Below are 71,846 nucleotides of genomic sequence, written 5' to 3'. Positions count from 1 at the left end.
TAACCCTAGTTGTCCTGACGCTAACCCTAGTTGTCGTGACGCTAACCCTAGTTGTCCTGATGCTAACCCGAGTTGTGACGCTAACCCTAGTTGTCCTGACGCTAACCCTAGTTGTCCTGACGCTAACCCTAGTTGTCGTGACGCTAACCCTAGTTGTCCTGACGCTAACCCTAGTTGTCCTGACGCTAACCCTAGTTGTCCTGACGCTAAACCTAGTTGTCCTGACGCTAACCCTAGTTGTCCTGACTCTAACCCTAGTTGTCCTGACGCTAACCCTACTTGTCCTGACGCTAACCCTACTTGTCCTGACGCTAGCCCTAGTTGTCCTGACGCTAACCCTAGTTGTCCTGAAGCTAACCCTAGTTGTCCTGACGCTAACCCTAGTTGTCCTGACGCTAACCCTAGTTGTCCTGATGCTAACCCTAGTTGTCCTGACGCTAACCCTTGTTGTCCTGACGCTAACCCTAGTTGTCCTGACGCTAACCCTAGTTGTCCTGACGCTAACCCTACTTGTCCTGACGCTAACCCTAGTTGTCCTGACGCTAACCCAGGTTGTCCTGACGCTAACCCTAGTTGTCCTGACGCTAACCCTACTTGTCCTGACGCTAACCCTAGTTGTCCTGACGCTAACCCTAGTTGTCCTGATGCTAACCCTACTTGTCCTGACGCTAACCCGAGTTGTCCTGACGCTAACCCTAGTTGTCCTGACATTAACCCGAGTTGTCCTGACGCTAACCCGAGTTGTCCTGACGCTAACCCGAGTTGTCCTGACGCTAACCCGAGTTGTCCTGACGCTAACCCTACTTGTCCTGAAGCTAACCCTAGTTGTCCTGAAGCTAACCCTACTTGTCCTGACGCTAACCCTAGTTGTCCTGACGCTAACCCTACTTGTCCTGATGCTAACCCTAGTTGTCCTGACGCTAACCCTATTTGTCCTGACGCTAACCCTACTTGTCCTGACGCTAACCCTACTTGTCCTGACGCTAAACCTACTTGTCCTGACGCTAACCCTACTTGTCCTGACGCTAACCCTACTTGTCCTGACGCTAACCCTACTTGTCCTGACGCTAACCCTAGTTGTCCTGACGCTAAACCTAGTTGTCCTGACGCTAACCCTACTTGTCCTGACGCTAACCCTAGTTGTCCTGACGCTAACCCTAGTTGTCCTGACGCTAACCCTAGTTGTCCTGACGCTAACCCTACTTGTCATGACGCTAACCCTACTTGTCCTGACGCTAACCCTAGTTTTCCTGACGCTAACCCTAGTTGTCCTGACGCTAACCCTAGTTGTCCTGATGCTCACCCTAGTTGTCCTGACGCTAACCCTAGTTGTCCTGACGCTAACCCTAGTTGTTCTGACGCTAACCCTAGTTGTCCTGATGCTAACCCTAGTTGTCCTGACGCTAACTCTAGTTGTCCTGACGCTAACCCTAGTTGTCCTGACGCTAACCCTACTTGTCGTGACGCTAACCCTACTTGTCCTGACGCTAACCCTAGTTGTCCTGACGCTAACCCTAGTTGTCCTGACGATAACCCTAGTTGTCCTGACGCTAACCCTACTTGTCCTGAAGCTAACCCTAGTTGTCCTGACGCTAACCCTAGTTGTCCTGACGCTAACCCTAGTTGTCCTGACGCTAACCCTACTTGTCCTGACGCTAACCCTAGTTGTCCTGACGCTAACCCGAGTTGTCCTGAAGCTAACCCGAGTTATCCTGATGCTAAACCGAGTTGTCCTGACGCTAACCCAAGTTGTCCTGACGCTAACCCGAGTTGTCCTGACGCTAACCCGAGTTGTCCTGACGCCAATTCGAGTTTTCCTGAGGCTAACCCGAGTTGTCCTGACGCTAACCCGAGTTGTCCTGACGCTAACCCGAGTTGTCCTGACGCAAACCCGAGTTGTCCTGACGCTAACCCTAATTGTCCTGACGCTAACCCTAGTTGTCCTGACGCTAACCCTAGTTGTCCTGACGCTAACCCTAGTTGTCCTGATGCTAACCCTACTTGTCCTGACGCTAACCCTAGTTGTCCTGACGCTAACCTTAGTTGTCCTGACGCTAACCCTACTTGTCCTGACGCTAACCCTAGTTGTCCTGACGCTAACCCTAGTTGTCCTGACGCTAACCCTACTTTTCCTGACGCTAACCCTAGTTGTCCTGACGCTATCCCTACTTGTCCTGACGCTAACCCTAGATGTCCTGACGCTAACCCTAGTTGTCCTGACGCTAACCCTACTTGTCCTGAAGCTAACCCTAGTTGTCCTGACGCTAACCCTAGTTGTCCTGACGCTAACCCTACTTGTCCTGACGCTAACCCTAGTTGTCCTGACGCTAACCCTAGTTGTCCTGACGCTAACCCTACTTGTCCTGACGCTAACCCTACTTGTCCTGATGCTAAACCTACTTGTCCTGACGCTAACCCTACTTGTCCTGACGCTAACCCTAGTTGTCCTGACGCTAAACCTAGTTGTCCTGACGCTAACCCTATTTGTCCTGACGCTAACCCTAGTTGTCCTGACGCTAACCCTAGTTGTCCTGACGCTAACCCTAGTTGTCCTGACGCTAACCCTACTTGTCCTGACGCTAACCCTACTTGTCCTGACTCTAACCCTAGTTTTCCTGACGCTAACCCTAGTTGTCCTAACGCTAACCGTAGTTGTCCTGATGCTAACCCTAGTTGTCCTGACGCTAACCCTAGTTGTCCTGACGCTAACCCTAGTTGTTCTGATGCTAACCCTAGTTGTCCTGACGCTAACCCTAGTTGTCCTGACGCTAACCCTAGTTGTCCTGACGCTAACCCTACTTGTCGTGACGCTAACCCTACTTGTCCTGACGCTAACCCTAGTTGTCCTGACGCTAACCCTAGTTGTCCTGACGCTAACCCTAGTTGTCCTGACGCTAACCCTACTTGTCCTGAAGCTAACCCTAGTTGTCCTGACGCTAACACTAGTTGTCCTGACGCGAACCCTACTTGTCCTGACGCTAACCCTACTTGTCCTGACGCTAACCCTAGTTGTCCTGACGCTAACCCTACATGTCCTGACGCTAACCCTAGTTGTCCTGATGCTAACCCTAGTTGTCATGACGCTAACCCTAGTTGTCCTGATGCTAAACCTAGTTGTCCTGACGCTAACCCTAGTTGTCCTGACGCTAACCCTAGTTGTCGTGACGCTAACCCTAGTTGTCCTGATGCTAACCCGAGTTGTGACGCTAACCCTAGTTGTCCTGACGCTAACCCTAGTTGTCCTGACGCTAACCCTAGTTGTCGTGACGCTAACCCTAGTTGTCCTGACGCTAACCCTAGTTGTCCTGACGCTAACCCTAGTTGTCCTGACTCTAACCCTAGTTGTCCTGACGCTAACCCTAGTTGTCCTGACGCTAACCCTAGTTGTCCTGGCGCTAACCCTAGTTGTACTGGCGCTAACCCTAGTTGTCCTGACGCTAACCTTAGTTGTCCTGACGCTAACCCTAGGTGTCCTGACGCTAACCCTAGTTGTCGGGACGCTAACCCTAGTTGTCGTGACGCTAACCCTAGTTGTCCTGACGCTAACCCTAGTTGTCCTGACGCTAACCCTAGTTGTACTGACGCTAACCCTAGTTGTCCTGACGCTAACCCTAGTTGTCCTGACGCTAACCCTAGTTGTCCTGACGCTAACCCTAGTTGTCGTGACGCTAACCCTAGTTGTCCTGACGCTAACCCTAGTTGTCGTGACGCTAACCCTAGTTGTCCTGACGCTAACCCTAGTTGTCGTGACGCTAACCCTAGTTGTCCTGACACTAACCCCAGTTGTCCTGACGCTAACCCTAGTTGTCGTGACGCTAACCCTAGTTGTCCTGACACTAACCCTAGTTGTCCTGACGCTAACCCTAGTTGTCCTGACGCTAACCCTAGTTGTCCTGACGCTAACCCTAGTTGTCGTGACGCTAACCCTAGTTGTCCTGACGCTAACCCTAGTTGTCGTGACGCTAACCCTAGTTGTCCTGACGCTAACCCTAGTTGTCGTGACGCTAACCCTAGTTGTCCTGACACTAACCCCAGTTGTCCTGACGCTAACCCTAGTTGTCCTGACGCTAACCCTAGTTGTCCTGGCGCTAACCCTAGTTGTAATGGCGCTAACCCTAGTTGTCCTGGCGCTAACCCTAGTTGTCCTGGCGCTAACCCTAGTTGTCCTGACGCTAACCCTAGTTTTCGTGACGCTAACCCTAGGTATCCTGACGCTAACCCTAGTTGTCGTGACGCTAACCCTAGTTGTCCTGACGCTAACCCTAGTTGTCCTGACGCTAACCCTAGTTGTCGTGACGCTAACCCTAGTTGTCCTGACGCTAACCCTACTTGTCCTGACGCTAACCCTAGTTGTCGTGACGCTAACCCTAGTTGTCCTGACGCTAACCCTAGTTGTCCTGACGCTAACCCTAGTTGTCATGACGCTAACCCTAGTTGTCCTGACGCTAACCCTACTTGTCCTGACGCTAACCCTACTTGTCCTGACGCTAACCCTAGTTTTCCTGACGCTAACCCTAGTTGTCCTGACGCTAACCCTAGTTGTCCTGATGCTAACCCTAGTTGTCCTGACGCTAACCCTAGTTGTCCTGACGCTAACCCTAGTTGTTCTGACGCTAACCCTAGTTGTCCTGACGCTAACCCTAGTTGTCCTGACGCTAACCCTAGTTGTCCTGACGCTAACCCTACTTGTCGTGACGCTAACCCTACTTGTCCTGACGCTAACCCTAGTTGTCCTGACGCTAACCCTAGTTGTCCTGACGCTAACCCTAGTTGTCGGGACGCTAACCCTAGTTGTCGTGACGCTAACCCTAGTTGTCCTGACGCTAACCCTAGTTGTCCTGACGCTAACCCTAGTTGTACTGACGCTAACCCTAGTTGTCGTGACGCTAACCCTAGTTGTCCTGACGCTAACCCTAGTTGTCCTGACGCTAACCCTAGTTGTCCTGACGCTAACCCTAGTTGTCCTGACGCTAACCCTAGTTGTTCTGACGCTAACCCTAGTTGTCCTGACGCTAACCCTAGTTGTCCTGACGCTAACCCTAGTTGTCCTGACGCTAACCCTAGTTGTCCTGACGCTAACCCTAGTTGTCGGGACGCTAACCCTAGTTGTCGTGACGCTAACCCAAGTTGTCCTGACGCTAACCCTAGTTGTCCTGACGCTAACCCTAGTTGTACTGACGCTAACCCTAGTTGTCGTGACGCTAACCCTAGTTGTCCTGACGCTAACCCTAGTTGTCCTGACGCTAACCCTAGTTGTCCTGACGCTAACCCTAGTTGTCCTGACGCTAACCCTAGTTGTTCTGACGCTAACCCTAGTTGTCCTGACGCTAACCCTAGTTGTCCTGACGCTAACCCTAGTTGTCCTGACGCTAACCCTAGTTGTCCTGACGCTAACCCTACTTGTCGTGACGCTAACCCTACTTGTCCTGACGCTAACCCTAGTTGTCCTGACGCTAACCCTAGTTGTCCTGACGCTAACCCTAGTTGTCGGGACGCTAACCCTAGTTGTCGTGACGCTAACCCTAGTTGTCCTGACGCTAACCCTAGTTGTCCTGACGCTAACCCTAGTTGTACTGACGCTAACCCTAGTTGTCGTGACGCTAACCCTAGTTGTCCTGACGCTAACCCTAGTTGTCCTGACGCTAACCCTAGTTGTCCTGACGCTAACCCTAGTTGTCGTGACGCTAACCCTAGTTGTCCTGACGCTTACCCTAGTTATCGTGACGCTAACCCTAGTTGTCCTGGCGCTAACCCTAGTTGTCGTGACGCTAACCCTAGTTGTCCTGACGCTAACCCTAGTTGTCCTGGCGCTAACCCTAGTTGTCCTGGCGCTAACCCTAGTTGTCCTGGCGCTAACCCTAGTTGTCCTGACGCTAACCCTAGTTGTCCTGACGCTAACCCTTGTTGTCCTGACGCTAACCCTAGTTGTCCTGACGCTAACCCTAGTTGTCCTGACGCAAACCCTAGTTGTCCTGACGCTAACCCTAGTTGTCCTGACGATAACCTTAGTTGTCCTGACGCTAACCCTAGTTGTCCTGACGCTTACCCTAGTTGTCCTGATGCTAACCCTAGTTGTCCTGACGCTAACCCTAGTTGTCCTGACGCTATCCCTAGTTGTCCTGACGCTAACCCTAGTTGTCCTGGCGCTAACCCTAGTTGTCCTGGCGCTAACCCTAGTTGTCCTGGCGCTAACCCTAGTTGTCCTGGCGCTAACCCTAGTTGTAATGGCGCTAACCCTAGTTGTCCTGGCGCTAACCCTAGTTGTCCTGGCGCTAACCCTAGTTGTCCTGACGCTAACCCTAGTTGTCCTGACGCTAACCCTAGTTGTCCTGACGCTAACCCTAGTTGTCCTGACGCTAACCCTAGTTGTCCTGACGCTTACCCTAGTTGTCCTGAAGCTAACCCTACTTGTCCTGACGCTAAACCTAGTTGTCCTGACGCTAACCCTAGTTGTCCTGATGCTAACCCTAGTTGTCCTGACGCTAACCCTAGTTGTGCTGACGCTAACCCTATCTGTCCTGAAGCTAACCCTAGTTGTCCTGACAGTAACCCTAGTTGTCCTGACGCTAACCCTAGCTGTCCTGACGCTAACCCTAGCTGTCCTGACGTTAACCCGAGTTGTCCGGACGTTAACCCGAGTTGTCCGGACGCTAACCCAAGTTGTCCTGACGCTAACCCGAGTTTTCCTGATGCTAACCCTACATGTCCTGACGCTAACCCTAGTTGTCCTGACGCTAACCCTAGTTGTCCTGAAGCTAACCCTACTTGTCCTGACGCTAACCCTAGTTGTCCTGACGTTAACCCTAGTTGTCCTGACGCTAACCCTACTTGTCCTGACGCTAACCCTACTTGTCCTGACGCTAACTTTAGTTGTCCTGATGATAACCCTAGTTGTCCTGACGCTAACCCTAGTTGTCCTGACGCTAACCCTAGTTGTCCTGACGCTAACCCTAGTTGTCCTGACGCTAACCCGAGTTGTCCTGACGCTAACCCGAGTTGTCCTGACGCTAACCCTAGTTGTCCTTACGCTAACCCGAGTTGTCCTGACGCTAACCCTAGTTGTCCTGACGCTAACCCTAGTTGTCCTGACGATAACCCTAGTTGTCCTGACGCTAACCCTAGTTGTCCTGACGCTATCCCTAGTTGTCCTGACGCTAACCCTAGTTGTCCTGACGCTAACCCTACTTGTCCTGACGCTAACCCTACTTGTCCTGACGCTAACACTACTTGTCCTGACGCTAACCCTAGTTGTCCTGACGCTAACCCTACTTGTCCTGACGCTAACCCTAGTTGTCCTGACGCTAACCCTAGTTGTCCTGACGATAACCCTAGTTGTCCTGACGCTAACCCTAGTTGTCCTGACGCTATCCCTAGTTGTCCTGACGCTAACCCTAGTTGTCCTGACGCTAACCCTACTTGTCCTGACGCTAACCCTACTTGTCCTGACGCTAACACTACTTGTCCTGACGCTAACCCTAGTTGTCCTGACGCTAACCCTACTTGTCCTGACGCTAACCCTAGTTGTCCTGACGCTAACCCTAGTTGTCCTGACGCTAACCCTAGTTGTCCTGATGCTAACCCTACTTGTCCTGACGCTAACTCTAGTTGTCCTGACGCTAACCCTAGTTGTCCTGACGCTAACCCTACTTGTCCTGACGCTAACCCTAGTTGTCCTGACGCTAACCCTAGTTGTCCTGACGCTAACCCTACTTGTCCTGACGCTAACCCTAGTTGTCCTGACGCTAACCCTACTTGTCGTGACGCCAACCCTAGTTGTCCTGACGCTAACCCTAGTTGTCCTGACGCTAACCCTACTTGTCCTGACGCTAACCCTAGTTGTCCTGACCCTAACCCTTTTTGTCCTGAGGCTAATCCTAGTTGTCCTGATGCTAACCCTAGTTGTCCTGACGCTAACCCTAGTTGTCCTGACGCTAACCCTAGTTGTCCTGACGCTAACCCTACTTGTCCTGATGCTAACCCTACTTATCCTGATGCTAACCCTACTTGTCCTGACGCTAACCCTACTTGTCCTGACGCTAACCCTAGTTGTCCTGACGCTAACCCTAGTTGTCCTGACGCTAATCCTAGTTGTCCTGACGCTAACCCTAGTTGTCCTGACGCTAACCCTAGTTGTCCTGACGCTAACCCTAGTTGTCCTGACGCTAACCCTACTTGTCCTGACGCTAACCCTAGTTGTCCTGACGCTAACCCTAGTTGTCCTGATGCTAACCCTAGTTGTCCTGATGCTAACCCTAGTTGTCCTGACTCTAACCCTACTTGTCCTGACGCTAACCCTAGTTGTCCTGACGCTAACCCTAGATGTCCTGACGCTAACCCTACTTGTCCTGAAGCTAACCCGAGTTATCCTGATGCTAAACCGAGTTGTCCTGACGCTAACCCAAGTTGTCCTGACGCTAACCCGAGTTGTCCTGACGCTAACCCGAGTTGTCCTGACGCCAACTCGAGTTTTCCTGAGGCTAACCCGAGTTGTCCTGACGCTAACCCGAGTTGTCCTGACGCTAACCCGAGTTGTCCTGACGCAAACCCGAGTTGTCCTGACGCTAACCCTAATTGTCCTGACGCTAACCCTAGTTGTCCTGACGCTAACCCTAGTTGTCCTGACGCTAACCCTAGTTGTCCTGATGCTAACCCTACTTGTCCTGACGCTAACCCTAGTTGTCCTGACGCTAACCTTAGTTGTCCTGACGCTAACCCTACTTGTCCTGACGCTAACCCTAGTTGTCCTGACGCTAACCCTAGTTGTCCTGACGCTAACCCTACTTTTCCTGACGCTAACCCTAGTTGTCCTGACGCTATCCCTACTTGTCCTGACGCTAACCCTAGATGTCCTGACGCTAACCCTAGTTGTCCTGACGCTAACCCTACTTGTCCTGAAGCTAACCCTAGTTGTCCTGACGCTAACCCTAGTTGTCCTGACGCTAACCCTACTTGTCCTGACGCTAACCCTAGTTGTCCTGACGCTAACCCTAGTTGTCCTGACGCTAACCCTACTTGTCCTGACGCTAACCCTACTTGTCCTGATGCTAAACCTACTTGTCCTGACGCTAACCCTACTTGTCCTGACGCTAACCCTAGTTGTCCTGACGCTAAACCTAGTTGTCCTGACGCTAACCCTATTTGTCCTGACGCTAACCCTAGTTGTCCTGACGCTAACCCTAGTTGTCCTGACGCTAACCCTAGTTGTCCTGACGCTAACCCTACTTGTCCTGACGCTAACCCTACTTGTCCTGACTCTAACCCTAGTTTTCCTGACGCTAACCCTAGTTGTCCTAACGCTAACCGTAGTTGTCCTGATGCTAACCCTAGTTGTCCTGACGCTAACCCTAGTTGTCCTGACGCTAACCCTAGTTGTTCTGATGCTAACCCTAGTTGTCCTGACGCTAACCCTAGTTGTCCTGACGCTAACCCTAGTTGTCCTGACGCTAACCCTACTTGTCGTGACGCTAACCCTACTTGTCCTGACGCTAACCCTAGTTGTCCTGACGCTAACCCTAGTTGTCCTGACGCTAACCCTAGTTGTCCTGACGCTAACCCTACTTGTCCTGAAGCTAACCCTAGTTGTCCTGACGCTAACACTAGTTGTCCTGACGCGAACCCTACTTGTCCTGACGCTAACCCTACTTGTCCTGACGCTAACCCTAGTTGTCCTGACGCTAACCCTACATGTCCTGACGCTAACCCTAGTTGTCCTGATGCTAACCCTAGTTGTCATGACGCTAACCCTAGTTGTCCTGATGCTAAACCTAGTTGTCCTGACGCTAACCCTAGTTGTCCTGACGCTAACCCTAGTTGTCGTGACGCTAACCCTAGTTGTCCTGATGCTAACCCGAGTTGTGACGCTAACCCTAGTTGTCCTGACGCTAACCCTAGTTGTCCTGACGCTAACCCTAGTTGTCGTGACGCTAACCCTAGTTGTCCTGACGCTAACCCTAGTTGTCCTGACGCTAACCCTAGTTGTCCTGACTCTAACCCTAGTTGTCCTGACGCTAACCCTAGTTGTCCTGACGCTAACCCTAGTTGTCCTGGCGCTAACCCTAGTTGTACTGGCGCTAACCCTAGTTGTCCTGACGCTAACCTTAGTTGTCCTGACGCTAACCCTAGGTGTCCTGACGCTAACCCTAGTTGTCGGGACGCTAACCCTAGTTGTCGTGACGCTAACCCTAGTTGTCCTGACGCTAACCCTAGTTGTCCTGACGCTAACCCTAGTTGTCCTGACGCTAACCCTACTTGTCCTGACGCTAACCCTAGTTGTCCTGACGCTAACCCTAGTTGTCCTGATGCTAACCCTAGTTGTCCTGATGCTAACCCTAGTTGTCCTGACTCTAACCCTACTTGTCCTGACGCTAACCCTAGTTGTCCTGACGCTAACCCTAGATGTCCTGACGCTAACCCTACTTGTCCTGAAGCTAACCCGAGTTATCCTGATGCTAAACCGAGTTGTCCTGACGCTAACCCAAGTTGTCCTGACGCTAACCCGAGTTGTCCTGACGCTAACCCGAGTTGTCCTGACGCCAACTCGAGTTTTCCTGAGGCTAACCCGAGTTGTCCTGACGCTAACCCGAGTTGTCCTGACGCTAACCCGAGTTGTCCTGACGCAAACCCGAGTTGTCCTGACGCTAACCCTAATTGTCCTGACGCTAACCCTAGTTGTCCTGACGCTAACCCTAGTTGTCCTGACGCTAACCCTAGTTGTCCTGATGCTAACCCTACTTGTCCTGACGCTAACCCTAGTTGTCCTGACGCTAACCTTAGTTGTCCTGACGCTAACCCTACTTGTCCTGACGCTAACCCTAGTTGTCCTGACGCTAACCCTAGTTGTCCTGACGCTAACCCTACTTTTCCTGACGCTAACCCTAGTTGTCCTGACGCTATCCCTACTTGTCCTGACGCTAACCCTAGATGTCCTGACGCTAACCCTAGTTGTCCTGACGCTAACCCTACTTGTCCTGAAGCTAACCCTAGTTGTCCTGACGCTAACCCTAGTTGTCCTGACGCTAACCCTACTTGTCCTGACGCTAACCCTAGTTGTCCTGACGCTAACCCTAGTTGTCCTGACGCTAACCCTACTTGTCCTGACGCTAACCCTACTTGTCCTGATGCTAAACCTACTTGTCCTGACGCTAACCCTACTTGTCCTGACGCTAACCCTAGTTGTCCTGACGCTAAACCTAGTTGTCCTGACGCTAACCCTATTTGTCCTGACGCTAACCCTAGTTGTCCTGACGCTAACCCTAGTTGTCCTGACGCTAACCCTAGTTGTCCTGACGCTAACCCTACTTGTCCTGACGCTAACCCTACTTGTCCTGACTCTAACCCTAGTTTTCCTGACGCTAACCCTAGTTGTCCTAACGCTAACCGTAGTTGTCCTGATGCTAACCCTAGTTGTCCTGACGCTAACCCTAGTTGTCCTGACGCTAACCCTAGTTGTTCTGATGCTAACCCTAGTTGTCCTGACGCTAACCCTAGTTGTCCTGACGCTAACCCTAGTTGTCCTGACGCTAACCCTACTTGTCGTGACGCTAACCCTACTTGTCCTGACGCTAACCCTAGTTGTCCTGACGCTAACCCTAGTTGTCCTGACGCTAACCCTAGTTGTCCTGACGCTAACCCTACTTGTCCTGAAGCTAACCCTAGTTGTCCTGACGCTAACACTAGTTGTCCTGACGCGAACCCTACTTGTCCTGACGCTAACCCTACTTGTCCTGACGCTAACCCTAGTTGTCCTGACGCTAACCCTACATGTCCTGACGCTAACCCTAGTTGTCCTGATGCTAACCCTAGTTGTCATGACGCTAACCCTAGTTGTCCTGATGCTAAACCTAGTTGTCCTGACGCTAACCCTAGTTGTCCTGACGCTAACCCTAGTTGTCGTGACGCTAACCCTAGTTGTCCTGATGCTAACCCGAGTTGTGACGCTAACCCTAGTTGTCCTGACGCTAACCCTAGTTGTCCTGACGCTAACCCTAGTTGTCGTGACGCTAACCCTAGTTGTCCTGACGCTAACCCTAGTTGTCCTGACGCTAACCCTAGTTGTCCTGACTCTAACCCTAGTTGTCCTGACGCTAACCCTAGTTGTCCTGACGCTAACCCTAGTTGTCCTGGCGCTAACCCTAGTTGTACTGGCGCTAACCCTAGTTGTCCTGACGCTAACCTTAGTTGTCCTGACGCTAACCCTAGGTGTCCTGACGCTAACCCTAGTTGTCGGGACGCTAACCCTAGTTGTCGTGACGCTAACCCTAGTTGTCCTGACGCTAACCCTAGTTGTCCTGACGCTAACCCTAGTTGTACTGACGCTAACCCTAGTTGTCGTGACGCTAACCCTAGTTGTCCTGACTCTAACCCTAGTTGTCCTGACGCTAACCCTAGTTGTCCTGACGCTAACCCTAGTTGTCGTGACGCTAACCCTAGTTGTCCTGACGCTAACCCTAGTTGTCGTGACGCTAACCCTAGTTGTCCTGACGCTAACCCTAGTTGTCGTGACGCTAACCCTAGTTGTCCTGACACTAACCCCAGTTGTCCTGACGCTAACCCTAGTTGTCCTGACGCTAACCCTAGTTGTCCTGGCGCTAACCCTAGTTGTAATGGCGCTAACCCTAGTTGTCCTGGCGCTAACCCTAGTTGTCCTGGCGCTAACCCTAGTTGTCCTGACGCTAACCCTAGTTTTCGTGACGCTAACCCTAGGTATCCTGACGCTAACCCTAGTTGTCGTGACGCTAACCCTAGTTGTCCTGACGCTAACCCTAGTTGTCCTGACGCTAACCCTAGTTGTCGTGACTCTAACCCTAGTTGTCCTGACGCTAACCCTACTTGTCCTGACGCTAACCCTAGTTGTCGTGACGCTAACCCTAGTTGTCCTGACGCTAACCCTAGTTGTCCTGACGCTAACCCTAGTTGTCATGACGCTAACCCTAGTTGTCCTGACGCTAACCCTACTTGTCCTGACGCTAACCCTACTTGTCCTGACGCTAACCCTAGTTTTCCTGACGCTAACCCTAGTTGTCCTGACGCTAACCCTAGTTGTCCTGATGCTAACCCTAGTTGTCCTGACGCTAACCCTAGTTGTCCTGACGCTAACCCTAGTTGTTCTGACGCTAACCCTAGTTGTCCTGACGCTAACCCTAGTTGTCCTGACGCTAACCCTAGTTGTCCTGACGCTAACCCTAGTTGTCCTGACGCTAACCCTACTTGTCGTGACGCTAACCCTACTTGTCCTGACGCTAACCCTAGTTGTCCTGACGCTAACCCTAGTTGTCCTGACGCTAACCCTAGTTGTCGGGACGCTAACCCTAGTTGTCGTGACGCTAACCCTAGTTGTCCTGACGCTAACCCTAGTTGTCCTGACGCTAACCCTAGTTGTACTGACGCTAACCCTAGTTGTCGTGACGCTAACCCTAGTTGTCCTGACGCTAACCCTAGTTGTCCTGACGCTAACCCTAGTTGTCCTGACGCTAACCCTAGTTGTCCTGACGCTAACCCTAGTTGTTCTGACGCTAACCCTAGTTGTCCTGACGCTAACCCTAGTTGTCCTGACGCTAACCCTAGTTGTCCTGACGCTAACCCTAGTTGTCCTGACGCTAACCCTAGTTGTCGGGACGCTAACCCTAGTTGTCGTGACGCTAACCCAAGTTGTCCTGACGCTAACCCTAGTTGTCCTGACGCTAACCCTAGTTGTACTGACGCTAACCCTAGTTGTCGTGACGCTAACCCTAGTTGTCCTGACGCTAACCCTAGTTGTCCTGACGCTAACCCTAGTTGTCCTGACGCTAACCCTAGTTGTCCTGACGCTAACCCTAGTTGTTCTGACGCTAACCCTAGTTGTCCTGACGCTAACCCTAGTTGTCCTGACGCTAACCCTAGTTGTCCTGACGCTAACCCTAGTTGTCCTGACGCTAACCCTACTTGTCGTGACGCTAACCCTACTTGTCCTGACGCTAACCCTAGTTGTCCTGACGCTAACCCTAGTTGTCCTGACGCTAACCCTAGTTGTCGGGACGCTAACCCTAGTTGTCGTGACGCTAACCCTAGTTGTCCTGACGCTAACCCTAGTTGTCCTGACGCTAACCCTAGTTGTACTGACGCTAACCCTAGTTGTCGTGACGCTAACCCTAGTTGTCCTGACGCTAACCCTAGTTGTCCTGACGCTAACCCTAGTTGTCCTGACGCTAACCCTAGTTGTCGTGACGCTAACCCTAGTTGTCCTGACGCTTACCCTAGTTATCGTGACGCTAACCCTAGTTGTCCTGGCGCTAACCCTAGTTGTCGTGACGCTAACCCTAGTTGTCCTGACGCTAACCCTAGTTGTCCTGGCGCTAACCCTAGTTGTCCTGGCGCTAACCCTAGTTGTCCTGGCGCTAACCCTAGTTGTCCTGACGCTAACCCTAGTTGTCCTGACGCTAACCCTTGTTGTCCTGACGCTAACCCTAGTTGTCCTGACGCTAACCCTAGTTGTCCTGACGCAAACCCTAGTTGTCCTGACGCTAACCCTAGTTGTCCTGACGATAACCTTAGTTGTCCTGACGCTAACCCTAGTTGTCCTGACGCTTACCCTAGTTGTCCTGATGCTAACCCTAGTTGTCCTGACGCTAACCCTAGTTGTCCTGACGCTATCCCTAGTTGTCCTGACGCTAACCCTAGTTGTCCTGGCACTAACCCTAGTTGTCCTGGCGCTAACCCTAGTTGTCCTGGCGCTAACCCTAGTTGTCCTGGCGCTAACCCTAGTTGTAATGGCGCTAACCCTAGTTGTCCTGGCGCTAACCCTAGTTGTCCTGGCGCTAACCCTAGTTGTCCTGACGCTAACCCTAGTTGTCCTGACGCTAACCCTAGTTGTCCTGACGCTAACCCTAGTTGTCCTGACGCTTACCCTAGTTGTCCTGAAGCTAACCCTACTTGTCCTGACGCTAAACCTAGTTGTCCTGACGCTAACCCTAGTTGTCCTGATGCTAACCCTAGTTGTCCTGACGCTAACCCTAGTTGTGCTGACGCTAACCCTATCTGTCCTGAAGCTAACCCTAGTTGTCCTGACAGTAACCCTAGTTGTCCTGACGCTAACCCTAGCTGTCCTGACGCTAACCCTAGCTGTCCTGACGTTAACCCGAGTTGTCCGGACGTTAACCCGAGTTGTCCGGACGCTAACCCAAGTTGTCCTGACGCTAACCCGAGTTTTCCTGATGCTAACCCTACATGTCCTGACGCTAACCCTAGTTGTCCTGACGCTAACCCTAGTTGTCCTGAAGCTAACCCTACTTGTCCTGACGCTAACCCTAGTTGTCCTGACGTTAACCCTAGTTGTCCTGACGCTAACCCTACTTGTCCTGACGCTAACCCTACTTGTCCTGACGCTAACTTTAGTTGTCCTGATGATAACCCTAGTTGTCCTGACGCTAACCCTAGTTGTCCTGACGCTAACCCTAGTTGTCCTGACGCTAACCCTAGTTGTCCTGACGCTAACCCGAGTTGTCCTGACGCTAACCCGAGTTGTCCTGACGCTAACCCTAGTTGTCCTTACGCTAACCCGAGTTGTCCTGACGCTAACCCTAGTTGTCCTGACGCTAACCCTAGTTGTCCTGACGATAACCCTAGTTGTCCTGACGCTAACCCTAGTTGTCCTGACGCTATCCCTAGTTGTCCTGACGCTAACCCTAGTTGTCCTGACGCTAACCCTACTTGTCCTGACGCTAACCCTACTTGTCCTGACGCTAACACTACTTGTCCTGACGCTAACCCTAGTTGTCCTGACGCTAACCCTACTTGTCCTGACGCTAACCCTAGTTGTCCTGACGCTAACCCTAGTTGTCCTGACGATAACCCTAGTTGTCCTGACGCTAACCCTAGTTGTCCTGACGCTATCCCTAGTTGTCCTGACGCTAACCCTAGTTGTCCTGACGCTAACCCTACTTGTCCTGACGCTAACCCTACTTGTCCTGACGCTAACACTACTTGTCCTGACGCTAACCCTAGTTGTCCTGACGCTAACCCTACTTGTCCTGACGCTAACCCTAGTTGTCCTGACGCTAACCCTAGTTGTCCTGACGCTAACCCTAGTTGTCCTGATGCTAACCCTACTTGTCCTGACGCTAACTCTAGTTGTCCTGACGCTAACCCTAGTTGTCCTGACGCTAACCCTACTTGTCCTGACGCTAACCCTAGTTGTCCTGACGCTAACCCTAGTTGTCCTGACGCTAACCCTACTTGTCCTGACGCTAACCCTAGTTGTCCTGACGCTAACCCTACTTGTCGTGACGCCAACCCTAGTTGTCCTGACGCTAACCCTAGTTGTCCTGACGCTAACCCTACTTGTCCTGACGCTAACCCTAGTTGTCCTGACCCTAACCCTTTTTGTCCTGAGGCTAATCCTAGTTGTCCTGATGCTAACCCTAGTTGTCCTGACGCTAACCCTAGTTGTCCTGACGCTAACCCTAGTTGTCCTGACGCTAACCCTACTTGTCCTGATGCTAACCCTACTTATCCTGATGCTAACCCTACTTGTCCTGACGCTAACCCTACTTGTCCTGACGCTAACCCTAGTTGTCCTGACGCTAACCCTAGTTGTCCTGACGCTAATCCTAGTTGTCCTGACGCTAACCCTAGTTGTCCTGACGCTAACCCTAGTTGTCCTGACGCTAACCCTAGTTGTCCTGACGCTAACCCTACTTGTCCTGACGCTAACCCTAGTTGTCCTGACGCTAACCCTAGTTGTCCTGATGCTAACCCTAGTTGTCCTGATGCTAACCCTAGTTGTCCTGACTCTAACCCTACTTGTCCTGACGCTAACCCTAGTTGTCCTGACGCTAACCCTAGATGTCCTGACGCTAACCCTACTTGTCCTGACGCTAACCCTAGTTGTCCTGACGCTAACCCGAGTTGTCCTGACGCTAACCCTAGTTGTCCTGATGCTAACCCTAGTTGTCCTGACTCTAACCCTACTTGTCCTGACGCTAACCCTAGTTGTCCTGACGTTAACCCTAGTTGTCCTGACGCTAACCCTAGTTGTCCTGACGCTAACCCTACTTGTCCTGACGCTAACTTTAGTTGTCCTGATGATAACCCTAGTTGTCCTGACGCTAACCCTAGTTGTCCTGACGCTAACCCTAGTTGTCCTGACGCTAACCCCAGTTGTCCTGACGCTAACCCGAGTTGTCCTGACGCTAACCCTAGTTGTCCTTACGCTAACCCGAGTTGTCCTGACGCTAACCCTAGTTGTCCTGACGCTAACCCTAGTTGTCCTGACGATAACCCTAGTTGTCCTGACGCTAACCCTAGTTGTCCTGACGCTATCCCTAGTTGTCCTGACGCTAACCCTAGTTGTCCTGACGCTAACCCTACTTGTCCTGACGCTAACCCTACTTGTCCTGACGCTAACACTACTTGTCCTGACGCTAACCCTAGTTGTCCTGACGCTAACCCTACTTGTCCTGACGCTAACCCTAGTTGTCCTGACGCTAACCCTAGTTGTCCTGACGATAACCCTAGTTGTCCTGACGCTAACCCTAGTTGTCCTGACGCTATCCCTAGTTGTCCTGACGCTAACCCTAGTTGTCCTGACGCTAACCCTACTTTTCCTGACGCTAACCCTACTTGTCCTGACGCTAACACTACTTGTCCTGACGCTAACCCTAGTTGTCCTGACGCTAACTCTACTTGTCCTGACGCTAACCCTAGTTGTCCTGACGCTAACCCTAGTTGTCCTGACGCTAACCCTAGTTGTCCTGATGCTAACCCTACTTGTCCTGACGCTAACTCTAGTTGTCCTGACGCTAACCCTAGTTGTCCTGACGCTAACCCTACTTGTCCTGACGCTAACCCTAGTTGTCCTGACGCTAACCCTAGTTGTCCTGACGCTAACCCTACTTGTCCTGACGCTAACCCTAGTTGTCCTGACGCTAACCCTACTTGTCGTGACGCCAACCCTAGTTGTCCTGACGCTAACCCTAGTTGTCCTGACGCTAACCCTACTTGTCCTGACGCTAACCCTAGTTGTCCTGACCCTAACCCTTTTTGTCCTGAGGCTAATCCTAGTTGTCCTGATGCTAACCCTAGTTGTCCTGACGCTAACCCTAGTTGTCCTGACGCTAACCCTAGTTGTCCTGACGCTAACCCTACTTGTCCTGATGCTAACCCTACTTATCCTGATGCTAACCCTACTTGTCCTGACGCTAACCCTACTTGTCCTGACGCTAACCCTACTTGTCCTGACGCTAACCCTAGTTGTCCTGACGCTAACCCTAGTTGTCCTGACGCTAATCCTAGTTGTCCTGACGCTAACCCTAGTTGTCCTGACGCTAACCCTAGTTGTCCTGACGCTAACCCTAGTTGTCCTGACGCTAACCCTACTTGTCCTGACGCTAACCCTAGTTGTCCTGACGCTAACCCTAGTTGTCCTGATGCTAACCCTAGTTGTCCTGATGCTAACCCTAGTTGTCCTGACTCTAACCCTACTTGTCCTGACGCTAACCCTAGTTGTCCTGACGCTAACCCTAGATGTCCTGACGCTAACCCTACTTGTCCTGACGCTAACCCTAGTTGTCCTGACGCTAACCCGAGTTGTCCTGACGCTAACCCTAGTTGTCCTGATGCTAACCCTAGTTGTCCTGACTCTAACCCTACTTGTCCTGACGCTAACCCTAGTTGTCCTGACGCTAACCCTAGATGTCCTGACGCTAACCCTACTTGTCCTGACGCTAACCCTAGTTGTCCTGATGCTAACCCGAGTTGTCCTGACGCTAACCCGAGTTGTCCTGACGCTAACCCTAGTTGTCCTGACGCTAACCCTAGTTGTCCTGACGCTAACCCGATTTGTCCTGACGCTAACCCGAGTTGTCCTGACGCTAACCCTAGTTGTCCTGACGCTAACCCGAGTTGTCCTGACGTTAACCCGAGTTGTCCTGACGCTAACCCGAGTTGTCCTGACGCTAACCCGAGTTGTCCTGATGCTAACCCTAGTTGTCCTGACGCTAACCCTAGTTGTCCTGACGCTAACCCTAGTTGTCCTGACGCTAACCCGAGTTGTCCTGACGCTAACCCTAGTTGTCATGACGCTAACCCTAGTTGTCCTGACGCTAACCCTAGTTGTCGTGACGCTAACCCTAGTTGTCGTGACGCTAACCCTAGTTGTCCTGACACTAACCCTAGTTGTCCTGACGCTAACCCTAGTTGTCCTGACGCTAACCCTAGTTGTCCTGACGCTAAACCTAGTTGTCCTGACCCTAACCCAATTTGTCCTGAGGCTAATCCTAGTTGTCCTGACGCTAACCCTAGTTGTCCTGACGCTAACCCTAGTTGTCCTGACGCTAACCCTAGTTGTCCTGACGCTAACCCTACTTGTCCTGACGCTATTCCTACTTGTCCTGACGCTAACCCTACTTATCCTGACGCTAACCCTAGTTGTCCTGACGCTAACCCTAGTTGTTCTGACGCTAACCCTAGTTGTCCTGACGCTAACCCTAGTTGTCCTGACGTTAACCCTAGTTGTCGTGACGCTAACCCTAGTTGTCCTGACGCTAACCCTAGTTGTTCTGACGCTAACCCTAGTTGTCCTGACGCTAACCCTAGTTGTCCTGACGCTAACCCAAGTTGTCCTGACGCTAACCTTAGTTGTCCTGACGCTAACCTTAGTTGTCCTGACGCTAACCCTAGTTGTCGTGACGCTAACCCTAGGTGTCCTGACTCTAACCCTAGTTGTCCTGACGCTAACCCTAGTTGTCGTGACGCTAACCCTAGTTGTCGTGACGCTGAGCCTAGTTGTCCTGACGCTAACCCTAGTTGTCCTGACGCTTACCCTAGTTGTCGTGACGCTGACCCTAGTTGTCCTGATGCTAACCCGAGTTGTCCTGACGCTAACCCAAGTTGTCCTGACGCTAACCCGAGTTGTCCTGACGCTAACCCGAGTTGTCCTGACGCTAACCCGAGTTGTCCTGACGCTAACCCTAGTTGTCCTTACGCTAACCCGAGTTGTCCTGACGCTAACCCTATTTGTCCTGACGCTAACACTAGTTGTCCTGACGCTAACCCTAGTTGTCCTGACGATAACCCTAGTTGTCCTGACGCTAACCCTAGTTGTCCTGACGCTAATCCTAGTTGTCCTGACGCTAACCCTACTTGTTCTGACGCTAACCCTAGTTGTCCTGACGCTAACCCTAGTTGTCCTGACGCTAACCCTACTTGTCCTGACGCTAACCCTAGTTGTCCTGACTCTAACCCTACTTGTCCTGACGCTAACCCTAGTTGTCCTGACGCTAACCCTAGATGTCCTGACGCTAACCCTACTTGTCCTGACGCTAACCCTAGTTGTCCTGATGCTAACCCGAGTTGTCCTGACGCTAACACGAGTTGTCCTGACGCTAACCCTAGTTGTCCTGACGCTAACCCTAGTTGTCCTGACGCTAACCCGATTTGTCCTGACGCTAACCCGAGTTGTCCTGACGCTAACCCTAGTTGTCCTGACGCTAACCCGAGTTGTCCTGACGTTAACCCGAGTTGTCCTGACGCTAACCCGAGTTGTCCTGACGCTAACCCGAGTTGTCCTGATGCTAACCCTAGTTGTCCTGACGCTAACCCTAGTTGTCCTGACGCTAACCCGATTTGTCCTGACGCTAACCCGAGTTGTCCTGACGCTAACCCTAGTTGTCCTGACGCTAACCCGAGTTGTCCTGACGCTAACCCGAGTTGTACTGATGCTAACCCGAGTTGTCCTGACGCTAACCCTAGTTGTCCTGACGCTAACCCTACTTGTCCTGACGCTAACCCTACTTGTCCTGTCTCTAACCCTAGTTGTCCTGACGCTAACCCTAGTTGTCCTGACGCTAACCCTAGTTGTCCTGACGCTAACCCTAGTTGTCGTGACGCTAACCCTAGTTGTCGTGACGCTAACCCTAGTTGTCCTGACGCTAACCCTAGTTGTCCTGACGCTAACCCTAGTTGTCGTGACGCTAACCCTAGTTGTCGTGACGCTAACCCTAGTTGTCCTGACGCTAACCCTAGTTGTCCTGATGCTAACCCTAGTTGTCCTGACGCTAACCCTAGTTGTCCTGACGCTAAACCTAGTTGTCCTGACCCTAACCCAATTTGTCCTGACGCTAACCCTAGTTGTCCTGACGCTAACCCTAGTTGTCCTGACGCTAACCCGAGTTGTCCTGACGCTAACCCTAGTTGTCCTGACGCTAACCCGAGTTGTCCTGACGCTAACCCGAGTTGTACTGATGCTAACCCGAGTTGTCCTGACGCTAACCCTAGTTGTCCTGACGCTAACCCTACTTGTCCTGACGCTAACCCTACTTGTCCTGTCTCTAACCCTAGTTGTCCTGACGCTAACCCTAGTTGTCCTGACGCTAACCCTAGTTGTCCTGACGCTAACCCTAGTTGTCGTGACGCTAACCCTAGTTGTCCTGACGCTAACCCTAGTTGTCCTGACGCTAACCCTAGTTGTCGTGACGCTAACCCTAGTTGTCGTGACGCTAACCCTAGTTGTCCTGACACTAACCCTAGTTGTCCTGATGCTAACCCTAGTTGTCCTGACGCTAACCCTAGTTGTCCTGACGCTAAACCTAGTTGTCCTGACCCTAACCCAATTTGTCCTGAGGCTAATCCTAGTTGTCCTGACGCTAACCCTAGTTGTCCTGACGCTAACCCTAGTTGTCCTGACGCTAACCCTAGTTGTCCTGACGCTAACCCTAGTTGTCCTGACGCTATTCCTACTTGTCCTGACGCTAACCCTACTTATCCTGACGCTAACCCTAGTTGTCCTGACACTAACCCTAGTTGTTCTGACGCTAACCCTAGTTGTCCTGACGCTAACCCTAGTTGTCCTGACGCTAACCCTAGTTGTCGTGACGCTAACCCTAGTTGTCCTGACGCTAACCCTAGTTGTCCTGACGCTAACCCTAGTTGTCCTGACGCTAACCCTAGTTGTCCTGACGCTAACCTTAGTTGTCCTGACGCTAACCCTAGTTGTCCTGACGCTAACCCTAGTTGTCGTGACGCTAACCCTAGGTGTCCTGACTCTAACCCTAGTTGTCCTGACGCTAACCCTAGTTGTCGTGACGCTAACCCTAGTTGTCGTGACGCTGACCCTAGTTGTCCTGACGCTAACCCTAGTTGTCCTGACGCTTACCCTAGTTGTCGTGACGCTGACCCTAGTTGTCCTGATGCTAACCCGAGTTGTCCTGACGCTAACCCAAGTTGTCCTGACGCTAACCCGAGTTGTCCTGACGCTAACCCGAGTTGTCCTGACGCTAACCCTAGTTGTCCTTACGCTAACCCGAGTTGTCCTGACGCTAACCCTATTTGTCCTGACGCTAACACTAGTTGTCCTGACGCTAACCCTAGTTGTCCTGACGATAACCCTAGTTGTCCTGACGCTAACCCTAGTTGTCCTGACGCTATCCCTAGTTGTCCTGACGCTAACCCTACTTGTCCTGACGCTAACCCTACTTGTCCTGACGCTAACCCTACTTGTCCTGACGCTAACCCTACTTGTCCTGACGCTAACCCTACTTGTCCTGACGCTAACCCTAGTTGTCCTGATGCTAACCCTACTTGTCCTGATGCTAACCCTAGTTGTCCTGACGCTAACCCTAGTTGTCCTGACGCTAACCCTACTTGTCCTGACGCTAACCCTACTTGTCCTGACGCTAACCCTAGTTGTCCTGACGCTAACCCTAGTTGTCCTGACGCTAACCCTACTTGTCCTGACGCTAACCCTAGTTGTCCTGACGCTAACCCTACTTGTCATGACGCCAACCCTAGTTGTACTGACGCTAACCCTACTTGTCCTGACGCTAACCCTACTTGTCCTGACGCTAACCCTAGTTGTCCTGACGCTAACCCTAGTTGTCCTGACGCTAACCCTAGTTGTCCTGACGCTAACCCTAGTTGTCCTGACGCTAACCCTAGTTGTCCTGATGCTAAACCTAGTTGTCCTGACCCTAACCCTATTTGTCCTGAGGCTAATCCTAGTTGTCGTGACGCTAACCCTAGTTGTCCTGACGCTAACCCTAGTTGTCCTGACGCTAACCCTAGTAGTCCTGACGCTAACCCTACTTGTCCTGACGCTATTCCTACTTGTCCTGACGCTAACCCTACTTATCCTGACGCTAACCCTAGTTGTCGTGACGCTAACCCTAGTTGTCCTGACGCTAACCCTAGTTGTCCTGACGCTAACCCTAGTTGTCGTGACGCTAACCCTAGTTGTCGTGACGCTAACCCTAGTTGTCCTGACGCTAACCCTAGTTGTCCTGATGCTAACCCTAGTTGTCCTGACGCTAACCCTAGTTGTCCTGACGCTAAACCTAGTTGTCCTGACCCTAACCCAATTTGTCCTGACGCTAACCCTAGTTGTCCTGACGCTAACCCTAGTTGTCCTGACGCTAACCCGAGTTGTCCTGACGCTAACCCTAGTTGTCCTGACGCTAACCCGAGTTGTCCTGACGCTAACCCGAGTTGTACTGATGCTAACCCGAGTTGTCCTGACGCTAACCCTAGTTGTCCTGACGCTAACCCTACTTGTCCTGACGCTAACCCTACTTGTCCTGTCTCTAACCCTAGTTGTCCTGACGCTAACCCTAGTTGTCCTGACGCTAACCCTAGTTGTCCTGACGCTAACCCTAGTTGTCGTGACGCTAACCCTAGTTGTCCTGACGCTAACCCTAGTTGTCCTGACGCTAACCCTAGTTGTCGTGACGCTAACCCTAGTTGTCGTGACGCTAACCCTAGTTGTCCTGACACTAACCCTAGTTGTCCTGATGCTAACCCTAGTTGTCCTGACGCTAACCCTAGTTGTCCTGACGCTAAACCTAGTTGTCCTGACCCTAACCCAATTTGTCCTGAGGCTAATCCTAGTTGTCCTGACGCTAACCCTAGTTGTCCTGACGCTAACCCTAGTTGTCCTGACGCTAACCCTAGTTGTCCTGACGCTAACCCTAGTTGTCCTGACGCTATTCCTACTTGTCCTGACGCTAACCCTACTTATCCTGACGCTAACCCTAGTTGTCCTGACACTAACCCTAGTTGTTCTGACGCTAACCCTAGTTGTCCTGACGCTAACCCTAGTTGTCCTGACGCTAACCCTAGTTGTCGTGACGCTAACCCTAGTTGTCCTGACGCTAACCCTAGTTGTCCTGACGCTAACCCTAGTTGTCCTGACGCTAACCCTAGTTGTCCTGACGCTAACCTTAGTTGTCCTGACGCTAACCCTAGTTGTCCTGACGCTAACCCTAGTTGTCGTGACGCTAACCCTAGGTGTCCTGACTCTAACCCTAGTTGTCCTGACGCTAACCCTAGTTGTCGTGACGCTAACCCTAGTTGTCGTGACGCTGACCCTAGTTGTCCTGACGCTAACCCTAGTTGTCCTGACGCTTACCCTAGTTGTCGTGACGCTGACCCTAGTTGTCCTGATGCTAACCCGAGTTGTCCTGACGCTAACCCAAGTTGTCCTGACGCTAACCCGAGTTGTCCTGACGCTAACCCGAGTTGTCCTGACGCTAACCCTAGTTGTCCTTACGCTAACCCGAGTTGTCCTGACGCTAACCCTATTTGTCCTGACGCTAACACTAGTTGTCCTGACGCTAACCCTAGTTGTCCTGACGATAACCCTAGTTGTCCTGACGCTAACCCTAGTTGTCCTGACGCTATCCCTAGTTGTCCTGACGCTAACCCTACTTGTCCTGACGCTAACCCTACTTGTCCTGACGCTAACCCTACTTGTCCTGACGCTAACCCTACTTGTCCTGACGCTAACCCTACTTGTCCTGACGCTAACCCTAGTTGTCCTGATGCTAACCCTACTTGTCCTGATGCTAACCCTAGTTGTCCTGACGCTAACCCTAGTTGTCCTGACGCTAACCCTACTTGTCCTGACGCTAACCCTACTTGTCCTGACGCTAACCCTAGTTGTCCTGACGCTAACCCTAGTTGTCCTGACGCTAACCCTACTTGTCCTGACGCTAACCCTAGTTGTCCTGACGCTAACCCTACTTGTCATGACGCCAACCCTAGTTGTACTGACGCTAACCCTACTTGTCCTGACGCTAACCCTACTTGTCCTGACGCTAACCCTAGTTGTCCTGACGCTAACCCTAGTTGTCCTGACGCTAACCCTAGTTGTCCTGACGCTAACCCTAGTTGTCCTGACGCTAACCCTAGTTGTCCTGATGCTAAACCTAGTTGTCCTGACCCTAACCCTATTTGTCCTGAGGCTAATCCTAGTTGTCGTGACGCTAACCCTAGTTGTCCTGACGCTAACCCTAGTTGTCCTGACGCTAACCCTAGTAGTCCTGACGCTAACCCTACTTGTCCTGACGCTATTCCTACTTGTCCTGACGCTAACCCTACTTATCCTGACGCTAACCCTAGTTGTCCTGACGCTAACCCTAGTTGTTCTGACGCTAACCCTAGTTGTCCTGACGCTAACCCTAGTTGTCCTGACGCTAACCCTAGTTGTCCTGACGCTAACCCTAGTTGTCCTGACGCTAACCCTAGTTGTCCTGACGCTAACCCTAGTTGTCGTGATGCTAACCCTAGGTGTCCTGACTCTAAACCTAGTTGTCGTGACGCTAACCCTAGTTGTCCTGACGCTAACCCTAGTTGTCCTGACGCTAACCCTAGTTGTCCTGATGCTAACCCTAGTTGTCCTGACGCTAACCCTAGTTGTCGTGACGCTAACCCTAGTTGTCCTGACGCTAACCCTAGTTGTCCTGACGCTAACCCTAGTTGTCCTGATGCTAACCCTAGTTGTCGTGACGCTAACCCTAGTTGTCCTGACGCTAACCCTAGTTGTCCTGACGCTAACCCTAGTTGTCCTGACTCTAACCCTAGTTGTCCTGACGGTAACCCTAGTTGTCCTGACGCTAACCCTAGTTGTCCTGACGCTAACCCTAGTTGTCGTGACGCTAACCCTAGTTGTCGTGACGCTGACCCTAGTTGTCCTGACGCTAACCCTAGTTGTCCTGACGCTAACCCTAGTTGTCCTGACGCTGACCCTAGTTGTCCTGATGCTAACCCTAGTTGTCGTGACGCTAACCCTACTTGTCTTGACGCTAACCCTACTTGTCCTGACGCTAACCCTACTTGTCCTGACGCTAACCCTACTTGTCCTGATGCTAACCCTACTTGTCCTGACGCTAACCCTACTTGTCCTGACGCTAACCCTAGTTGTCCTGACGCTAACCCTAGTTGTCCTGACGCTAACCCTAGTTGTCCTGACGCTAATCCTAGTTGTCCTGATGCTAACCCTACTTGTCCTGACGCTAACCCTAGTTGTCCTGACGCTAACCGTAGTTGTCCTGACGCTAACCCTACTTGTCCTGACGCTAACCCTAGTTGTCCTGACGCTAACCCTAGATGTCCTGACGCTAACCCTACTTGTCCTGACGCTAACCCTAGTTGTCCTGACGCTAACCCGAGTTGTCCTGACGCTAACCCTAGTTGTCCTGACGCTAACCCGAGTTGTCCTGACGCTAACCCGAGTTGTCCTGACGCTAACCCTAGTTGTCCTTACGCTAACCCGAGTTGTCCTGACGCTAACCCTAGTTGTCCTGACGCTAACCCTAGTTGTCCTGACGCTAACCCTAGTTGTCCTGACGATAACCCTAGTTGTCCTGACGCTAACCCTAGTTGTCCTGACGCTATCCCTAGTTGTCCTGACGCTAACCCTACTTGTCCTGACGCTAACCCTACTTGTCCTGACGCTAACCCTAGTTGTCCTGACGCTAACCCTACTTGTCCTGACGCTAACCCTACTTGTCCTGACGCTAACCCTACTTGTCCTGACGCTAACCCTAGTTGTCCTGATGCTAACCCTACTTGTCCTGACGCTAACCCTAGTTGTCCTGACGCTAACCCTAGTTGTCCTGACGCTAACCCTAGTTGTCCTGACGCTAACCCTACTTGTCCTGACGCTAACCCTAGTTGTCCTGACGCTAACCCTACTTGTCCTGACGCTAACCCTAGTTGTCCTGACGCTAACCCTAGTTGTCCTGACGCTAACCCTACTTGTCCTGACGCTAACCCTACTTATCCTTACGCTTACCCTACTTGTCGTGACGCTAACCCTAGTTGTCGTGACGCTAACCCTAGTTGTCCTGACACTAACCCTAGTTGTCCTGATGCTAACCCTAGTTGTCCTGATGCTAACCCTAGTTGTCCTGACGCTAAACCTAGTTGTCCTGACCCTAACCCAATTTGTCCTGAGGCTAATCCTAGTTGTCCTGACGCTAACCCTAGTTGTCCTGACGCTAACCCTAGTTGTCCTGACGCTAACCCTAGTTGTCCTGACGCTAACCCTAGTTGTCCTGACGCTATTCCTACTTGTCCTGACGCTAACCCTACTTATCCTGACGCTAACCCTAGTTGTCCTGACACTAACCCTAGTTGTTCTGACGCTAACCCTAGTTGTCCTGACGCTAACCCTAGTTGTCCTGACGCTAACCCTAGTTGTCGTGACGCTAACCCTAGTTGTCCTGACGCTAACCCTAGTTGTCCTGACGCTAACCCTAGTTGTCCTGACGCTAACCCTAGTTGTCCTGACGCTAACCTTAGTTGTCCTGACGCTAACCCTAGTTGTCCTGACGCTAACCCTAGTTGTCGTGACGCTAACCCTAGGTGTCCTGACTCTAACCCTAGTTGTCCTGACGCTAACCCTAGTTGTCGTGACGCTAACCCTAGTTGTCGTGACGCTGACCCTAGTTGTCCTGACGCTAACCCTAGTTGTCCTGACGCTTACCCTAGTTGTCGTGACGCTGACCCTAGTTGTCCTGATGCTAACCCGAGTTGTCCTGACGCTAACCCAAGTTGTCCTGACGCTAACCCGAGTTGTCCTGACGCTAACCCGAGTTGTCCTGACGCTAACCCTAGTTGTCCTTACGCTAACCCGAGTTGTCCTGACGCTAACCCTATTTGTCCTGACGCTAACACTAGTTGTCCTGACGCTAACCCTAGTTGTCCTGACGATAACCCTAGTTGTCCTGACGCTAACCCTAGTTGTCCTGACGCTATCCCTAGTTGTCCTGACGCTAACCCTACTTGTCCTGACGCTAACCCTACTTGTCCTGACGCTAACCCTACTTGTCCTGACGCTAACCCTACTTGTCCTGACGCTAACTCTACTTGTCCTGACGCTAACCCTAGTTGTCCTGATGCTAACCCTACTTGTCCTGACGCTAACCCTAGTTGTCCTGACGCTAACCCTAGTTGTCCTGACGCTAACCCTACTTGTCCTGACGCTAACCCTACTTGTCCTGACGCTAACCCTAGTTGTCCTGACGCTAACCCTAGTTGTCCTGACGCTAACCCTACTTGTCCTGACGCTAACCCTAGTTGTCCTGACGCTAACCCTACTTGTCATGACGCCAACCCTAGTTGTACTGACGCTAACCCTACTTGTCCTGACGCTAACCCTACTTGTCCTGACGCTAACCCTAGTTGTCCTGACGCTAACCCTAGTTGTCCTGACGCTAACCCTAGTTGTCCTGACGCTAACCCTAGTTGTCCTGACGCTAACCCTAGTTGTCCTGATGCTAAACCTAGTTGTCCTGACCCTAACCCTATTTGTCCTGAGGCTAATCCTAGTTGTCGTGACGCTAACCCTAGTTGTCCTGACGCTAACCCTAGTTGTCCTGACGCTAACCCTAGTAGTCCTGACGCTAACCCTACTTGTCCTGACGCTATTCCTACTTGTCCTGACGCTAACCCTACTTATCCTGACGCTAACCCTAGTTGTCCTGACGCTAACCCTAGTTGTTCTGACGCTAACCCTAGTTGTCCTGACGCTAACCCTAGTTGTCCTGACGCTAACCCTAGTTGTCCTGACGCTAACCCTAGTTGTCCTGACGCTAACCCTAGTTGTCCTGACGCTAACCCTAGTTGTCGTGATGCTAACCCTAGGTGTCCTGACTCTAACCCTAGTTGTCGTGACGCTAACCCTAGTTGTCCTGACGCTAACCCTAGTTGTCCTGACGCTAACCCTAGTTGTCCTGATGCTAACCCTAGTTGTCCTGACGCTAACCCTAGTTGTCGTGACGCTAACCCTAGTTGTCCTGACGCTAACCCTAGTTGTCCTGACGCTAACCCTAGTTGTCCTGATGCTAACCCTAGTTGTCGTGACGCTAACCCTAGTTGTCCTGACGCTAACCCTAGTTGTCCTGACGCTAACCCTAGTTGTCCTGACTCTAACCCTAGTTGTCCTGACGGTAACCCTAGTTGTCCTGACGCTAACCCTAGTTGTCCTGACGCTAACCCTAGTTGTCGTGACGCTAACCCTAGTTGTCGTGACGCTGACCCTAGTTGTCCTGACGCTAACCCTAGTTGTCCTGACGCTAACCCTAGTTGTCCTGACGCTGACCCTAGTTGTCCTGATGCTAACCCTAGTTGTCGTGACGCTAACCCTACTTGTCTTGACGCTAACCCTACTTGTCCTGACGCTAACCCTACTTGTCCTGACGCTAACCCTACTTGTCCTGATGCTAACCCTACTTGTCCTGACGCTAACCCTACTTGTCCTGACGCTAACCCTAGTTGTCCTGACGCTAACCCTAGTTGTCCTGACGCTAACCCTAGTTGTCCTGACGCTAATCCTAGTTGTCCTGATGCTAACCCTACTTGTCCTGACGCTAACCCTAGTTGTCCTGACGCTAACCGTAGTTGTCCTGACGCTAACCCTACTTGTCCTGACGCTAACCCTAGTTGTCCTGACGCTAACCCTAGATGTCCTGACGCTAACCCTACTTGTCCTGACGCTAACCCTAGTTGTCCTGACGCTAACCCGAGTTGTCCTGACGCTAACCCTAGTTGTCCTGACGCTAACCCGAGTTGTCCTGACGCTAACCCTAGTTGTCCTTACGCTAACCCGAGTTGTCCTGACGCTAACCCTAGTTGTCCTGACGCTAACCCTAGTTGTCCTGACGCTAACCCTAGTTGTCCTGACGATAACCCTAGTTGTCCTGACGCTAACCCTAGTTGTCCTGACGCTATCCCTAGTTGTCCTGACGCTAACCCTACTTGTCCTGACGCTAACCCTACTTGTCCTGACGCTAACCCTAGTTGTCCTGACGCTAACCCTACTTGTCCTGACGCTAACCCTACTTGTCCTGACGCTAACCCTACTTGTCCTGACGCTAACCCTAGTTGTCCTGATGCTAACCCTACTTGTCCTGACGCTAACCCTAGTTGTCCTGACGCTAACCCTAGTTGTCCTGACGCTAACCCTAGTTGTCCTGACGCTAACCCTACTTGTCCTGACGCTAACCCTAGTTGTCCTGACGCTAACCCTACTTGTCCTGACGCTAACCCTAGTTGTCCTGACGCTAACCCTAGTTGTCCTGACGCTAACCCTACTTGTCCTGACGCTAACCCTACTTATCCTTACGCTTACCCTACTTGTCCTGACGCTAACCCTACTTGTCCTGACGCTAACCCTACTTGTCCTGACGCTAACCCTACTTGTCCTGACGCTAACCCTAGTTGTCCTGAGGCTAACCCTAGTTGTCCTGACGATAATCCTAGTTGTCCTGACGCTAACCCTACTTGTTCTGATGCTAACCCTAGTTGTCCTGACGCTAACCCTAGTTGTCCTGACGCTAACCCTACTTGTCCTGACGCTAACCCTAGTTGTCCTGACGCTAACCCTAGTTGTCCTGACTCTAACCCTACTTGTCCTGACGCTAACCCTAGTTGTCCTGACGCTAACCCTAGATGTCCTGACGCTAACCCTACTTGTCCTGACGCTAAACCTAGTTGTCCTGACGCTAACCCTAGTTGTCCTGACGCTAAAACGAGTTGTCCTGACGCTAACCCTAGATGTCCTGACGCTAACCCGAGTTGTCCTGACGCTAACCCTAGCTGTCCTGACGCTAACCCTAGTTGTCCTGACGTTAACCCGAGTTGTCCTGACGCTAACCCGAGTTGTCCTGACGCTAACCCGAGTTGTCCTGACGCTAACCCTAGTTGTCCTGACGCTAACCCTAATTGTCCTGACGCTAACCCGATTTGTCCTGACGCTAACCCGAGTTGTTCTGACGCTAACCCTAGTTGTCCTGACGCTAACCCGAGTTGTCCTGATGCTAACCCGAGTTGTCCTGACGCTAACCCGAGTTGTACTGACGCTAACCCTAGTTGTCCTGACGCTAACCCTACTTGTCCTGACGCTAACCCTACTTGTCCTGACGCTAACCCTAGTTGTGCTGACGCTAACCCTAGTTGTCCTGACGCTAACCCTAGTTGTCCTGACGCTAACCCTAGTTGTCCTGACGCTAACCCTAGTTGTCGTGACGCTAACCCTAGTTGTCCTGACGCTAACCCTAGTTGTCCTGACGCTAACCCTAGTTGTCCTGACGCTAACCCTAGTTGTCGTGACGCTAACCCTAGTTGTCCTGACACTAACCCTAGTTGTCGTGACACTAACCCTAGTTGTCCTGACGCTAACCCTAGTTGTCCTGACGCTAACCCTAGTTGTCCTGACGCTAACCCTAGTTGTCGTGACGCTAACCCTAGTTGTCGTGACGCTAACCCTAGTTGTCCTGACGCTAACCCTAGTTGTCGTGACGCTAACCCTAGGTGTCCTGACTCTAACCCTAGTTGTCGTGACGCTAACCCTAGTTGTCCTGATGCTAACCCTAGTTGTCCTGACGCTAACCCTAGTTGTCCTGACGCTAACCCTAGTTGTCCTGACTCTAACCCTAGTTGTCCTGACGCTAACCCTAGTTGTCCTGACGCTAACCCTAGTTGTCCTGACGCTAACCCTAGTTGTCCTGACGCTAACCCTAGTTGTCCTGACGCTAACCCTAGTTGTCCTGATGCTAACCCTAGTTGTCCTGACGCTAATCCTAGTTGTCCTGATGCTAACCCTACTTGTCCTGACGCTAACCCTAGTTGTCCTGACGCTAACCCTAGTTGTCCTGACGCTAACCCTAGTTGTCCTGACGCTAACCCTAGTTGTCCTGACGCTAACCCTAGTTGTCCTGACGCTAACCCTAGTTGTCCTGACGCTAACCCTAGTTGTCCTGACTCTAACCCTAGTTGTCCTGACGCTAACCCTAGTTGTCCTGACGCTAACCCTAGTTGTCCTGACGCTAACCCTAGTTGTCCTGACGCTAACCCTAGTTGTCGTGACGCTAACCCTAGTTGTCGTGACGCTGAAGCTAGTTGTCCTGACGCTAACCCTAGTTGTCGTGACGCTGACCCTAGTTGTCCTGATGCTAACCCTAGTTGTCCTGACGCTAACCCGAGTTGTCCTGACGCTAACCCGATTTGTCCTGACGCTAACCCTAGTTGTCCTGACGCTAACCCGAGTTGTCCTGACGCTAACCCTAGTTGTCCTGACGCTAACCCTAGTTGTCCTGATGCTAACCCTAGTTGTCCTGATGCTAACCCTAGTTGTCCTGACGCTAATCCTAGTTGTCCTGATGCTAACCCTACTTGTCCTGACGCTAACCCTAGTTGTCCTGACGCTAACCCTAGTTGTCCTGACGCTAACCCTAGTTGTCCTGACGCTAACCCTAGATGTCCTTACGCTAACCCTACTTGTCCTGACGCTAACCCTAGTTGTCCTGACGCTAACCCGAGTTGTCCTGACGCTAACCCTAGTTGTCCTGACGCTAACCCTAGTTGTCCCGACGCTAACCCTTGTTGTCCTGACGCTAACCCGATTTGTCCTGACGCTAACCCTAGTTGTCCTGACGCTAACCCGAGTTGTCCTGACGCTAACCCTAGTTGTCCTGACGCTAACCCTAGTTGTCCTGACGCTAACCCTAGTTGTCCCGACGCTAACCCTTGTTGTCCTGACGCTAACCCGATTTGTCCTGACGCTAACCCTAGTTGTCCTGACGCTAACCCTAGTTGTCCTGACGCTAACCCTAGTTGTCCTGACGCTAACCCTAGTTGTCCTGACGCTAACCCTAGTTGTCCTGATGCTAACCCTAGTTGTCCTGACGCTAATCCTAGTTGTCCTGATGCTAACCCTACTTGTCCTGACGCTAACCCTAGTTGTCCTGACGCTAACCCTAGTTGTCCTGACGCTAACCCTAGTTGTCCTGACGCTAACCCTAGTTGTCCTGACGCTAACCCTAGTTGTCCTGACGCTAACCCTAGTTGTCCTGACGCTAACCCTAGTTGTCCTGACTCTAACCCTAGTTGTCCTGACGCTAACCCTAGTTGTCCTGACGCTAACCCTAGTTGTCCTGACGCTAACCCTAGTTGTCCTGACGCTAACCCTAGTTGTCGTGACGCTAACCCTAGTTGTCGTGACGCTGAAGCTAGTTGTCCTGACGCTAACCCTAGTTGTCGTGACGCTGACCCTAGTTGTCCTGATGCTAACCCTAGTTGTCCTGACGCTAACCCGAGTTGTCCTGACGCTAACCCGATTTGTCCTGACGCTAACCCTAGTTGTCCTGACGCTAACCCGAGTTGTCCTGACGCTAACCCTAGTTGTCCTGACGCTAACCCTAGTTGTCCTGATGCTAACCCTAGTTGTCCTGATGCTAACCCTAGTTGTCCTGACGCTAATCCTAGTTGTCCTGATGCTAACCCTACTTGTCCTGACGCTAACCCTAGTTGTCCTGACGCTAACCCTAGTTGTCCTGACGCTAACCCTAGTTGTCCTGACGCTAACCCTAGATGTCCTTACGCTAACCCTACTTGTCCTGACGCTAACCCTAGTTGTCCTGACGCTAACCCGAGTTGTCCTGACGCTAACCCTAGTTGTCCTGACGCTAACCCTAGTTGTCCCGACGCTAACCCTTGTTGTCCTGACGCTAACCCGATTTGTCCTGACGCTAACCCTAGTTGTCCTGACGATAACCCGAGTTGTCCTGACGCTAACCCGAGTTGTCCTGACGCTAACCCTAGTTGTCCTGACGCTAACCCGAGTTGTCCTGACACTAACCCTAGTTGTCCTGATGCTAACCCTAGTTGTCCTGATGCTAACCCTAGTTGTCCTGACGCTAATCCTAGTTGTCCTGATGCTAACCCTACTTGTCCTGACGCTAACCCTAGTTGTCCTGACGCTAACCCTAGTTGTCCTGACGCTAACCCTACTTGTCCTGACGCTAACCCTAGTTGTCCTGACGCTAACCCGAGTTGTCCTGACGCTAACCCTAGTTGTCCTGACGCTAACCCGAGTTGTCCTGACGCTAACCCGAGTTGTCCTGACGCTAACCCTAGTTGTCCTTACGCTAACCCGAGTTGTCCTGACGCTAACCCTAGTTGTCCTGACGCTAACCCTAGTTGTCCTGACGCTAACCCTAGTTGTCCTGACGATAACCCTAGTTGTCCTGACGCTAACCCTAGTTGTCCTGACGCTATCCCTAGTTGTCCTGACGCTAACCCTAGTTGTCCTGACGCTAACCCTATGTAACATACCTGGCGGCGTCCTTGCATAGTGGTCCATCTCCCACTGTGCAGGAGCGCGCACTTGATCCCCTGTCCAGAATGTCTCTCTGGCTTCCCTCCATGCTGTCTGTTTGTGTCTGTCTCTGCTGCTTAAGGGCGGCGCCCGATCACTTCCTGTCTTTTGTACCTGCTGTGGGTCACACCCCTTGTGCGTCCTCAGCCTATTGCTGTCTGTCACTTGGTATATAGCTCAGCAGCTCCCTTCTATCCCTGCCTGTGCATAGTGTTTCCTTCAGTGTGTGCTTGCACTCTGAAGGTGCCAGGTCCCGTCTTTGTTTCCTTGTCTGCCTTTCCTGGAGGCTGTATTTCCAGGCCTGTCTGAATTAAGTCCTGTATGTCTCCTGCCTTGCGGTGTCAGCTCCCGTGTCTGAACTGTGTCCTGTATGTCTCCTGCTTTACGGTATTAGTTCCCGTGTCTGAACTAAGTCCTGTATGTCTCCTGCTTTACGGTATTAGTTCCCGTGTCTGAACTAAGTCCTGTATGTCTCCTGCTTTACGGTATTAGTTCCCGTGTCTGAACTAAGTCCTGTATCTCTCCTGCCTTGCGGTGTCAGCTCCCGTGTCTGAACTGTGTCCAGTATGTCTCCTGCCTTTCGGTATTAGTTCCCGAGTCTGAACTGAGTCCTTTCTGTGTTCTTTAGTCTGTCCTGTCTGAACACGCTCCTTGCCTGTTCGTTCCGCCTCTCTGGGGCAGTATTCCCAGACCCGCTCCTGTATCCCGCTGCAGTGTCGGTCTCCTCCGTACACTCAGTTCCAGTCTGAACTCTCTCCTATCCTTTACCTGTTTTGCCTCTATGCCCGTTTCCTTCCTTTTTCTGCAGAGTCTGAACTCGTACCTATCTCCTGCCAGTTGTCTCTGTACTCCCGTTTGTGAGTTTGTGGTCCACTCGCTACTTCACTGCAAGTACCCTGTGGGTGTCTGGCTCTGCCTTTCCCTTCCTGTCTGTTCAGTGTGAACAGAGCCCTGTCCTCCCTGCTCAGTCTTCTGCACTCTAGCTGTGCTTACCTTTACCCCCCGGCCTGCATACCCGCCTGCCTGCATACCCGCCTGCCTGCATACCCGCCTGCCTGCATACCCGCCTGCCTGCATACCAGTCTGTTCCTGTATTCCCCTGTGTGGGTCAACAGCCGTGTCCGGGGTCTGTCCTGGAGTAGCACCTGGTCCCTCTGCTCGGTTCCTCCTTGGTGCACTGGCGTCGTATGCCGTCGTGCGACCCTGGTCGGATCGGGTGAATACTTAGTCACGCCCCTCCAGGCATACACTCTCCGGCACGGTCCAGTGGAATCACTACCAATCACACGCACACGCCGCTTAGCCCGGGCGTGTGCATAACACCCTAGTTGTCCTGACGCTAACCCTAGTTGTTCTGACGCTAACCCTAGTTGTCGTGACGCTAACCCTAGGTGTCCTGACGCTAACCCTAGTTGTCGTGACGCTAACCCTAGTTGTCCTGACGCTAACCCTAGTTGTCCTGACGCTAACTCTAGTTGTCCTGACTCTAACCCTAGTTGTCCTGACGGTAACCCTAGTTGTCCTGACGCTAACCCTAGTTGTCCTGACGCTAACCCTAGTTGTCCTGACGCTAACCCTAGTTGTCGTGACGCTAACCCTAGTTGTCGTGACGCTAACCCTAGTTGTCCTGACGCTAACCCTAGTTGTCCTGACGCTAACCCTAGTTGTCCTGACGCTAACCCTAGTTGTCCTGACGCTAACCCTAGTTGTCCTGACCCTAACCCTAGTTGTCCTGACGGTAACCCTAGTTGTCCTGACGCTAACCCTAGTTGTCCTGACGCTAACCCTAGTTGTCCTGACGCTAACCCGAGTTGTCCTTACGCTAACCCTAGTTGTCCTGACGCTAACCCTAGTTGTCCTGATGCTAACCCTAGTTGTCGTGACGCTAACTCTAGTTGTCCTGACGCTAACCCTAGTTGTCCTGACGCTAACCATAGTTGTCCTGACGCTAACCCTAGTTGTCCTGACGCTAACCCTAGTTGTCGTGACGCTAACCCTAGTTGTTCTGACGCTAACCCTAGTTGTCGTGACGCTAACCCGAGTTGTCCTGACGCTAACCCTAGTTGTCCTGACGCTAACCCTAGTTGTCCTGACGCTAACCCTAGTTGTCATGACGCTAACCCTAGTTGTCCTGACGCTAACCCTAGTTGTCCTGACGCTAACCCTAGTTGTCCTGACGCTAACCCTAGTTGTCCTGACGCTAACCCTAGTTGTCCTGAAGCTAACCCTACTTGTCCTGACGCTAACCCTAGTTGTCCTGACGCTAACCCTAGTTGTCCTGACGCTAACCCTAGTTGTCCTGACGCTAACCCTAGATGTCCTGATGCTAACCCTACTTGTCCTGACGCTAACCCTAGTTGTCCTGACACTAACCCGAGTTGTCCTGACGCTAACCCTAATTGTCCTGATGGTAACCCTAGTTGTCCTGACGCTAACCCTAGTTGTCGTAACGCTAACCCTAGTTGTCGTGACGCTAACCCGAGTTGTCCTGACGCTAACCCTAGTTGTCCTGACGCTAACCCTAGTTGTCGTGACGCTAACCCTAGTTGTCCTGACGCTAACCCTAGTTGTCCTGATGCTAACCCTAGTTGTCGTGACGCTAACCCTAGTTGTCGTGACGCTAACCCGAGTTGTCCTGACGCTAACCCTAGTTGTCCTGACGCTAACCCTAGTTGTCCTGACGCTAACCCTAGTTGTCGTGACGCTAACCCTAGTTGTCCTGACGCTAACCCTAGTTGTCCTGACGCTAACCCTAGTTGTCCTGACGCTAACCCTAGTTGTCCTGACGCTAACCCTAGTTGTCCTGACGCTAACCCTAGTTGTCGTGACGCTAACCCTAGGTGTCCTGACGCTAACCCTAGTTGTCGTGACGCTAACCCTAGTTGTCCTGACGCTAACCCTAGTTGTCCTGACGCTAACCCTAGTTGTCCTGACGCTAACCCTAGTTGTCGTGACGCTAACCCTAGTTGTCCTGACGCTAACCCTAGTTGTCCTGACGCTAACCCTAGTTGTCCTGACGCTAACCCTAGTTGTCCTGACGCTAACCCTAGTTGTCCTGACTCTAACCCTAGTTGTCCTGACGGTAACCCTAGTTGTCCTGACGCTAACCCTAGTTGTCCTGACGCTAACCCTAGTTGTCCTGACGCTAACCCTAGTTGTCGTGACGCTAACCCTAGTTGTCGTGACGCTAACCCTAGTTGTCGTGACGCTAACCCGAGTTGTCCTGACGCTAACCCTAGTTGTCCTGACGCTAACCCTATTTGTCCTGACGCTAACCCTAGTTGTCGTGACGCTAACCCTAGTTGTCCTGACGCTAACCCTAGTTGTCCTGACGCTAACCCTAGTTGTCCTGACGCTAACCCTAGTTGTCCTGACGCTAACCCGAGTTGTCCTGACGCTAACCCTAGTTGTCCTGACGCTAACCCTAGTTGTCCTGATGCTAACCCTAGTTGTCGTGACGCTAACCCTAGTTGTCCTGACGCTAACCCTAGATGTCCTGACGCTAACCCTAGTTGTCCTGACGCTAACCCTAGTTGTCGTGACGCTAACCCTAGTTGTTCTGACGCTAACCCTAGTTGTCGTGACGCTAACCCGAGTTGTCCTGACGCTAACCCTAGTTGTCCTGACGCTAACCCTAGTTGTCCTGACGCTAACCCTAGTTGTACTGACGCTAACCCTAGTTGTCCTGACGCTAACCCTAGTTGTCCTGACGCTAACCCTAGTTGTCCTGACGCTAACCCTAGTTGTCCTGAAGCTAACCCTACTTGTCCTGACGCTAACCCTAGTTGTCCTGACGCTAACCCTTGTCCTGACGCTAACCCTAGTTGTCCTGACGCTAACCCTAGTTGTCCTGACGCTAACCCTAGATGTCCTGACGCTAACCCTACTTGTCCTGACGCTAACCCTAGTTGTCCTGACACTAACCCGAGTTGTCCTGACGCTAACCCTAGTTGTCCTGACGCTAACCCTAGTTGTCCTGGCGCTAACCCTAGTTGTCCTGACGCTAACCCTAGTTGTCCTGACGCTAACCCTAGTTGTCCTGACGCTAACCCTAGTTGTCCTGACGCTAACCCTATTTGTCGTGACGCTAACCCTAGTTGTCCTGACTCTAACCCTAGTTGTCCTGACGCTAACCCTAGTTGTCCTGACTCTAACCCTAATTGTCCTGATGGTAACCCTAGTTGTCCTGACGCTAACCCTAGTTGTCGTGACGCTAACCCTAGTTGTCGTGACGCTAACCCGAGTTGTCCTGACGCTAACCCTAGTTGTCCTGACGCTAACCCTAGTTGTCGTGACGCTAACCCTAGTTGTCCTGACGCTAACCCTAGTTGTCCTGATGCTAACCCTAGTTGTCGTGACGCTAACCCTAGTTGTCCTGACGCTAACCCGAGTTGTCCTGACGCTAACCCTAGTTGTCCTGACGCTAACCCTAGTTGTCCTGACGCTAACCCTAGTTGTCGTGACGCTAACCCTAGTTGTCCTGACGCTAACCATAGTTGTCCTGACGCTAACCCTAGTTGTCCTGACGCTAACCCTAGTTTTCCTGACGCTAACCCTAGTTGTTCTGACGCTAACCCTAGTTGTCGTGACGCTAACCCTAGGTGTCCTGACGCTAACCCTAGTTGTCGTGACGCTAACCCTAGTTGTCCTGACGCTAACCCTAGTTGTCCTGACGCTAACCCTAGTTGTCCTGACGCTAACCCTAGTTGTCGTGACGCTAACCCTAGTTGTCCTGACGCTAACCCTAGTTGTCCTGACGCTAACCCTAGTTGTCCTGACGCTAACCCTAGTTGTCCTGACGCTAACCCTAGTTGTCCTGACGCTAACCCTAGTTGTCCTGACTCTAACCCTAGTTGTCCTGACGGTAACCCTAGTTGTCCTGACGCTAACCCTAGTTGTCCTGGCGCTAACCCTAGTTGTCCTGACGCTAACCCTAGTTGTCCTGACGCTAACCCTAGTTGTCGTGACGCTAACCCTATTTGTCGTGACGCTAACCCTAGTTGTCCTGGCGCTAACCCTAGTTGTCCTGACGCTAACCCTAGTTGTCCTGACGCTAACCCTAGTTGTCCTGACGCTAACCCTAGTTGTCCTGACTCTAACCCTAATTGTCCTGACGGTAACCCTAGTTGTCCTGACGCTAACCCTAGTTGTCCTGACGCTAACCCTAGTTGTCGTGACGCTAACCCTAGTTGTCCTGACGCTAACCCTAGTTGTCCTGACGCTAACCCTAGTTGTCGTGACGCTAACCCTAGTTGTCCTGACGCTAACCCTAGATGTCCTGACGCTAACCCTACTTGTCTTGACGGTAACCCTACTTGTCCTGACGCTAACCCTACTTGTCCTGAAGCTAACCCTACTTGTCCTGAAGCTAACCCTACTTGTCCTGACGCTAACCCTAGTTGTCCTGACGCTAACCCTAGTTGTCCTGACGCTAACCCTAGTTGTCCTGACGCTAACCCTAGTTGTCCTGACGCTAACCCTAGTTGTCCTGACACTAACCCTAGTTGTCGTGACGCTAACCCTAGTTGTCCTGACGCTAACCCTAGTTGTCCTGACGCTAACCCTAGTTGTCCTGACGCTAACCCTAGTTGTCCTGACTCTAACCCTAGTTGTCCTGACGGTAACCCTAGTTGTCCTGACGCTAACCCTAGTTGTCCTGACGCTAACCCTAGTTGTCGTGACGCTAACCCTAGTTGTCGTGACGCTAACCCGAGTTTTCCTGACGCTAACCCTAGTTGTCCTGACGCTAACCCTAGTTGTCCTGACGCTAACCCTAGTTGTCGTGACGCTAACCCTAGTTGTCATGACGCTAACCCTAGTTGTCCTGACGCTAACCCTAGTTGTCCTGACGCTAACCCGAGTTGTCCTGACGCTAACCCTAGTTGTCCTGACGCTAACCCTAGTTGTCGTGACGCTAACCCTAGTTGTCCTGACGCTAACCCTAGTTGTCCTGACGCTAACCCTAGTTGTCCTGACGCTAACCCTAGTTGTCGTGACGCTAACCCTAGTTGTCGTGACGCTAACCCTAGTTGTCCTGACGCTAACCCTAGTTGTCCTGACGCTAACCCTAGTTGTTCTGACGCTAACCCTAGTTGTCGTGACGCTAACCCTAGGTGTCCTGACGCTAACCCTAGTTGTCGTGACGCTAACCCTAGTTGTCCTGACGCTAACCCTAGTTGTCCTGACGCTAACCCTAGTTGTCGTGACGCTAACCCTAGTTGTCGTGACGCTAACCCTAGTTGTCCTGACGCTAACCCTAGTTGTCCTGACGCTAATCCTAGTTGTCCTGACGCTAACCGTAGTTGTCGTGACGCTAACCCTAGTTGTCCTGAAGCTAACCCTAGTTGTCCTGACGCTAACCCTAGTTGTCCTGACGCTAACCCTAGTTGTCCTGACTCTAACCCTAGTTGTCCTGACTGTAACCCTAGTTGTCCTGACGCTAACCCTAGTTGTCCTGACGCTAACCCTAGTTGTCCTGACGCTAACCCTAGTTGTCGTGACGCTAACCCTAGTTGTCGTGACGCTAACCCTAGTTGTCCTGACACTAACCCTAGTTGTCCTGACGCTAACCCTAGTTGTCCTGACGCTAACCCTAGTTGTCCTGACGCTAACCCTACTTGTCTTGACGCTAACCCTACTTGTCCTGACGCTAACCCTACTTGTCCTGACGCTAACCCTAGTTGTCCTGATGCTAACCCTAGTTGTCCTGACGCTAACCCTAGTTGTCCTGACGCTAATCCTAGTTGTCCTTACGCTAACCCTAGTTGTCCTGACGCTAACCCTAGTTGTCCTGACGCTAACCCGAGTTGTCCTGACGCTAACCCTAGTTGTCCTGACGCTAACCCTAGTTGTCCTGACGCTAACCCTAGTTGTCCTGACGCTAACCCTAGTTGTCGTGACGGTAACCCTAGTTGTCCTGACGCTAACCCTAGTTGTCCTGACGCTAACCCTAGTTGTCCTGTCGCTAACCCTAGTTGTCCTGACTCTAACCCTAGTTGTCCTGACGGTAACCCTAGTTGTCCTGACGCTAACCCTAGTTGTCCTGACGCTAACCCTAGTTGTCGTGACGCTAACCCTAGTTGTCCTGACGCTAACCCTAGTTGTCCTGACGCTAACCCTAGTTGTCCTGACGCTAACCCTAGTTGTTCTGACGCTAACCCTAGTTGTCGTGACGCTAACCCTAGGTGTCCTGACGCTAACCCTAGTTGTCGTGACGCTAACCCTAGTTGTCCTGACGCTAACCCTAGTTGTCCTGACGCTAACCCTAGTTGTCCTGACGCTAACCCTAGTTGTCCTGACGCTAACCCTAGTTGTCCTGACGCTATCCCTAGTTGTCCTGACGCTAACCCTAGTTGTCCTGACGCTAACCCTAGTTGTCCTGACTCTACCCCTAGTTGTCCTGACGGTAACCCTAGTTGTCCTGACGCTAACCCTAGTTGTCCTGACGCTAACCCTAGTTGTCCTGACGCTAACCCTAGTTGTCGTGACGCTAACCCTAGTTGTCGTGACGCTAACCCTAGTTGTCCTGACGCTAACCCTAGTTGTCCTGACGCTAACCCTAGTTGTCCTGACGCTAACCCTACTTGTCTTGACGCTAACCCTACTTGTCCTGACGCTAACCCTACTTGTCCTGACGCTAACCCTAGTTGTCCTGACGCTAACCCTAGTTGTCCTGACGCTAATCCTAGTTGTCCTGACGCTAACCCTAGTTGTCCTGACGCTAACCCTAGTTGTCCTGACGCTAACCCTAGTTGTCCTGACGCTAACCCTACTTGTCCTGACGCTAACCCTAGTTGTCCTGACGCTAACCCTAGATGTCCTGACGCTAACCCTACTTGTCCTGACGCTAACCCTAGTTGTCCTGACACTAACCCGAGTTGTCCTGACGCTAACCCTAGTTGTCCTGACGCTAACCCTAGTTGTCCTGGCGCTAACCCTAGTTGTCCTGACGCTAACCCTAGTTGTCCTGACGCTAACCCTAGTTGTCCTGACGCTAACCCTAGTTGTCCTGACGCTAACCCTAGTTGTCCTGACGCTAACCCTATTTGTCGTGACGCTAACCCTAGTTGTCGTGACGCTAACCCTAGTTGTCCTGACGCTAACCCTAGTTGTCCTGACGCTAACCCTAGTTGTCCTGACTCTAACCCTAATTGTCCTGACGGTAACCCTAGTTGTCCTGACGCTAACCCTAGTTGTCCTGACGCTAACCCTAGTTGTCGTGACGCTAACCCTAGTTGTCCTGACGCTAACCCTAGTTGTCCTGACGCTAACCCTAGTTGTCGTGACGCTAACCCTAGTTGTCCTGACGCTAACCCTAGATGTCCTGACGCTAACCCTACTTGTCTTGACGCTAACCCTACTTGTCCTGACGCTAACCCTACTTGTCCTGACGCTAACCCTACTTGTCCTGAAGCTAACCCTACTTGTCCTGACGCTAACCCTAGTTGTCCTGACGCTAACCCTTGTCCTGACGCTAACCCTAGTTGTCCTGACGCTAACCCTAGTTGTCCTGACGCTAACCCTAGATGTCCTGACGCTAACCCTACTTGTCCTGACGCTAACCCTAGTTGTCCTGACACTAACCCGAGTTGTCCTGACGCTAACCCTAGTTGTCCTGACGCTAACCCTAGTTGTCCTGACGCTAACCCTAGTTGTCCTGACGCTAACCCTAGTTGTCCTGACGCTAACCATAGTTGTCCTGACTCTAACCCTATTTGTCGTGACGCTAACCCTAGTTGTCCTGACTCTAACCCTAGTTGTCCTGACGCTAACCCTAGTTGTCCTGACGCTAACCCTAGTTGTCGTGACGCTAACCCTAGTTGTCGTGACGCTAACCCTACTTGTCCTGACGCTAACCCTAGTTGTCCTGACACTAACCCGAGTTGTCCTGACGCTAACCCTAGTTGTCCTGACGCTAACCCTAGTTGTCCTGGCGCTAACCCTAGTTGTCCTGACGCTAACCCTAGTTGTCCTGACGCTAACCCTAGTTGTCCTGACGCTAACCATAGTTGTCTTGACGCTAACCCTACTTGTCCTGACGCTAACCCTACTTGTCCTGAAGCTAACCCTACTTGTCCTGACGCTAACCCTAGTTGTCCTGACGCTAACCCTTGTTGTCCTGACGCTAACCCTAGTTGTCCTGACGCTAATCCTAGATGTCCTGACGCTAACCCTACTTGTCCTGACGCTAACCCTAGTTGTCCTGACGCTAACCCTAGTTGTCCTGACGCTAACCCTAGTTGTCCTGACGCTAACCCTACTTGTCCTGACGCTAAACCTAGTTGTCCTGACGCTAACCCTAGTTGTCCTGACGCTAACCCTAGTTGTCCTGACGCTAACCCTAGTTGTCCTGACGCTAACCCTAGTTGTCCTGACGCTAACCCTACTTGTCTTGACGCTAACCCTACTTGTCCTGACGCTAACCCTACTTGTCCTGACGCTAACCCTAGTTGTCCTGACGCTAACCCTAGTTGTCCTGACGCTAACCCTAGTTGTCCTGACGCTAACCCTAGTTGTCCTGACGCTAATCCTAGTTGTCCTGACGCTAACCCTAGTTGTCCTGACGCTAACCCTAGTTGTCCTGACGCTAACCCTACTTGTCCTGACGCTAACCCAAGTTGTCCTGACGCTAACCCTAGATGTCCTGACGCTAACCCTACTTGTCCTGACGCTAACCCTAGTTGTCCTGACACTAACCCGAGTTGTCCTGACGCTAACCCTAGTTGTCCTGACGCTAACCCTAGTTGTCCTGGCGCTAACCCTAGTTGTCCTGACGCTAACCCTAGTTGTCCTGACGCTAACCCTAGTTGTCCTGACGCTAACCCTATTTGTCGTGACGCTAACCCTAGTTGTCCTGACTCTAACCCTAGTTGTCCTGACGCTAACCCTAGTTGTCCTGACTCTAACCCTAGTTGTCCTGATGGTAACCCTAGTTGTCCTGACGCTAACCCTAGTTGTCGTGACGCTAACCCTAGTTGTCGTGACGCTAACCCGAGTTGTCCTGACGCTAACCCTAGTTGTCCTGACGCTAACCCTAGTTGTCGTGACGCTAACCCTAGTTGTCCTGACGCTAACCCTAGTTGTCCTGATGCTAACCCTAGTTGTCGTGACGCTAACCCTAGTTGTCCTGACGCTAACCCTAGTTGTCCTGACGCTAACCCTAGTTGTCCTGACGCTAACCCTAGTTGTCCTGACGCTAACCCTAGTTGTCGTGACGCTAACCCTAGTTGTCCTGACGCTAACCATAGTTGTCCTGACGCTAACCCTAGTTGTCCTGACGCTAACCCTAGTTTTACTGACGCTAACCCTAGTTGTTCTGACGCTAACCCTAGTTGTCGTGACGCTAACCCTAGGTGTCCTGACGCTAACCCTAGTTGTCCTGACGCTAACCCTAGTTGTCCTGACTCTAACCCTAATTGTCCTGACGGTAACCCTAGTTGTCCTGACGCTAACCCTAGTTGTCCTGACGCTAACCCTAGTTGTCGTGACGCTAACCCTAGTTGTCCTGACGCTAACCCTAGTTGTCCTGACGCTAACCCTAGTTGTCGTGACGCTAACCCTAGTTGTCCTGACGCTAACCCTAGATGTCCTGACGCTAACCCTACTTGTCTTGACGGTAACCCTACTTGTCCTGACGCTAACCCTACTTGTCCTGAAGCTAACCCTACTTGTCCTGACGCTAACCCTAGTTGTCCTGACGCTAACCCTTGTTGTCCTGACGCTAACCCTACTTGTCCTGACGCTAACCCTACTTGTCCTGAAGCTAACCCTACTTGTCCTGACGCTAACCCTAGTTGTCCTGACGCTAACCCATGTTGTCCTGACGCTAACCCTAGTTGTCCTGACGCTAACCCTAGTTGTCCTGACGCTAACCCTAGTTGTCCTGACGCTAACCCTAGTTGTCCTGACGCTAACCCTAGTTGTCCTGACGCTAACCCTAGTTGTCCTGACGCTAACCCTAGTTGTCCTGACGCTAACCCTAGTTGTCCTGACGCTAACCCTAGTTGTCCTGACTCTAACCCTAATTGTCCTGATGGTAACCCTAGTTGTCCTGACGCTAACCCTAGTTGTCGTGACGCTAACCCGAGTTGTCCTGACGCTAACCCTAGTTGTCCTGACGCTAACCCTAGTTGTCGTGACGCTAACCCTAGTTGTCCTGACGCTAACCCTAGTTGTCCTGATGCTAACCCTAGTTGTCGTGACGCTAACCCTAGTTGTCCTGACGCTAACCCGAGTTGTCCTGACGCTAACCCTAGTTGTCCTGACGCTAACCCTAGTTGTCCTGACGCTAACCCTAGTTGTCGTGACGCTAACCCTAGTTGTCCTGACGCTAACCATAGTTGTCCTGACGCTAACCCTAGTTGTCCTGACGCTAACCCTAGTTTTCCTGACGCTAACCCTAGTTGTTCTGACGCTAACCCTAGTTGTCGTGACGCTAACCCTAGGTGTCCTGACGCTAACCCTAGTTGTCCTGACGCTAACCCTAGTTTTCCTGACTCTAACCCTAGTTGTTCTGACGCTAACCCTAGTTGTCGTGACGCTAACCCTAGGTGTCCTGACGCTAACCCTAGTTGTCGTGACGCTAACCCTAGTTGTCCTGACGCTAACCATAGTTGTCCTGACGCTAACCCTACTTGTCTTGATGGTAACCCTACTTGTCCTGACGCTAACCCTACTTGTCCTGAAGCTAACCCTACTTGTCCTGACGCTAACCCTAGTTGTCCTGACGCTAACCCTTGTTGTCCTGACGCTAACCCTAGTTGTCCTGACGCTAACCCTAGTTGTCCTGACGCTAACCCTAGTTGTCCTGACGCTAACCCTAGTTGTCCTGACACTAACCCTAGTTGTCGTGACGCTAACCCTAGTTGTCCTGACGCTAACCCTAGTTGTCCTGACGCTAACCCTAGTTGTCCTGAGGCTAACCCTAGTTGTCCTGACGGTAACCCTAGTTGTCCTGACGCTAACCCTAGTTGTCCTGACGCTAACCCTAGTTGTCGTGACGCTAACCCTAGTTGTCGTGACGCTAACCCTAGTTGTCGTGACGCTAACCCGAGTTGTCCTGACGCTAACCCTAGTTGTCCTGACGCTAACCCTAGTTGTCGTGACGCTAACCCTAGTTGTCCTGACGCTAACCCTAGTTGTCCTGATGCTAACCCTAGTTGTCGTGACGCTAACCCTAGTTGTCCTGACGCTAACCCTAGTTGTCCTGACGCTAACCCGAGTTGTCCTGACGCTAACCCTAGTTGTCCTGACGCTAACCCGAGTTGTCCTGACGCTAACCCTAGTTGTCCTGACGCTAACCCTAGTTGTCCTGACGCTAACCATAGTTGTCCTGACGCTAACCCTAGTTGTCCTGACGCTAACCCTAGTTGTCGTGACGCTAACCCTAGTTGTCGTGACGCTAACCCTAGTTGTCGTGACGCTAACCCGAGTTGTCCTGACGCTAACCCTAGTTGTCCTGACGCTAACCCTAGTTGTCCTGAAGCTAACCCTAGTTGTCCTGAAGCTAACCCTACTTGTCCTGACGCTAACCCTTGTTGTCCTGACGCTAACCCTAGTTGTCCTGACGCTAATCCTAGATGTCCTGACGCTAACCCTAGTTGTCCTGACGCTAACCCTAGTTGTCCTGACGCTAACCCTACTTGTCCTGACGCTAACCCTAGTTGTCCTGACGCTAACCCTAGTTGTCCTGACGCTAACCCTAGTTGTCCTGACGCTAACCCTAGTTGTCCTGACGCTAACCCTAGTTGTCCTGACGCTAACCCTACTTGTCTTGACGCTAACCCTACTTGTCCTGACGCTAACCCTACTTGTCCTGACGCTAACCCTAGTTGTCCTGACGCTAACCCTAGTTGTCCTGACGCTAACCCTAGTTGTCCTGACGCTAACCCTAGTTGTCCTGACGCTAATCCTAGTTGTCCTGACGCTAACCCTAGTTGTCCTGACGCTAACCCTAGTTGTCCTGACGCTAACCCTACTTGTCCTGACGCTAACCCAAGTTGTCCTGACGCTAACCCTAGATGTCCTGACGCTAACCCTACTTGTCCTGACGCTAACCCTACTTGTCCTGAAGCTAACCCTACTTGTCCTGACGCTAACCCTAGTTGTCCTGACGCTAACCCTTGTCCTGACGCTAACCCTAGTTGTCCTGACGCTAACCCTAGTTGTCCTGACGCTAACCCTAGATGTCCTGACGCTAACCCTACTTGTCCTGACGCTAACCCTAGTTGTCCTGACACTAACCCGAGTTGTCCTGACGCTAACCCTAGTTGTCCTGACGCTAACCCTAGTTGTCCTGACGCTAACCCTAGTTGTCCTGACGCTAACCCTAGTTGTCCTGACGCTAACCATAGTTGTCCTGACTCTAACCCTATTTGTCGTGACGCTAACCCTAGTTGTCCTGGCTCTAACCCTAGTTGTCCTGACGCTAACCCTAGTTGTCCTGACGCTAACCCTAGTTGTCGTGACGCTAACCCTAGTTGTCGTGACGCTAACCCTACTTGTCCTGACGCTAACCCTAGTTGTCCTGACACTAACCCGAGTTGTCCTGACGCTAACCCTAGTTGTCCTGACGCTAACCCTAGTTGTCCTGGCGCTAACCCTAGTTGTCCTGACGCTAACCCTAGTTGTCCTGACGCTAACCCTAGTTGTCCTGACGCTAACCATAGTTGTCTTGACGCTAACCCTACTTGTCCTGACGCTAACCCTACTTGTCCTGAAGCTAACCCTACTTGTCCTGACGCTAACCCTAGTTGTCCTGACGCTAACCCTTGTTGTCCTGACGCTAACCCTAGTTGTCCTGACGCTAATCCTAGATGTCCTGACGCTAACCCTACTTGTCCTGACGCTAACCCTAGTTGTCCTGACGCTAACCCTAGTTGTCCTGACGCTAACCCTAGTTGTCCTGACGCTAACCCTACTTGTCCTGACGCTAAACCTAGTTGTCCTGACGCTAACCCTAGTTGTCCTGACGCTAACCCTAGTTGTCCTGACGCTAACCCTAGTTGTCCTGACGCTAACCCTAGTTGTCCTGACGCTAACCCTACTTGTCTTGACGCTAACCCTACTTGTCCTGACGCTAACCCTACTTGTCCTGACGCTAACCCTAGTTGTCCTGACGCTAACCCTAGTTGTCCTGACGCTAACCCTAGTTGTCCTGACGCTAACCCTAGTTGTCCTGACGCTAATCCTAGTTGTCCTGACGCTAACCCTAGTTGTCCTGACGCTAACCCTAGTTGTCCTGACGCTAACCCTACTTGTCCTGACGCTAACCCAAGTTGTCCTGACGCTAACCCTAGATGTCCTGACGCTAACCCTACTTGTCCTGACGCTAACCCTAGTTGTCCTGACACTAACCCGAGTTGTCCTGACGCTAACCCTAGTTGTCCTGACGCTAACCCTAGTTGTCCTGGCGCTAACCCTAGTTGTCCTGACGCTAACCCTAGTTGTCCTGACGCTAACCCTAGTTGTCCTGACGCTAACCCTATTTGTCGTGACGCTAACCCTAGTTGTCCTGACTCTAACCCTAGTTGTCCTGACGCTAACCCTAGTTGTCCTGACTCTAACCCTAGTTGTCCTGATGGTAACCCTAGTTGTCCTGACGCTAACCCTAGTTGTCGTGACGCTAACCCTAGTTGTCGTGACGCTAACCCGAGTTGTCCTGACGCTAACCCTAGTTGTCCTGACGCTAACCCTAGTTGTCGTGACGCTAACCCTAGTTGTCCTGACGCTAACCCTAGTTGTCCTGATGCTAACCCTAGTTGTCGTGACGCTAACCCTAGTTGTCCTGACGCTAACCCTAGTTGTCCTGACGCTAACCCTAGTTGTCCTGACGCTAACCCTAGTTGTCCTGACGCTAACCCTAGTTGTCGTGACGCTAACCCTAGTTGTCCTGACGCTAACCATAGTTGTCCTGACGCTAACCCTAGTTGTCCTGACGCTAACCCTAGTTTTCCTGACGCTAACCCTAGTTGTTCTGACGCTAACCCTAGTTGTCGTGACGCTAACCCTAGGTGTCCTGACGCTAACCCTAGTTGTCCTGACGCTAACCCTAGTTGTCCTGACTCTAACCCTAATTGTCCTGACGGTAACCCTAGTTGTCCTGACGCTAACCCTAGTTGTCCTGACGCTAACCCTAGTTGTCGTGACGCTAACCCTAGTTGTCCTGACGCTAACCCTAGTTGTCCTGACGCTAACCCTAGTTGTCGTGACGCTAACCCTAGTTGTCCTGACGCTAACCCTAGATGTCCTGACGCTAACCCTACTTGTCTTGACGGTAACCCTACTTGTCCTGACGCTAACCCTACTTGTCCTGAAGCTAACCCTACTTGTCCTGACGCTAACCCTAGTTGTCCTGACGCTAACCCTTGTTGTCCTGACGCTAACCCTACTTGTCCTGACGCTAACCCTACTTGTCCTGAAGCTAACCCTACTTGTCCTGACGCTAACCCTAGTTGTCCTGACGCTAACCCATGTTGTCCTGACGCTAACCCTAGTTGTCCTGACGCTAACCCTAGTTGTCCTGACGCTAACCCTAGTTGTCCTGACGCTAACCCTAGTTGTCCTGACGCTAACCCTAGTTGTCCTGACGCTAACCCTAGTTGTCCTGACGCTAACCCTAGTTGTCCTGACGCTAACCCTAGTTGTCCTGACGCTAACCCTAGTTGTCCTGACTCTAACCCTAATTGTCCTGATGGTAACCCTAGTTGTCCTGACGCTAACCCTAGTTGTCGTGACGCTAACCCGAGTTGTCCTGACGCTAACCCTAGTTGTCCTGACGCTAACCCTAGTTGTCGTGACGCTAACCCTAGTTGTCCTGACGCTAACCCTAGTTGTCCTGATGCTAACCCTAGTTGTCGTGACGCTAACCCTAGTTGTCCTGACGCTAACCCGAGTTGTCCTGACGCTAACCCTAGTTGTCCTGACGCTAACCCTAGTTGTCCTGACGCTAACCCTAGTTGTCGTGACGCTAACCCTAGTTGTCCTGACGCTAACCATAGTTGTCCTGACGCTAACCCTAGTTGTCCTGACGCTAACCCTAGTTTTCCTGACGCTAACCCTAGTTGTTCTGACGCTAACCCTAGTTGTCGTGACGCTAACCCTAGGTGTCCTGACGCTAACCCTAGTTGTCCTGACGCTAACCCTAGTTGTCCTGACTCTAACCCTAGTTGTTCTGACGCTAACCCTAGTTGTCGTGACGCTAACCCTAGGTGTCCTGACGCTAACCCTAGTTGTCGTGACGCTAACCCTAGTTGTCCTGACGCTAACCATAGTTGTCCTGACGCTAACCCTACTTGTCTTGATGGTAACCCTACTTGTCCTGACGCTAACCCTACTTGTCCTGAAGCTAACCCTACTTGTCCTGACGCTAACCCTAGTTGTCCTGACGCTAACCCTTGTTGTCCTGACGCTAACCCTAGTTGTCCTGACGCTAACCCTAGTTGTCCTGACGCTAACCCTAGTTGTCCTGACGCTAACCCTAGTTGTCCTGACGCTAACCCTAGTTGTCCTGACACTAACCCTAGTTGTCGTGACGCTAACCCTAGTTGTCCTGACGCTAACCCTAGTTGTCCTGACGCTAACCCTAGTTGTCCTGAGGCTAACCCTAGTTGTCCTGACGGTAACCCTAGTTGTCCTGACGCTAACCCTAGTTGTCCTGACGCTAACCCTAGTTGTCGTGACGCTAACCCTAGTTGTCGTGACGCTAACCCTAGTTGTCGTGACGCTAACCCGAGTTGTCCTGACGCTAACCCTAGTTGTCCTGACGCTAACCCTAGTTGTCGTGACGCTAACCCTAGTTGTCCTGACGCTAACCCTAGTTGTCCTGATGCTAACCCTAGTTGTCGTGACGCTAACCCTAGTTGTCCTGACGCTAACCCTAGTTGTCCTGACGCTAACCCGAGTTGTCCTGACGCTAACCCTAGTTGTCCTGACGCTAACCCGAGTTGTCCTGACGCTAACCCTAGTTGTCCTGACGCTAACCCTAGTTGTCCTGACGCTAACCATAGTTGTCCTGACGCTAACCCTAGTTGTCCTGACGCTAACCCTAGTTGTCGTGACGCTAACCCTAGTTGTCGTGACGCTAACCCTAGTTGTCGTGACGCTAACCCGAGTTGTCCTGACGCTAACCCTAGTTGTCCTGACGCTAACCCTAGTTGTCCTGAAGCTAACCCTAGTTGTCCTGAAGCTAACCCTACTTGTCCTGACGCTAACCCTTGTTGTCCTGACGCTAACCCTAGTTGTCCTGACGCTAATCCTAGATGTCCTGACGCTAACCCTAGTTGTCCTGACGCTAACCCTAGTTGTCCTGACGCTAACCCTAGTTGTCCTGACGCTAACCCTAGTTGTCCTGACGCTAACCCTACTTGTCCTGACGCTAACCCTAGTTGTCCTGACGCTAACCCTAGTTGTCCTGACGCTAACCCTAGTTGTCCTGACGCTAACCCTAGTTGTCCTGACGCTAACCCTAGTTGTCCTGACGCTAACCCTACTTGTCTTGACGCTAACCCTACTTGTCCTGACGCTAACCCTACTTGTCCTGACGCTAACCCTAGTTGTCCTGACGCTAACCCTAGTTGTCCTGACGCTAACCCTAGTTGTCCTGACGCTAACCCTAGTTGTCCTGACGCTAATCCTAGTTGTCCTGACGCTAACCCTAGTTGTCCTGACGCTAACCCTAGTTGTCCTGACGCTAACCCTACTTGTCCTGACGCTAACCCAAGTTGTCCTGACGCTAACCCTAGATGTCCTGACGCTAACCCTACTTGTCCTGACGCTAACCCTAGTTGTCCTGACACTAACCCGAGTTGTCCTGACGCTATCCCTAGTTGTCCTGACGCTAACCCTAGTTGTCCTGACGCTAACCCTAGTTGTCCTGACGCTAACCCTAGTTGTCCTGACGCTAACCCTAGTTGTCCTGACGCTAACCCTAGTTGTCCTGACGCTAACCCTAGTTGTCCTGACGCTAACCCTAGTTGTCCTGACGCTAACCCTAGTTGTCCTGACGCTAACCCTAGTTGTCCTGACGCTAACCCTAGTTGTCCTGACTCTAACCCTAATTGTCCTGATGGTAACCCTAGTTGTCCTGACGCTAACCCTAGTTGTCGTGACGCTAACCCGAGTTGTCCTGACGCTAACCCTAGTTGTCCTGACGCTAACCCTAGTTGTCGTGACGCTAACCCTAGTTGTCCTGACGCTAACCCTAGTTGTCCTGATGCTAACCCTAGTTGTCGTGACGCTAACCCTAGTTGTCCTGACGCTAACCCGAGTTGTCCTGACGCTAACCCTAGTTGTCCTGACGCTAACCCTAGTTGTCCTGACGCTAACCCTAGTTGTCGTGACGCTAACCCTAGTTGTCCTGACGCTAACCATAGTTGTCCTGACGCTAACCCTAGTTGTCCTGACGCTAACCCTAGTTTTCCTGACGCTAACCCTAGTTGTTCTGACGCTAACCCTAGTTGTCGTGACGCTAACCCTAGGTGTCCTGACGCTAACCCTAGTTGTCCTGACGCTAACCCTAGTTGTCCTGACTCTAACCCTAATTGTCCTGACGGTAACCCTAGTTGTCCTGACGCTAACCCTAGTTGTCCTGACGCTAACCCTAGTTGTCGTGACGCTAACCCTAGTTGTCCTGACGCTAACCCTAGTTGTCCTGACGCTAACCCTAGTTGTCGTGACGCTAACCCTAGTTGTCCTGACGCTAACCCTAGATGTCCTGACGCTAACCCTACTTGTCTTGACGGTAACCCTACTTGTCCTGACGCTAACCCTACTTGTCCTGAAGCTAACCCTACTTGTCCTGACGCTAACCCTAGTTGTCCTGACGCTAACCCTTGTTGTCCTGACGCTAACCCTAGTTGTCCTGACGCTAACCCTAGTTGTCCTGACGCTAACCCTAGTTGTCCTGACGCTAACCCTAGTTGTCCTGACGCTAACCCTAGTTGTCCTGACACTAACCCTAGTTGTCGTGACGCTAACCCTAGTTGTCCTGACGCTAACCCTAGTTGTCCTGACGCTAACCCTAGTTGTCCTGAGGCTAACCCTAGTTGTCCTGACGGTAACCCTAGTTGTCCTGACGCTAACCCTAGTTGTCCTGACGCTAACCCTAGTTGTCGTGACGCTAACCCTAGTTGTCGTGACGCTAACCCTAGTTGTCGTGACGCTAACCCGAGTTGTCCTGACGCTAACCCTAGTTGTCCTGACGCTAACCCTAGTTGTCGTGACGCTAACCCTAGTTGTCCTGACGCTAACCCTAGTTGTCCTGATGCTAACCCTAGTTGTCGTGACGCTAACCCTAGTTGTCCTGACGCTAACCCTAGTTGTCCTGACGCTAACCCGAGTTGTCCTGACGCTAACCCTAGTTGTCCTGACGCTAACCCGAGTTGTCCTGACGCTAACCCTAGTTGTCCTGACGCTAACCCTAGTTGTCCTGACGCTAACCATAGTTGTCCTGACGCTAACCCTAGTTGTCCTGACGCTAACCCTAGTTGTCGTGACGCTAACCCTAGTTGTCGTGACGCTAACCCTAGTTGTCGTGACGCTAACCCGAGTTGTCCTGACGCTAACCCTAGTTGTCCTGACGCTAACCCTAGTTGTCCTGAAGCTAACCCTAGTTGTCCTGAAGCTAACCCTACTTGTCCTGACGCTAACCCTTGTTGTCCTGACGCTAACCCTAGTTGTCCTGACGCTAATCCTAGATGTCCTGACGCTAACCCTAGTTGTCCTGACGCTAACCCTAGTTGTCCTGACGCTAACCCTAGTTGTCCTGACGCTAACCCTAGTTGTCCTGACGCTAACCCTACTTGTCCTGACGCTAACCCTAGTTGTCCTGACGCTAACCCTAGTTGTCCTGACGCTAACCCTAGTTGTCCTGACGCTAACCCTAGTTGTCCTGACGCTAACCCTACTTGTCTTGACGCTAACCCTACTTGTCCTGACGCTAACCCTACTTGTCCTGACGCTAACCCTAGTTGTCCTGACGCTAACCCTAGTTGTCCTGACGCTAACCCTAGTTGTCCTGACGCTAACCCTAGTTGTCCTGACGCTAATCCTAGTTGTCCTGACGCTAACCCTAGTTGTCCTGACGCTAACCCTAGTTGTCCTGACGCTAACCCTACTTGTCCTGACGCTAACCCAAGTTGTCCTGACGCTAACCCTAGATGTCCTGACGCTAACCCTACTTGTCCTGACGCTAACCCTAGTTGTCCTGACACTAACCCGAGTTGTCCTGACGCTATCCCTAGTTGTCCTGACGCTAACCCTAGTTGTCCTGGCGCTAACCCTAGTTGTCCTGACGCTAACCCTAGTTGTCCTGACGCTAACCCTAGTTGTCCTGACGCTAACCCTATTTGTCGTGACGCTAACCCTAGTTGTCCTGACTCTAACCCTAGTTGTCCTGACGCTAACCCTAGTTGTCCTGACTCTAACCCTAATTGTCCTGATGGTAACCCTAGTTGTCGTGACGCTAACCCTAGTTGTCGTGACGCTAACCCTAGTTGTCGTGACGCTAACCCGAGTTGTCCTGACGCTAACCCTAGTTGTCCTGACGCTAACCCTAGTTGTCGTGACGCTAACCCTAGTTGTCCTGACGCTAACCCTAGTTGTCCTGATGCTAACCCTAGTTGTCGTGACGCTAACCCTAGTTGTCCTGACGCTAACCCGAGTTGTCCTGACGCTAACCCTAGTTGTCCTGACGCTAACCCTAGTTGTCCTGACGCTAACCCTAGTTGTCGTGACGCTAACCCTAGTTGTCCTGACGCTAACCATAGTTGTCCTGACGCTAACCCTAGTTGTCCTGACGCTAACCCTAGTTTTCCTGACGCTAACCCTAGTTGTTCTGACGCTAACCCTAGTTGTCGTGACGCTAACCCTAGGTGTCCTGACGCTAACCCTAGTTGTCCTGACGCTAACCCTAGTTGTCCTGACTCTAACCCTAATTGTCCTGACGGTAACCCTAGTTGTCCTGACGCTAACCCTAGTTGTCCTGACGCTAACCCTAGTTGTCGTGACGCTAACCCTAGTTGTCCTGACGCTAACCCTAGTTGTCCTGACGCTAACCCTAGTTGTCGTGACGCTAACCCTAGTTGTCCTGACGCTAACCCTAGATGTCCTGACGCTAACCCTACTTGTCTTGACGGTAACCCTACTTGTCCTGACGCTAACCCTACTTGTCCTGAAGCTAACCCTACTTGTCCTGACGCTAACCCTAGTTGTCCTGACGCTAACCCTAGTTGTCCTGACGCTAACCCTAGTTGTCCTGACGCTAACCCTAGTTGTCCTGACGCTAACCCTAGTTGTCCTGACGCTAACCCTAGTTGTCCTGACGCTAACCCTAGTTGTCCTGACGCTAACCCTAGTTGTCCTGACACTAACCCTAGTTGTCGTGACGCTAACCCTAGTTGTCCTGACGCTAACCCTAGTTGTCCTGACGCTAACCCTAGTTGTCCTGAGGCTAACCCTAGTTGTCCTGAGGCTAACCCTAGTTGTCCTGACGCTAACCCTAGTTGTCCTGACGCTAACCCTAGTTGTCGTGACGCTAACCCTAGTTGTCGTGACGCTAACCCTAGTTGTCGTGACGCTAACCCGAGTTGTCCTGACGCTAACCCTAGTTGTCCTGACGCTAACCCTAGTTGTCGTGACGCTAACCCTAGTTGTCCTGACGCTAACCCTAGTTGTCCTGATGCTAACCCTAGTTGTCGTGACGCTAACCCTAGTTGTCCTGACGCTAACCCTAGTTGTCCTGACGCTAACCCGAGTTGTCCTGACGCTAACCCTAGTTGTCCTGACGCTAACCCGAGTTGTCCTGACGCTAACCCTAGTTGTCCTGACGCTAACCCTAGTTGTCCTGACGCTAACCCTAGTTGTCCTGACGCTAACCCTAGTTGTCCTGACGCTAACCCTAGTTGTCGTGACGCTAACCCTAGTTGTCGTGACGCTAACCCTAGTTGTCGTGACGCTAACCCGAGTTGTCCTGACGCTAACCCTAGTTGTCCTGACGCTAACCCTAGTTGTCCTGACGCTAACCCTAGTTGTCCTGACGCTAACCCGAGTTGTCCTGACGCTAACCCTAGTTGTCCTGACGCTAACCCTAGTTGTCCTGACGCTAACCCTAGTTGTCGTAACGCTAACCCTAGTTGTCCTGACGCTAACCCTAGTTGTCCTGACGCTAACCATAGTTGTCCTGACGCTAACCCTAGTTGTCCTGACGCTAACCCTAGTTGTCGTGACGCTAACCCTAGTTGTTCTGACGCTAACCCTAGTTGTCGTGACGCTAACCCTAGGTGTCCTGAAGCTAACCCTAGTTGTCCTGAAGCTAACCCTACTTGTCCTGACGCTAACCCTTGTTGTCCTGACGCTAACCCTAGTTGTCCTGACGCTAATCCTAGATGTCCTGACGCTAACCCTAGTTGTCCTGACGCTAACCCTAGTTGTCCTGACGCTAACCCTAGTTGTCCTGACGCTAACCCTAGTTGTCCTGACGCTAACCCTACTTGTCCTGACGCTAACCCTAGTTGTCCTGACGCTAACCCTAGTTGTCCTGACGCTAACCCTAGTTGTCCTGACGCTAACCCTAGTTGTCCTGACGCTAACCCTAGTTGTCCTGACGCTAACCCTACTTGTCTTGACGCTAACCCTACTTGTCCTGACGCTAACCCTACTTGTCCTGACGCTAACCCTAGTTGTCCTGACGCTAACCCTAGTTGTCCTGACGCTAACCCTAGTTGTCCTGACGCTAACCCTAGTTGTCCTGACGCTAATCCTAGTTGTCCTGACGCTAACCCTAGTTGTCCTGACGCTAACCCTAGTTGTCCTGACGCTAACCCTACTTGTCCTGACGCTAACCCAAGTTGTCCTGACGCTAACCCTAGATGTCCTGACGCTAACCCTACTTGTCCTGACGCTAACCCTAGTTGTCCTGACACTAACCCGAGTTGTCCTGACGCTATCCCTAGTTGTCCTGACGCTAACCCTAGTTGTCCTGACGCTAACCCTAGTTGTCCTGACGCTAACCCTAGTTGTCCTGACGCTAACCCTAGTTGTCCTGACGCTAACCCTAGTTGTCCTGACGCTAACCCTAGTTGTCCTGACGCTAACCCTAGTTGTCCTGACGCTAACCCTAGTTGTCCTGACGCTAACCCTAGTTGTCCTGACTCTAACCCTAATTGTCCTGATGGTAACCCTAGTTGTCCTGACGCTAACCCTAGTTGTCGTGACGCTAACCCGAGTTGTCCTGACGCTAACCCTAGTTGTCCTGACGCTAACCCTAGTTGTCGTGACGCTAACCCTAGTTGTCCTGACGCTAACCCTAGTTGTCCTGATGCTAACCCTAGTTGTCGTGACGCTAACCCTAGTTGTCCTGACGCTAACCCGAGTTGTCCTGACGCTAACCCTAGTTGTCCTGACGCTAACCCTAGTTGTCCTGACGCTAACCCTAGTTGTCGTGACGCTAACCCTAGTTGTCCTGACGCTAACCATAGTTGTCCTGACGCTAACCCTAGTTGTCCTGACGCTAACCCTAGTTTTCCTGACGCTAACCCTAGTTGTTCTGACGCTAACCCTAGTTGTCGTGACGCTAACCCTAGGTGTCCTGACGCTAACCCTAGTTGTCCTGACGCTAACCCTAGTTGTCCTGACTCTAACCCTAATTGTCCTGACGGTAACCCTAGTTGTCCTGACGCTAACCCTAGTTGTCCTGACGCTAACCCTAGTTGTCGTGACGCTAACCCTAGTTGTCCTGACGCTAACCCTAGTTGTCCTGACGCTAACCCTAGTTGTCGTGACGCTAACCCTAGTTGTCCTGACGCTAACCCTAGATGTCCTGACGCTAACCCTACTTGTCTTGACGGTAACCCTACTTGTCCTGACGCTAACCCTACTTGTCCTGAAGCTAACCCTACTTGTCCTGACGCTAACCCTAGTTGTCCTGACGCTAACCCTTGTTGTCCTGACGCTAACCCTAGTTGTCCTGACGCTAACCCTAGTTGTCCTGACGCTAACCCTAGTTGTCCTGACGCTAACCCTAGTTGTCCTGACGCTAACCCTAGTTGTCCTGACACTAACCCTAGTTGTCGTGACGCTAACCCTAGTTGTCCTGACGCTAACCCTAGTTGTCCTGACGCTAACCCTAGTTGTCCTGAGGCTAACCCTAGTTGTCCTGACGGTAACCCTAGTTGTCCTGACGCTAACCCTAGTTGTCCTGACGCTAACCCTAGTTGTCGTGACGCTAACCCTAGTTGTCGTGACGCTAACCCTAGTTGTCGTGACGCTAACCCGAGTTGTCCTGACGCTAACCCTAGTTGTCCTGACGCTAACCCTAGTTGTCGTGACGCTAACCCTAGTTGTCCTGACGCTAACCCTAGTTGTCCTGATGCTAACCCTAGTTGTCGTGACGCTAACCCTAGTTGTCCTGACGCTAACCCTAGTTGTCCTGACGCTAACCCGAGTTGTCCTGACGCTAACCCTAGTTGTCCTGACGCTAACCCGAGTTGTCCTGACGCTAACCCTAGTTGTCCTGACGCTAACCCTAGTTGTCCTGACGCTAACCATAGTTGTCCTGACGCTAACCCTAGTTGTCCTGACGCTAACCCTAGTTGTCGTGACGCTAACCCTAGTTGTCGTGACGCTAACCCTAGTTGTCGTGACGCTAACCCGAGTTGTCCTGACGCTAACCCTAGTTGTCCTGACGCTAACCCTAGTTGTCCTGAAGCTAACCCTAGTTGTCCTGAAGCTAACCCTACTTGTCCTGACGCTAACCCTTGTTGTCCTGACGCTAACCCTAGTTGTCCTGACGCTAATCCTAGATGTCCTGACGCTAACCCTAGTTGTCCTGACGCTAACCCTAGTTGTCCTGACGCTAACCCTAGTTGTCCTGACGCTAACCCTAGTTGTCCTGACGCTAACCCTACTTGTCCTGACGCTAACCCTAGTTGTCCTGACGCTAACCCTAGTTGTCCTGACGCTAACCCTAGTTGTCCTGACGCTAACCCTAGTTGTCCTGACGCTAACCCTAGTTGTCCTGACGCTAACCCTACTTGTCTTGACGCTAACCCTACTTGTCCTGACGCTAACCCTACTTGTCCTGACGCTAACCCTAGTTGTCCTGACGCTAACCCTAGTTGTCCTGACGCTAACCCTAGTTGTCCTGACGCTAACCCTAGTTGTCCTGACGCTAACCATAGTTGTCCTGACGCTAACCCTAGTTGTCCTGACGCTAACCCTAGTTGTCGTGACGCTAACCCTAGTTGTTCTGACGCTAACCCTAGTTGTCGTGACGCTAACCCTAGGTGTCCTGAAGCTAACCCTAGTTGTCCTGAAGCTAACCCTACTTGTCCTGACGCTAACCCTTGTTGTCCTGACGCTAACCCTAGTTGTCCTGACGCTAATCCTAGATGTCCTGACGCTAACCCTAGTTGTCCTGACGCTAACCCTAGTTGTCCTGACGCTAACCCTAGTTGTCCTGACGCTAACCCTAGTTGTCCTGACGCTAACCCTACTTGTCCTGACGCTAACCCTAGTTGTCCTGACGCTAACCCTAGTTGTCCTGACGCTAACCCTAGTTGTCCTGACGCTAACCCTAGTTGTCCTGACGCTAACCCTACTTGTCTTGACGCTAACCCTACTTGTCCTGACGCTAACCCTACTTGTCCTGACGCTAACCCTAGTTGTCCTGACGCTAACCCTAGTTGTCCTGACGCTAACCCTAGTTGTCCTGACGCTAACCCTAGTTGTCCTGACGCTAATCCTAGTTGTCCTGACGCTAACCCTAGTTGTCCTGACGCTAACCCTAGTTGTCCTGACGCTAACCCTACTTGTCCTGACGCTAACCCAAGTTGTCCTGACGCTAACCCTAGATGTCCTGACGCTAACCCTACTTGTCCTGACGCTAACCCTAGTTGTCCTGACACTAACCCGAGTTGTCCTGACGCTATCCCTAGTTGTCCTGACGCTAACCCTAGTTGTCCTGACGCTAACCCTAGTTGTCCTGACGCTAACCCTAGTTGTCCTGACGCTAACCCTAGTTGTCCTGACGCTAACCCTAGTTGTCCTGACGCTAACCCTAGTTGTCCTGACGCTAACCCTAGTTGTCCTGACGCTAACCCTAGTTGTCCTGACGCTAACCCTAGTTGTCCTGACGCTAACCCTAGTTGTCCTGACTCTAACCCTAATTGTCCTGATGGTAACCCTAGTTGTCCTGACGCTAACCCTAGTTGTCGTGACGCTAACCCGAGTTGTCCTGACGCTAACCCTAGTTGTCCTGACGCTAACCCTAGTTGTCGTGACGCTAACCCTAGTTGTCCTGACGCTAACCCTAGTTGTCCTGATGCTAACCCTAGTTGTCGTGACGCTAACCCTAGTTGTCCTGACGCTAACCCGAGTTGTCCTGACGCTAACCCTAGTTGTCCTGACGCTAACCCTAGTTGTCCTGACGCTAACCCTAGTTGTCGTGACGCTAACCCTAGTTGTCCTGACGCTAACCATAGTTGTCCTGACGCTAACCCTAGTTGTCCTGACGCTAACCCTAGTTTTCCTGACGCTAACCCTAGTTGTTCTGACGCTAACCCTAGTTGTCGTGACGCTAACCCTAGGTGTCCTGACGCTAACCCTAGTTGTCCTGACGCTAACCCTAGTTGTCCTGACTCTAACCCTAATTGTCCTGACGGTAACCCTAGTTGTCCTGACGCTAACCCTAGTTGTCCTGACGCTAACCCTAGTTGTCGTGACGCTAACCCTAGTTGTCCTGACGCTAACCCTAGTTGTCCTGACGCTAACCCTAGTTGTCGTGACGCTAACCCTAGTTGTCCTGACGCTAACCCTAGATGTCCTGACGCTAACCCTACTTGTCTTGACGGTAACCCTACTTGTCCTGACGCTAACCCTACTTGTCCTGAAGCTAACCCTACTTGTCCTGACGCTAACCCTAGTTGTCCTGACGCTAACCCTTGTTGTCCTGACGCTAACCCTAGTTGTCCTGACGCTAACCCTAGTTGTCCTGACGCTAACCCTAGTTGTCCTGACGCTAACCCTAGTTGTCCTGACGCTAACCCTAGTTGTCCTGACACTAACCCTAGTTGTCGTGACGCTAACCCTAGTTGTCCTGACGCTAACCCTAGTTGTCCTGACGCTAACCCTAGTTGTCCTGAGGCTAACCCTAGTTGTCCTGACGGTAACCCTAGTTGTCCTGACGCTAACCCTAGTTGTCCTGACGCTAACCCTAGTTGTCGTGACGCTAACCCTAGTTGTCGTGACGCTAACCCTAGTTGTCGTGACGCTAACCCGAGTTGTCCTGACGCTAACCCTAGTTGTCCTGACGCTAACCCTAGTTGTCGTGACGCTAACCCTAGTTGTCCTGACGCTAACCCTAGTTGTCCTGACGCTAACCCTAGTTGTCGTGACGCTAACCCTAGTTGTCCTGACGCTAACCCTAGTTGTCCTGACGCTAACCCGAGTTGTCCTGACGCTAACCCTAGTTGTCCTGACGCTAACCCGAGTTGTCCTGACGCTAACCCTAGTTGTCCTGACGCTAACCCTAGTTGTCCTGACGCTAACCATAGTTGTCCTGACGCTAACCCTAGTTGTCCTGACGCTAACCCTAGTTGTCGTGACGCTAACCCTAGTTGTCGTGACGCTAACCCTAGTTGTCGTGACGCTAACCCGAGTTGTCCTGACGCTAACCCTAGTTGTCCTGACGCTAACCCTAGTTGTCCTGAAGCTAACCCTAGTTGTCCTGAAGCTAACCCTACTTGTCCTGACGCTAACCCTTGTTGTCCTGACGCTAACCCTAGTTGTCCTGACGCTAATCCTAGATGTCCTGACGCTAACCCTAGTTGTCCTGACGCTAACCCTAGTTGTCCTGACGCTAACCCTAGTTGTCCTGACGCTAACCCTAGTTGTCCTGACGCTAACCCTACTTGTCCTGACGCTAACCCTAGTTGTCCTGACGCTAACCCTAGTTGTCCTGACGCTAACCCTAGTTGTCCTGACGCTAACCCTAGTTGTCCTGACGCTAACCCTAGTTGTCCTGACGCTAACCCTACTTGTCTTGACGCTAACCCTACTTGTCCTGACGCTAACCCTACTTGTCCTGACGCTAACCCTAGTTGTCCTGACGCTAACCCTAGTTGTCCTGACGCTAACCCTAGTTGTCCTGACGCTAACCCTAGTTGTCCTGACGCTAATCCTAGTTGTCCTGACGCTAACCCTAGTTGTCCTGACGCTAACCCTAGTTGTCCTGACGCTAACCCTACTTGTCCTGACGCTAACCCAAGTTGTCCTGACGCTAACCCTAGATGTCCTGACGCTAACCCTACTTGTCCTGACGCTAACCCTAGTTGTCCTGACACTAACCCGAGTTGTCCTGACGCTATCCCTAGTTGTCCTGACGCTAACCCTAGTTGTCCTGGCGCTAACCCTAGTTGTCCTGACGCTAACCCTAGTTGTCCTGACGCTAACCCTAGTTGTCCTGACGCTAACCCTATTTGTCGTGACGCTAACCCTAGTTGTCCTGACTCTAACCCTAGTTGTCCTGACGCTAACCCTAGTTGTCCTGACTCTAACCCTAATTGTCCTGATGGTAACCCTAGTTGTCGTGACGCTAACCCTAGTTGTCGTGACGCTAACCCTAGTTGTCGTGACGCTAACCCGAGTTGTCCTGACGCTAACCCTAGTTGTCCTGACGCTAACCCTAGTTGTCGTGACGCTAACCCTAGTTGTCCTGACGCTAACCCTAGTTGTCCTGATGCTAACCCTAGTTGTCGTGACGCTAACCCTAGTTGTCCTGACGCTAACCCGAGTTGTCCTGACGCTAACCCTAGTTGTCCTGACGCTAACCCTAGTTGTCCTGACGCTAACCCTAGTTGTCGTGACGCTAACCCTAGTTGTCCTGACGCTAACCATAGTTGTCCTGACGCTAACCCTAGTTGTCCTGACGCTAACCCTAGTTTTCCTGACGCTAACCCTAGTTGTTCTGACGCTAACCCTAGTTGTCGTGACGCTAACCCTAGGTGTCCTGACGCTAACCCTAGTTGTCCTGACGCTAACCCTAGTTGTCCTGACTCTAACCCTAATTGTCCTGACGGTAACCCTAGTTGTCCTGACGCTAACCCTAGTTGTCCTGACGCTAACCCTAGTTGTCGTGACGCTAACCCTAGTTGTCCTGACGCTAACCCTAGTTGTCCTGACGCTAACCCTAGTTGTCGTGACGCTAACCCTAGTTGTCCTGACGCTAACCCTAGATGTCCTGACGCTAACCCTACTTGTCTTGACGGTAACCCTACTTGTCCTGACGCTAACCCTACTTGTCCTGAAGCTAACCCTACTTGTCCTGACGCTAACCCTAGTTGTCCTGACGCTAACCCTAGTTGTCCTGACGCTAACCCTAGTTGTCCTGACGCTAACCCTAGTTGTCCTGACGCTAACCCTAGTTGTCCTGACGCTAACCCTAGTTGTCCTGACGCTAACCCTAGTTGTCCTGACGCTAACCCTAGTTGTCCTGACACTAACCCTAGTTGTCGTGACGCTAACCCTAGTTGTCCTGACGCTAACCCTAGTTGTCCTGACGCTAACCCTAGTTGTCCTGAGGCTAACCCTAGTTGTCCTGAGGCTAACCCTAGTTGTCCTGACGCTAACCCTAGTTGTCCTGACGCTAACCCTAGTTGTCGTGACGCTAACCCTAGTTGTCGTGACGCTAACCCTAGTTGTCGTGACGCTAACCCGAGTTGTCCTGACGCTAACCCTAGTTGTCCTGACGCTAACCCTAGTTGTCGTGACGCTAACCCTAGTTGTCCTGACGCTAACCCTAGTTGTCCTGATGCTAACCCTAGTTGTCGTGACGCTAACCCTAGTTGTCCTGACGCTAACCCTAGTTGTCCTGACGCTAACCCGAGTTGTCCTGACGCTAACCCTAGTTGTCCTGACGCTAACCCGAGTTGTCCTGACGCTAACCCTAGTTGTCCTGACGCTAACCCTAGTTGTCCTGACGCTAACCCTAGTTGTCCTGACGCTAACCCTAGTTGTCCTGACGCTAACCCTAGTTGTCGTGACGCTAACCCTAGTTGTCGTGACGCTAACCCTAGTTGTCGTGACGCTAACCCGAGTTGTCCTGACGCTAACCCTAGTTGTCCTGACGCTAACCCTAGTTGTCCTGACGCTAACCCTAGTTGTCCTGACGCTAACCCGAGTTGTCCTGACGCTAACCCTAGTTGTCCTGACGCTAACCCTAGTTGTCCTGACGCTAACCCTAGTTGTCGTAACGCTAACCCTAGTTGTCCTGACGCTAACCCTAGTTGTCCTGACGCTAACCATAGTTGTCCTGACGCTAACCCTAGTTGTCCTGACGCTAACCCTAGTTGTCGTGACGCTAACCCTAGTTGTTCTGACGCTAACCCTAGTTGTCGTGACGCTAACCCTAGGTGTCCTGACGCTAACCCTAGTTGTCGTGACGCTAACCCTAGTTGTCCTGACGCTAACCCTAGTTGTCCTGACGCTAACCCTAGTTGTCCTGACGCTAACCCTAGTTGTCGTGACGCTAACCCTAGTTGTCCTGACGCTAACCCTAGTTGTCCTGACGCTAACCCTAGTTGTCCTGACGCTAACCGTAGTTGTCGTGACGCTAACCCTAGTTGTCCTGACGCTAACCCTAGTTGTCCTGGCGCTAACCCTAGTTGTCCTGACGCTAACCCTAGTTGTCCTGACTCTAACCCTAGTTGTCCTGACTGTAACCCTAGTTGTCCTGACGCTAACCCTAGTTGTCCTGACGCTAACCCTTGTTGTCCTGACGCTAACCCTAGTTGTCGTGACGCTAACCCTAGTTGTCGTGACGCTAACCCTAGTTGTCCTGACGCTAACCCTAGTTGTCCTGACGCTAACCCTAGTTGTCCTGACGCTAACCCTACTTGTCTTGACGCTAACCCTACTTGTCCTGACGCTAACCCTACTTGTCCTGACGCTAACCCTAGTTGTCCTGATGCTAACCCTAGTTGTCCTGACGCTAACCCTAGTTGTCCTGACGCTAATCCTAGTTGTCCTTACGCTAACCCTAGTTGTCCTGACGCTAACCCTAGTTGTCCTGATGCTAACCCGAGTTGTCCTGACGCTAACCCTAGTTGTCCTGATGCTAACCCTAGTTGTCCTGACGCTAACCCTAGTTGTCCTGACGCTAACCCTAGTTGTTGTGACGCTAACCCTAGTTGTCCTGACGCTAACCCTAGTTGTCCTGACGCTAACCCTAGTTGTCCTGTCGCTAACCCTAGTTGTCCTGACTCTAACCCTAGTTGTCCTGACGGTAACCCTAGTTGTCCTGACGCTAACCCTAGTTGTCCTGACGCTAACCCTAGTTGTCGTGACGCTAACCCTAGTTGTCCTGACGCTAACCCTAGTTGTCCTGACGCTAACCCTAGTTGTCCTGACGCTAACCCTAGTTGTCCTGACGCTAACCCTAGTTGTTCTGACGCTAACCCTAGTTGTCGTGACGCTAACCCTAGGTGTCCTGACGCTAACCCTAGTTGTCGAGACGCTAACCCTAGTTGTCCTGACGCTAACCCTAGTTGTCCTGACGCTAACCCTAGTTGTCCTGACGCTAACCCTAGTTGTCCTGACGCTAACCCTAGTTGTCCTGGCGCTAACCCTAGTTGTCCTGACGCTAACCCTAGTTGTCCTGACGCTAACCCTAGTTGTCCTGACGCTAACCCTAGTTGTCCTGACGCTAACCATAGTTGTCCTGACGCTAACCCTATTTGTCGTGACGCTAACCCTAGTTGTCCTGACGCTAACCCTAGTTGTCCTGACGCTAACCCTAGTTGTCCTGACTCTAACCCTAATTGTCCTGACGGTAACCCTAGTTGTCCTGACGGTAACCCTAGTTGTCCTGACGCTAACCCTAGTTGTCCTGACGCTAACCCTAGTTGTCGTGACGCTAACCCTAGTTGTCCTGACGCTAACCCTAGTTGTCCTGACGCTAACCCTAGTTGTCGTGACGCTAACCCTAGTTGTCCTGACGCTAACCCTAGATGTCCTGACGCTAACCCTACTTGTCTTGACGCTTACCCTACTTGTCCTGACGCTAACCCTACTTGTCCTGACGCTAACCCTACTTGTCCTGAAGCTAACCCTACTTGTCCTGACGCTAACCCTAGTTGTCCTGACGCTAACCCTTGTCCTGACGCTAACCCTAGTTGTCCTGACGCTAACCCTAGTTGTCCTGACGCTAATCCTAGTTGTCATGACGCTAACCCTACTTGTCCTGACGCTAACCCTAGTTGTCCTGACGCTAACCCTAGTTGTCCTGATGCTAACCCTAGTTGTCCTGACGCTAACCCTAGTTGTCCTGACGCTAACCCTAGTTGTCCTGACGCTAACCCTAGTTGTCCTGACGCTAACCCTAGTTGTCGTGACGCTAACCCTAGTTGTCCTGACGCTAACCCTATTTGTCGTGACGCTAACCCTAGTTGTCCTGACGCTAACCCTAGTTGTCCTGACGCTAACCCTAGTTGTCCTGACGCTAACCCTAGTTGTCCTGACTCTAACCCTAATTGTCCTGATGGTAACCCTAGTTGTCCTGACGCTAACCCTAGTTGTCCTGACGCTAACCCTAGTTGTCGCGACGCTAACCCTAGTTGTCCTGACGCTAACCCTAGTTGTCCTGACGCTAACCCTAGTTGTCGTGACGCTAACCCTAGTTGTCCTGACGCTATCCCTAGTTGTCCTGACGCTAACCCTAGTTGTCCTGACGCTAACCCTAGTTGTCCTGACGCTAACCCTAGTTGTCCTGACGCTAACCCTACTTGTCTTGACGCTAACCCTACTTGTCCTGACACTAACCCTACTTGTCCTGACGCTAACCCTAGTTGTCCTGACGCTAACCCTAGTTGTCCTGACGCTAATCCTAGTTGTCCTGACGCTAACCCTAGTTGTCCTGACGCTAACCCTAGTTGTCCTGACGCTAACCCTAGTTGTCCTGACGCTAACCCTACTTGTCCTGACGCTAACCCTAGTTGTCCTGACGCTAACCCTAGATGTCCTGACGCTAACCCTACTTGTCCTGACGCTAACCCTAGTTGTCCTGACACTAACCCGAGTTGTCCTGACGCTAACCCTAGTTGTCCTGACGCTAACCCTAGTTGTCCTGGCGCTAACCCTAGTTGTCCTGACGCTAACCCTAGTTGTCCTGACGCTAACCCTAGTTGTCCTGACGCTAACCCTATTTGTCGTGACGCTAACCCTAGTTGTCCTGACGCTAACCCTAGTTGTCCTGACGCTAACCCTAGTTGTCCTGACGCTAACCCTAGTTGTCCTGACGCTAACCCTAGTTGTCCTGACTCTAACCCTAATTGTCCTGACGGTAACCCTAGTTGTCCTGACGCTAACCCTAGTTGTCGTGACGCTAACCCTAGTTGTCGTGACGCTAACCCTAGTTGTCCTGACGCTAACCCTAGTTGTCCTGATGCTAACCCTAGTTGTCCTGACGCTAACCCTAGTTGTCGTGACGCTAACCCTAGTTGTCCTGACGCTAACCCTAGTTGTCCTGACGCTAACCCTAGTTGTCGTGACGCTAACCCTAGTTGTCCTGACGCTAACCCTAGTTGTCCTGACGCTAACCCTAGTTGTCGTTACGCTAACCCTAGTTGTCCTGACGCTAACCCTAGATGTCCTGACGCTAACCCTACTTGTCTTGACGCTAACCCTACTTGTCCTGACGCTAACCCTACTTGTCCTGAAGCTAACCCTACTTGTCCTGACGCTAACCCTAGTTGTCCTGACGCTAACCCTTGTTGTCCTGACGCTAACCCTAGTTGTCCTGACGCTAACCCTACTTGTCCTGACGCTAATCCTAGTTGTCCTGACGCTAACCCTACTTGTCCTGACGCTAACCCTAGTTGTCCTGACGCTAACCCTAGTTGTCCTGACGCTAACCCTACTTGTCCTGACGCTAACCCTAGTTGTCCTGACGCTAACCCTAGTTGTCCTGACGCTAACCCTAGTTGTCCTGACGCTAACCCTAGTTGTCCTGACGCTAACCCTACTTGTCTTGACGCTAACCCTACTTGTCCTGACGCTAACCCTACTTGTCCTGACACTAACCCTAGTTGTCCTGATGCTAACCCTAGTTGTCCTGACGCTAACCCTAGTTGTCCTGACGCTAACCCTAGTTGTCCTGACGCTAATCCTAGTTGTCCTGACGCTAACCCTAGATGTCCTGACGCTAACCCTAGTTGTCCTGACGCTAACCCTACTTGTCCTGACGCTAACCCAAGTTGTCCTGACGCTAACCCTAGATGTCCTGACGCTAACCCTACTTGTCCTGACGCTAACCCTAGTTGTCCTGACACTAACCCGAGTTGTCCTGACGCTAACCCTAGTTGTCCTGACGCTAACCCTAGTTGTCCTGGCGCTAACCCTAGTTGTCCTGATGCTAACCCTAGTTGTCCTGACGCTAACCCTAGTTGTCCTGACGCTAACCCTAGTTGTCCTGACGCTAACCCTAGTTGTCCTGACGCTAACCCTAGTTGTCCTGACGCTAACCCTAGTTATCCTGACGCTAACCCTAGATGTCCTGACGCTAACCCTACTTGTCTTGACGCTAACCCTACTTGTCCTGACGCTAACCCTACTTGTCCTGAAGCTAACCCTACTTGTCCTGACGCTAACCCTAGTTGTCCTGACGCTAACCCTTGTTGTCCTGACGCTAACCCTAGTTGTCCTGACGCTAACCCTAGTTGTCCTGACGCTAATCCTAGTTGTCCTGACGCTAACCCTACTTGTCCTGACGCTAACCCTAGTTGTCCTGACGCTAACCCTAGTTGTCCTGACGCTAACCCTAGTTGTCCTGACGCTAACCCTAGTTGTCCTGACGCTAACCCTAGTTGTCGTGACGCTAACCCTAGTTGTCCTGACGCTAACCCTAGTTGTCCTGACGCTAACCCTAGTTGTCGTGACGCTAACCCTAGTTGTCCTGACGCTAACCCTAGTTGTCCTGACACTAACCCTAGTTGTCCTGACGCTAACCCTAGTTGTCCTGACACTAAGCCTAGTTGTCCTGACGCTAACCCTAGTTGTCCTGACCCTAAACCTAGTTGTCGTGACGCTAACCCTAGTTGTCCTGACGCTAACCCTAGTTGTCCTGACGCTAACCCTAGTTGTCCTGACGCTAACCCTAGTTGTCCTGACGCTAACCCTAGTTGTCCTGACGCTAACCCTAGTTGTCCTGACGCTAACCCTAGTTGTCCTGACGCTAACCCTAGTTGTCGTGACGCTAACCCTAGTTGTCCTGACGCTAACCCTAGTTGTCCTGACGCTAACCCTAGTTGTCCTGATGCTAACCCTAGTTGTCCTGACTCTAACCCTAGTTGTCCTGACGGTAACCCTAGTTGTCCTGACGCTAACCCTAGTTGTCCTGACGCTAACCCTAGTTGTCGTGACGCTAACCCTAGTTGTCGTGACGCTAACCCTAGTTGTCGTGACGCTAACCCTAGTTGTCCTGACGCTAACCCTAGTTGTCCTGACGCTAACCCTAGTTGTCGTGACGCTAAACCTAGTTGTCCTGACGCTAACCCTAGTTGTCCTGACGCTAACCCTAGTTGTCCTGACGCTAACCCTAGTTGTCCTGACGCTAACCCTAGTTGTCCTGACGCTAACCCTAGTTGTCCTGACGCTAACCCTAGTTGTCCTGACGCTAACCCTAGTTGTCCTGACGCTAACCCTAGTTGTCCTGACGCTAACCCTAGTTGTCCTGACGCTAACCCTAGTTGTCCTGACGCTAACCCTAGTTGTCCTGACGCTAACCCTACTTGTCCTGACGCTAGCCCTAGTTGTCCTGATGCTAACCCTAGATGTCCTGACGCTAACCCTACTTGTCCTGACGCTAACCCTAGTTGTCCTGACACTAACCCGAGTTGTCCTGACGCTAACCCTAGTTGTCCTGACGCTAACCCTAGTTGTCCTGGCGCTAACCCTAGTTGTCCTGACGCTAACCCTAGTTGTCCTGACGCTAACCCTAGTTGTCCTGACGCTAACCCTAGTTGTCCTGACGCTAACCCTATTTGTCGTGACGCTAACCCTAGTTGTCCTGACGCTAACCCTAGTTGTCCTGACGCTAACCCTAGATGTCCTGACGCTAACCCTACTTGTCCTGACGCTAACCCTAGTTGTCCTGATGCTAACCCTAGTTGTCCTGACGCTAACCCTAGTTGTCCTGACGCTAACCCTAGTTGTCGTGACGCTAACCCTAGTTGTCCTGATGCTAACCCTAGTTGTCCTGACGCTAACCCTAGTTGTCCTGACGCTAACCCTAGTTGTCCTGACGCTAACCCTAGTTGTCCTGACGCTAACCCGAGTTGTCCTGACGCTAACCCTAATTGTCGTGACGCAAACCCTAGTTGTCGTGACGCTAACCCTAGTTGTCCTGACGCTAACCCTAGTTGTCCTGACGCTAACCCTAGTTGTCGTGACGCTAACCCTAGTTGTCGTGACGCTAACCCTAGTTGTCGTGACGCTAACCCTAGTTGTCCTGACGCTAACCCTAGTTGTCCTGACGCTAACCCTAGTTGTCCTGACGCTAACCCTAGTTGTCCTGATGCTAACCCTAGTTGTCGTGACGCTAACCCTAGTTGTCCTGATGCTAACCCTAGTTGTTGTGAGGCTAACCCTAGTTGTCCTGACGCTAACCCTAGTTGTCCTGACGCTAACCCTAGTTGTCCTGATGCTAACCCTAGTTGTCCTGACGCTAACCCTAGTTGTCCTGACGCTAACCCTAGTTGTCCTGACGCTAACCCTAGATGTCCTGACGCTAACCCTACTTGTCCTGACGCTAACCCTAGTTGTCCTGATGCTAACCCTAGTTGTCCTGACGCTAACCCTAGTTGTCCTGACGCTAACCCTAGTTGTCGTGTCGCTAACCCTAGTTGTCCTGATGCTAACCCTAGTTGTCCTGACGCTAACCCTAGTTGTCCTGACGCTAACCCTAGTTGTCCTGACGTTAACCCGAGTTGTCCTGACGCTAACCCTAGTTGTCGTGACGCAAACCCTAGTTGTCGTGACGCTAACCCTAGTTGTCCTGACGCTAACCCTAGTTGTCCTGACGCTAACCCTAGTTGTCGTGACGCTAACCCTAGTTGTCGTGACGCTAACCCTAGTTGTCCTGACGCTAACCCTAGTTGTCCTGACGCTAACCCTAGTTGTCCTGACGCTAACCCTAGTTGTCCTGACGCTAACCCTAGTTGTCCTGATGCTAACCCTAGTTGTCGTGACGCTAACCCTAGTTGTCCTGATGCTAACCCTAGTTGTTGTGAGGCTAACCCTAGTTGTCCTGACGCTAACCCTAGTTGTCCTGACGCTAACCCTAGTTGTCCTGATGCTAACCCTAGTTGTCCTGACGCTAACCCTAGTTGTCCTGACGCTAACCCTAGTTGTCCCGACGCTAACCCTAGTTGTCCTGACTCTAACCCTAGTTGTC

Source organism: Phyllobates terribilis, unplaced genomic scaffold (assembly GCF_046119375.1).
Source record: "Phyllobates terribilis strain yellow unplaced genomic scaffold, ASM4611937v1 Scaffold_10__3_contigs__length_209671492, whole genome shotgun sequence".
Lineage (NCBI taxonomy): Eukaryota > Metazoa > Chordata > Amphibia > Anura > Dendrobatidae > Phyllobates > Phyllobates terribilis.
This window is presented reverse-complemented; position numbering follows the sequence as displayed.